Raw genomic sequence first — 68,968 nt, forward strand, 5'->3', positions numbered from 1 at the left:
TTACCTTGTGAAGTGGACCGCAGCCGCCTTTTCTGCTGGGAAGTGATGATACTTTTATTACTGTCTCCCAATTATTTCTTGTGGGTTACTGGCTGCAGATAGACCTCTGAGACAGTCACACATTGAACTCCACACAGCAAGGTTTACACAGACACTGCAAACATTTCAGCAGCACCTTAGACCCTCTGATAAATTATCACCAAGAAGTTTCAGGTATTTCTGTGTTATTTTCACACCTCTATCACCCAAACCATGGTTGGTTTTCTCCAAGTGCATTACCAACCATCTTGAGTAACCTGGCTTTGAAGTCTACAAGTAATGCAGGTCTCTATAGGGGTCAGTATGAAGAATAGCCTTCCTAGTGCTTATTTTTGTGACCTTCTGTCATTGTTCGGGCTTAACCATGTGCAGCGGTCAAGATGTACTCCTTGCTTCATGGCCTGCTTTCCTCACTCACCAGTGCCAGGGTCCCTCAGATAGCTAGGTCAATTCCCACAGCCCTATAAATGCAAGAGTGCTTCCTCCTTCCTTGATTAAAGTTTCTGGCACTGTGGCCTGCCTCCATATTACATCTGAGACCTTCTACCACAAAGCTCTCTTCCCACCACATGGCTGTTCTCCTCTTCCTCCTCCAGGCTGTTCCAGGTAAGGGGCAAGATCCATACTAGTGTCTGTCCATGCGAGGCAATGAATCTTATTGCACAGGAGGCACCACTAGTTTTTGTAATGGTGCAGACTATACTCCACCATCCTGTTCAGCTCTTTACATTAAAGCCAATCCTTATTTCTCAGTGCAAAACCGGACATGAATAGTCAACCTTCAGTGACAAAAAGTCAAACCAGAACTGTCCCACAGAAGCCAGTACCTGGTGCTGGCTCTTAAGACTCTTTGCAGTCTCTTTATGCAACTTTATGGCACTGCTGAAAGAAGGCACCACAGAAATGACCTTCCTGTGCTTATCCCAAAATCACAAGTTCTGTCCTTTGTGTGTGGTAGGACACAGGTAGAAGTGTTCCTCTGCATTTCTCAAGTAAACTACACCAGGGAAGCTAACTATAGTTTGCCGAATACTCTGGTTCCCCTTCTCCCACCCTCCTGCTGACTCTGCATCTTAGAAAAAGGCTTTTGGGGAAGGAAGGAGCTGGAAAAATCTCCTGTCCCTGCTAACTGGGCCAGATGTCAGCATTAAATTTTAAGTCATAGGTAAATCTCTGGGTTTTGGAGCACCTCTTGCTGTCCACTAGCAAGATCGGCCTGCAGCATTGCAGTCCCAGAGCTTGGAGGAACCCAAGACTGTTCTATTCCTACCTATCACAACATAGATATAATCTGAAACTCTCCACCAACCGTTACCTTTTCTCTTCTCTATTTGCACAAAAATGTTTCTTGGAGTCCTGTGAGGTCTCATGAGGCTTCTAAAAATCACTGGAAAGGCTGCCTTTGGATTTGGGAGTAAGAGACACATAATTGGGGCCCATGGGGTTTCAGCAGGAGAAAAAATAAGAGAAATGAATTGATTCTGCAGCACAATTGAAAATTTAATTCCTTCTATAGATCTTGGCCTGCTCAAAGGCACTTCACATTGTGTTGCCTACAATGGTTTCTGTTTTCATTCATAAGTCTGCTCAGCATCTTTTGTTGCATTTTGGGCTTGCTCATGGTATCATAAAACCTACTGCATAGGTAGAAACCCAGTCTGAGCAGGCAACATTCGTAAAGGAGATTAGAAAAGTGAGGAAAAATATTCGCTATTTCTCTAGAAATATTATATTCTAAGCAGTGTCCTTCTAGCTACATGCATGGATCAGGCTGTTTCTGCACTGTTCTGCAATAAACATCACAACCACATCATTATGAAACCTGGTATATTCTCCTGGCTTCAAAGAATTAGCAGCTCAAGACTTCTAACCACAGGTATCTTTGTGTTTAAATGTTCTCACTTGCTTTTTCCTTTTAAATCAGATTTTTTTTGTCTTAAAACCTCTTGCATAATAATTTCAGTCAGTGCTATCTACTTCCATATTGCAAATGAGCAATCATTCCTATCTTCTTCATAGCTTTTTAATATCCCTCCTTCAGTTGTTTCTTTTTCAGGCTGTTAAGTCACAAATTCCTTTCCTTAAAGAAGATTCGGTTGTCCATATGATCCTTCCTTGTGTCTCTCCTTTTGGAGACAAAACTTCATGGAACTTCCTATATATGAGTGTATCACTATTTCATATGTTGATGTAATGACGTTTTCTGTTTTGACTTAAACCCCTTTCATTATAGACACTACATCAAACTTCCATATTTGTAAAGATAAGGATGGTCACTGTGTACCTTTAGAAATCAAATGTCTCCAATAATAGCTGGGACTTTGTCCTTACAAAGAATGGAAGTGCTGCAAAGAAGTGCAGCAAAGACCTCACTGAGTTGCAAAAACCCATGGAAATTCATGGAATGGAAGACAAGGAAATTTTCTTCCTGGCGGTGTAGGGAAACTGCCACATTTCTCAACATATGAAGTACGCAATTTGCTTGTGGTACCATGATTTTTCCTCCACATATCCAAGGAGATACATACTAAATAAACAAGTATAGCAATCAAAGATCCCTGGAAAGAGGCAGAATCTCCCTCTTGCACCCACACTCAGAAATCCACATAAACATAGCCACAATGTCCCTAGAAACCACATCGCCTTTTAACCTGCTCTTTACCTCCCTTCCTTTTTTTTTGTCCTGTCATGTTTCTGTGTTGTGGCACTTTGGTTTCCTGCATATTTAAACTTTGCAGCATTATGGGAGGCGATTGCTGTCTCTTTGCCCCGGCACTGAGGCTCCTGGGCCTGCTGGTGCACACTGCAACGCTCAGTGTTGGGGCTGATTGCAGAGCCTGGAGGTGCCTCTCGAAGCTGGCTATGGTGGTAAAGCTCCTTTTCCTTCCAGAAGGTAATACTAAGCTACCATCTTTCTTCAGATCACACTATTTATCCACCTCCTTTAGACACAGTAAGACACATCCTGGAAAATCCTTAGTGTGCTCTATTCTTCATTACATATTTATTGTCAAAGAGGGTCTTTTGAGGAGCTCAGCAGCTTTCAGGACATGTCTTCAGTACAAAGAACCCATGCATTCCTGGTTACTACAGTCATCTGTGCAAAGCTAGAGCAGAGAATACAAGCTGGTCTGTTTGTTTGTTTATTTTGTGCAGAAAGCTCTTCTTGATAAAATTTTTATGAGATCATCCCACCCTTCCTCCAAAACAGGCCCAAATCAAACTACCCTTGGTAATTATGGATAGGGGATAACAGGAACATTTTGTAAAATGGTCTCTTTTTCTTCTATTAAAGTGATATAAACAGTGAGTTTTCTGTAACTACCCTCACTGACGTTACTGTTGAATACTGTACTTGTTATTGGCATTGCAGCTGGATTAAGAGGCCTAAACATCTCTGTGTTGAAATAAATACAAATATATTACACATTAATAACCTTACACATAGTATTTGTGTAAGCTTATCTCAAAAGGCACACAACTGCTACAGTTTTGGAAATTGTAGAAGAAAGCCATGATTTCTTTCAATGCTGTCCATTTGCTGTTTAATACAGATGTAGATTATGGGCTGCTTCTGCTGCATAAATATTATAGCTCTGTCAAATACCTATCTTATTGTACATCTTTCCTGACTTGGTGAGAGTTCAAGCTTTCCAGACTCTTGCTGATTATTAACAAGATTATGTTTCCATAAGCATTTGAACCTATGTTCTTGAAATTCACATCATATGTGAATAGTTTTGTGAGGAAAACTCAGTCACAGCAATGTTTCATGCGAAAGAAATGAGCTGAAAAGGCTCACCTATTGTTTCCTCAAAATTTTGAAGTGCTGTAATTCCATAAACTTTTTTTTTTTTAATATGCATGTTTTTTGCTCTTGAGTGTCTTTCTGAGAGTGCTTCAAGGAGATGGAGGAGCTTCCAGGAGAAACTGATAGGTGACCTCTTGCTTCAAAGGATGCTTTGGGTGGCAGAGCACCATGTATGTCCAGCTTGGTTATTCTCATTCATTTGTGTCTGCATTCTTGTTATGGTATGATGAAAAGTTATAGCTAACCAGACCTTTTAGCAGACTTTCTAATGATCTGTTTTCTTACAAGATAAAATAACTTCTGAAATGCCTGTCTTATCTTCTTAAAATATGTTTATTTCATTTTATACCTCCATAAGTTTAAGGGTTTCTTTTTCCTCATTAAAAATACTGTTTTGTTGGAATTTAAAAAATGGATAAGTGATTGGAAGGTCCAGAATAAGAATCCTGGTCAAAACAAGAGAGGTAATGCATCTCCCTGAGAGAAGCCAGTGGCACTCAGCAGGATGTGAGAGGCACAGGTTCGCTTCCATATTTCGCCTGATCTGCATCAAGTAGAAAACTTGCCTGTTTTACATGTCACCCTGCAAGTCTAAGAAAATTCTCAGAAAATCTGGTACATTTTCTTGACTATTCAGTGTCAGAAAGACTGTATCTATACTAGCAAACTGAGCAGTCCCAGAGCCTCTTTACCTCAATGGGCAAATGTCACAATCTGGTCTTGTCTGTCGTATTAAATTTTTTTCTAAAGAACAAGAGGCTACATTTAAAGAGCCTTTTGGGAGCAATCCCTGATCTGTGCCAGGTCCCCAACTACACCTGGGAACTGTTTGAAATAGCAGCAGTTATTCTGAACTAAAACCATTTCAGGGATGTGCTAGGAATTTCACAGAACAGATGGTGAAAATCCAGTGTTTGACCCTTGTCCTATTTTTTTTTTTTATCAACCCTGTTTTATTAGTAAATATATATATATATCCAAAGGTTCAGATTTTCATAAAAGAAAGTGGTGAGGGGGAAGATTAATGGTATTTTTTTTCTCATTAGAAAAAAAATGTGGCTGTTTTTTAATGAAATGTCTTGATTTATGGCTTACTCTGAGACCCACACAAATCTAGCAAAAGTATAAACAAGCTGCGGTCTCTGTCTCCTCTGAGTCTTCCCACACATAAGTGCACCTCACTATAACACCTGATTGGTCTTTCTTGTCCTTTGATCTGCTATCATGGTAGCAACTTAAAAAAAAACTATTTCCCAACTCCCTGTATCTCTTTTGAGAAGTGATGAGCGCTCCACTGACTTGGAATTCATCCTGGTGCCTGGCAAGAGGCGGGATATGCCAATACGATGACTGTGGTTTCCAGCAAGAAGAGATCGGGACCTGCCGATATTATGTCATGCTCTGCTGCAGGTATATAGAATAAAGTGAACTGGAGATGTGGTGTCTGGAAAACTTGGAAACTTGGGATCTTTGTCTTGTGTGTAATAAGCATTATAATGGCAGTGATAATAAAATTGCTTTCTTACATTGGCATGTCTTGTTTGTCTCTCATTAGTTTCTAAAGAGCACTTGGCTGTCTGGGACTTAAAAGTGAATCAAAGTGGATCGGATTGTGATTTATTACCACTTTCTGAGAGAAAAAAATGTAAAAAGTAACTGACCCTTACGACCTCCAACTCCATACCTTGGATGCTTCCTAATTCTCATCACTTCAGCACCTGCACATCTCACAACACTACTGTGTCCTCACACGTGGCCTTCTCAGGAAGCTGGTTCATCTCCATTTCACTGAGATGCTCTCTCTCCTATTCTGGAAAAAAAAAAAGGAGAGTTGGATGATGGTGTCTAATTTACTGGAATAGAGATACCACCAAAGAGTCAAAGGGACTTCACAAGGACACACAATAATTGATGGAGTTAAAAACAGTGCCCTGACCAACATATCAGCACCTGGCAGGAGAAGTGAAAATGAGAGAAGGAAGATGGCTGGAGCCTTTTCATTCCAAGTCAAATCAAGTCGCAGGTTTGCTAGAAGATTCATTGAGGCATCATAAGACAGAAACCAGTAAAGCATAAAGAGTCTGCTTACTAGCCCCAAATCAGGTCTCGTATGCAGATAAAGCACACAAGAAATTCTTAAAAGGTCCCAACAACTCCCACAGAAACCCATCAAGGGACTAGCACTGTGACCAATGATGAAAGGCCTCCCATGAAAGCAGATAACCCACCCACAAAGGCACACTGTAAACCCAAAATGTGGAGTGTTCTGAGCATATGAAGGGACAGGAGGAACCCCACCTGCATGTACCCATAGCTCAGCAGGCACGCAAGCTGGTGGAGGACACGGCTCAGCGCGGGGACTTTCCAGGCAAGCATTTATCACTTCTAATCAGATCCCAGGTGAGTGTCAAGTGCACTGGCTGCCCTCAATGGACCTGGGTTACCTAGGTCTGGAAGGAGGTGCCAGCAACATGCAAGAAAGCAGGTGTACACCACAGCTCCGCCAAAGAGTGAAAAGGGTCTTGCCTATTCAAGACCTATCCCTGTCAAAATCCTGACACTGAATAACTTATCTTTCTTTTGCCAATGTTTTTGTAAAGAAATGTTCAGCTTCAAAATTCGGGATTGGTAACCCTTGGTGCCTAATGCAATGGTGCATCTACATTAACAAGCTTTTGCAATGAGGATCTTAGATATTGGATTGTTTCCTGTGTTTATAGACAGATTATTTACATCCCATTTCCACTCCAGAATGTCACAGTCATTTGGCTGTGTGTAGAAAGCCACACACAGACATTCACACTCTATGGAGATGAGCCTCTCCACACCACAGAAGTTGAATTTTCTCTTTCTGCTTGGGGGATCCTGAACGCAAACTCAAGAGAGCACTTCATTATTGGAGTGGAAAAGCACTTAAAAAGCTACAAAGCCTGGAGAGAAAAGGCAGAAAAATTCTGCATTTCACAAAGCTTGAGCAGGCTCACCTGGGAATGACATGTGGCTGCATCAGGCATTGACACTGCTCTTTCTCCAAGATTAGTATCTTTCAGGAACCAAATAGTCCATAGCTTCAAATGGGGCTGTGGGGGCAGGACAACCTCAGATAAATCCTTTATATCGCTTACAGAGTGCATGAAACCTGAGCACAAGTAATTCCTGCCCCTCCTGCCAGCAGAGCTTTCCAAGTAGAGCAGAGCTTTCCAAGCACAAAACCTCTCTCCCATCCATTCTCCTATCCTGACGCCTTGCAGAGATGGAGTTCCTCTGGCTTGTCTTGCCAATCATCCTCCTGAATCCTCCAGGTAAGGAAGGAAAGTGCTGGGCTGCAGAAGGAGATCTCGGGTATTTTGCAGACATGGAGACTTCACCCACCCTGCAGGCTCGGAGTGTGATGGGTACTCAGAGCTTAACAAGGCTCTTGGAGACAGGGGCATCCCCGCTTGAAGGACCACTCAAATAGGAGCGAGGAGCATCTGAGGAGGCTGTGAAGGGCTGGGCTGGTGGGCAGAGCAGGGCACTGTGCTGGGAAGTATTCGGAGAGAGAGAGAGAGCACCTGCTGCACATCTGTGAAGGATGAGAGTGACAGGGTAAATATTGGATGCCACAAGGGTACACTTATAGGGCAAACCAAGAATTCAGATGCGCTCTGCTCTCCCATGACTGTTCTGGGTATTAGCGAGCAAAATCCATGAGTTTAAGTAAAGGAGACACCAGGGCCACTCCAGAGGTAAGACTTAAAAGCTTTCTCCAACGAGGGGGTACTTCCTATTAAGTAGCGCAGAAGCCTGGGATAGAGACTCAAACTCTACCACAATTCTGCTGAGAAGCCTTGGGCAAGACATATCCTTTTAGATCTCCAAAAATCATTAGAAAAGACTATAATCACTTAAGAACCGGTCTATCATTTTATTTCTATTTGCAAGTATTTCACATCTGGACGAGCTAGGCTGCAGGGTCACCTCTTGTGCTTGCTAATAGCCCAGGTTCTTTTCCTGTGTCTGACGCAGTGGTTTCTGAACAAATTGGCATTTCATGTACATCTTTTTTTTTTTTTTTCCTGCAGGAAATGCCCAGGAAACAAGAAGATGCATGCTTGCAGGTGGGGTGTGCCGGTGGGGACCCTGCTTCTTAGATGAATATGTTATCCAGCATTGCTTTGGACCATTAATTCCATGCTGCAAAGAAGCAGCAAGAAAATACCGCCCCCACTACCCCGTTCCAAAAAGAAACAAACTGTTGGCGAATCAGGTCTCTTAAAAAGCTAAAGATCATTCCTTCCTCTTTTTTGGTCTATTTGTTTCTGTTTTCCAGTTAAGCATTTATATTCAGTTATATCCATTATAAAATGGATATCAGGAGAATGCAGTTGTCTCGTTGTCTGCACAGTTGATATGCTTTTCACTTCTGCTATGGCTTTGTAGCAAATGCTGTAACTAATCTAGAAATATGTAAAACACCTCTCAGGTTGAGTTTGCCACTTCTTGGCATCCAGTGATTATAGACTGCATACAGACTTGAATTCTTATGTCGTCTGTAACCAATAAAATGCCTAAAGCCCAACAGAGCAGAACTCGGTGCTATGTGTGTGTTCCCAGACACCTGCTAAAGCACATTCCCAGGCCCCTTATTTGAAGGAATTATATCCCAGGTGGTTGGAGGGAGAACAAACTTCACATAGAAAAATTTAGCTGGGTGCTCCTGCCACGAGATTACAGAAGAAGCTACAGTCTCACAATCTCTGTGTTCATGGAGTGCCAGAGTGGGCAACTGAGACCTAGATAACATTTGCACCTCTGTGTTTAATCTACTAGCATGTGTCCAGACGTGATCTTCACCTCCATCAGCAAGGCAGACTAGAAATATCTATGAAGGGTCTCTGAGCATCTCTTTCAGGGGTATTTGCTGAAGGAATAATTCCGGGGGTTGGTGGGATCACCAACCTCTGTCATCTTGGCTCTGAGTGTCTCTCCCATCAGACTAGTGGGTCACAGGCCTGAAGGATCCTGGATGGGCAATGAAGGACATAGCAGTTCTGCTGCAGTTTCATGGGCTCCCTGGATGTGAAATATTTTACTCAAAAGGCTATAGAGCATTCAAGGAAATCTCTGACTTTTGGTCTTCCTGGCTTTAGAAGGCCAGACTCAGTTGCCCGCTTACAAACATGTGGTGTCCCTTGAGCTGACGAAGGGTATCACATTTGGTTTCTAGAAAGGCATATGCATGTCCTTCCTGCCAATCTCAAGTGGAAATATCTGATAATTAAACATCTCAAGTGACAAGAAATGTGTAGATGAGGCACTTAGGGCCATGGTTTAGCAGGAATGGTGGTGATGGGTTTACAGTTGGACTTAACTTAATGATTTTAAAGGTCATTTGCAACCAAAATGATTCTGTGATTCTATAATTCTATGACACAAGGCACCTCTGTGAATCAATATCTTTGTGGCTGCAAATCCAGAAGATTAAACGACTTTATCAAGTGCATGTGAATAACTCTTGTTTTTTTTCCAAGAAGAAGTGATTTTTTTTTAAACCTGGGCCTGTCCAGTTTAACCTCAGCTGTCCAGTTTAGGAAGTATCCACAGAAATAACTATATTAATAGGGCCAAAGGGCCATCAATCAACAGGGCCAGCAGCCAAGTGAGGGCAGCTGGAATATCTGATGCTGATTTTACAGCAAAAGCTGCACATCTATCACAAGCAGGGTGCTGCTGAGCTACCTCCTCTACCAGTGGTGTGGAGAAGCACTGTGTGGTCATCCCGCTCTGGAATGAGGCCTCCCAAATTCCTCAGAAGCCAAAGCTGTAATGACTTTTTGGCAGGAAAACTACATCCAGGTTTCAGATGGAATAAAAATCCAAAGGAGCTCAGGCAGAAATGAATCACTCTTAGCCTGCGTGGCTCTTCTCTCTGCAGCTCCTCAGTCTTTGCAAGTTACCACCCTCCAGCTCATCAGCACTCCAGGCTCTTCACTGTCTACATTTGGCAATCTACCAGTCCAAAAATGCCAAGTGCCAGGAACAGGAAGCAGGGAAGCCGATAATCAGGGCATGTAAAACGAGTCGACATTGTTTGGAGCGGCATCGCTGGGTCAGAACGACACAGAGCAGGATTTCTGAGCAGCGACTGCTACACTGGAGACGGGATTATAGCTAATTCCTGCCTGTACCCTCCCTCTTCCAGGATGCTATCCAGCATGCCAATGGCATACAGAGGCTGCTGCAAAATCTCTAGCTCAGCCCTGATGCTTTCCAGCAGAATCAAAGCAATGGGGATCCTTTGGTTCTTTTTAATCTTCATCTCCTTGACTGCTCACGGTAAGACCAGGAAGGCCAAGGGTGGTAAATGGAGGCAGCTGGGAATAGGAATAAGCTTTCATAGCCAAACAATCACATCAATGTATTATAGGTACTGAGTGGGGGGAAGTGTCCTTAAGTTTCTGGGTGAAGGAATGGGTCAGGCACTTTGGCAAAATGTGTAATTCCATCCCTAGGGGAATAAGGAGGGAAATATCTTTGAAAATGGGACATTGCTCTGTCTTTCCAGGCAGAGTATTTGGGCAAACTTTAGAGGATGTGTCTTTTACCTCTGCTCTGGTGTTTCTTTCTGGAGCCCTTGGAGAAGTGTTTCCTCTTTTTCTCAGACTGCAATTGTTTCCTCGGTAGGGTGATGGCAGCTGAACCAACCTCCAGTGGAAGGTCTTTGACAATACCCTAAAAAAAAAAAAAAAAAAAAAAAGACTGTATGACAAAATGATACACGAGATTGGCTTTGAGCCTCAGGACTTTTTAATTAATTTATTTATTTTGGGAGGAGGTGGTGGTGGGGGGTAATAAATACAGATATCACAAGGTGTCCTTTAACACAGGGATCCTGGCCACGCTCTTTGAGATTTGCATGCCCAGGCTCCATGCAACTCTCAGTCTTGCCTCGGCTGATCAGGCACCCTTGTGTTAAATAAAACCCCATGCATTTTACCTATCAACTTGCTGCTTCTTTGTACAGGAAATGCTTATGGACCAGGTAGCTGTAACCACGAAGGGGGCTTGTGCCGAGTTGGAAACTGTGCTTCTGGTGAATATCTGACTGGTTTCTGCTTTGAACCTATCATCCTGTGCTGCAAAATTTTGTCCTGACTCCTATAAAAAAGGCTGAAAATTTCCCAAGGAGCAAACTGCAACACATGGAGACCTGCAGGCTCCACTAACAAGGAACAGGCTGTGACTGTGTTTTATCTCTTGGGAAGGAATGTTTTGTCTTTCTATGACTGTTGCTCCCCTGGGACAACTTTTGCTCCAGTTGTCAGAGGCTATGGATTGACTAGTGGACTTTTAAACGTGTTGCCTTTTGCTGTGACTTTTTAGAAGATGCTGCAACAGGAAGGAATTGGGCCATTCCATTTGCTTATGTATATTGCCCCCTTTGACATTTGTCAGTTATCTGTTATGCTCAGGTGAGAAATTGCCTCTCCTTACCTGAAAGCAATAAACCTGAAGTTCAACAGAACAGCAAGTGCCCTTCTGTGACTCCTGAGTCCTCTCAGAAAAATTGCTGGTGATGGGTTACACTGTTTCCCATTAACCAGAAGCCAACACAGTGATCCATTTCCCTGGAAAATCACTGCAATGGAGCAGCCCTCTACCATCATTCCTGGTCCAAAACCTGTTTTGACATAAGGCCAAGTGTGACCCATATGTCTCGTTCCCAGGCTGTGCCAGGTATTTATAAGCACTGGGAAAGGCTGGCTAAAGGGTTAAAACATGGAGAAGGAGCAGGAATTCCCCATGCACATACCTCTGTGCTTACCCACACATAGGCTACACAGAGGCAGGTTTTATAGCAGTGGTGAATATGCTGTCCCCATACACCCCCAGCTCCAACAGGCCATGCAAAGCCCAGTAGGGAGGATCCCATTTCATTCTTTCATAGCACAGAGAGAAGAAGGAAGAACCCAGCGTCACAGCTGGGTGAGAGATTTGAAGACTATGCAAAATATTCCTCACTGTCTTCATCCATGGACTGCATTTCTGGTATTTCTCCTTTCTCTGTAATCACCAGGCAAGAAGTGCAATTCAATTAGCATGTTTGTACCCAGCAGCTTTCTGTCTATGAGATGTCTCAGCCTAAACCAAACTGGTCTCCCCATGCACTCAGCCCTTCTGTGTTTCTTTCTTCTCCTTTAACTTTTCAGCCTGAAGCATCTTGATGCCCCTGCACCACTTACTAGTTTGCTCTTGGTATCCATGTCCCAAGAAAGAGCCTGTCTCCGGGACAATCACATCTGTATAAGCAAGAAAACAATGATCTAATGAGAGAATTATGCCAATTAGCTCACTCACTGGTCAGAGCCAGGGAAAAGTCCTCCCTAGGAGGCAAAATTCTTTCTCTGATGAATCAAACAGGAAAATTCCCATTGACTTCATTAGGGTCAGGACCCATGATGAGAGGTTCAAAGATGAACTCACTTGAGTAACTTGATTCTCTGGGTGATTCTGAGGCCGCCCACAAGCAGCCCAGCTATTTTCTTTTGGGTTTTTATAACACACGCAGAGCACCGTGTGGGACTTGAGCACACACAGGGAGATACCAGCACCTCACTGGAGATCCTCTGCCCTTAGAAGAGCTGACAGGAGAGCCCTAATTGCACAGACCTGCCTGTTGGCTTGGGAACCACAGCTGAAAACAGAGATGGGCTTGAGCCCAGAGCCAAATTCCTCACCGTGTTGTAAGGACTCCAGGCCAGCTCTCCAACGCACATTGATATAGGAACTCAGCACAGACAGGCAATGTAAATCAAGGAGCATTTCCAAATCATTTTATTTATCACATTCATCCACACAGATGATGATTCACGCCTCTTATCTTGATGAATGTTAGCCACCATGTTTACAGCCTGCTTTCCTACGAAAGTGAAGCATACGAGCTCATGCTGCTCTTCTTGTAAATCTCTTCTGACCCCTATATATTTTGAACCTGTTGGGCAGACGAGTTTTGACTCAGCTAAGTCAAAGGGGTAGGGTGGAAATGCTTGGCCAGCTTGGCCAACCTACCTGACAGCTTCACGGTGTCTGTCTGGAAGCCACATGACTGTAAATGCAAGCTGCTTCTGCAAGGCACTGTCCCACACTTCCCTGGCTATGTATTCCCTTGCTTAAAGAGATGGCTGAAAAATAATTCTCAATAAATAAATAAATAAATAAAATAAAAAGCTGTTTTGCTACAGACCTCTGAACTCTCAGATAGGTTTTGACCTGTTTCCCTTTGCCAAGTGCCCAAGTTGTTTCCCTCCAAACTCATTCGTGCTTATTGCCTCATGCAAGAGATAAAATCTCTCTTTTATGAGGAAGTCATGCCCACCACCACATCAGCACCTGCTGCTTGAATGAAACAATAATATAATAACAGTATAAGATGTTTTAGTGTACGTATATGATAGGGTATGCTGCTCCCACGGAAACCAAGGAAATCCAGGCAAAGACCAGCAGTGTGGAGAAAAATCAGTTACTTACAGGGTGGTGCATCCTGTATCCCCAGAGAGAAGGAAATGCTCAACTCCTCTTACTATGGAAAGGCTTTTTTCCACTCAGCCCGTATCTATACACCTGTTTGTTTTCATTTCATGGGACCAGACCCAAACACCATTTCCACCCCTTATATCCTCAAAACAATTAGTATTTCTTATTATAGGCACTCAGCAAAGGGCATCTCCAGCATGACCCTATGCTCTAGCTGCAGGAATCCCTTCCATGAAGAACAATCTTGCCTGTGCTGCACTGTTTCCATGAGGGTTAAACCCCATGGAGTCAGTGGAGTTACTCTGAACCGCTCCTGACACCAACGCCTGCATTACTGCATGTAGAAATAGGGTGGACAGTCAGGCAAAGTAAAGGGGATGCCAGGATAGCAGAATAAGTAACAAGGTAAAGTCTACTATTCTTTAAGAGATCTGGGCTGATTTGGACATGAATCAGACCAAGGGCTGCTCTGAAAAGAGATTAGGCTGAAATTCTTGACCTCATTGGAAAAAAAGCAAATGAGGAAGAAGACACTAGTGAGAAGGCTTGGGAATCCCTTAGCTCTAGCTATAACTGACAGAGCTCATATGGCTACAGAAATAGGGGTTCTTCAGTATGACCCTAGTTGTCCCATGCCGGTTTCTGAAAGAGACATTAAAAAAAAACGTCCAGACATCTTGGGAGATATATTTTGAGCATTTGCAGCCATTTCAGCTCCTGTAGCTACAGGGACAGCCCAAGGATTCAGATAGGCTAGAGATCTGCCCTCGTGTCTGCTCTCTTGATCAGCACAAGCCTCAGGAATAACTGGAGATGTTCGTTCATGAAAACAAGGCCTGAATGTCCCCCTCGCTGGAATTTGTTTGCTGTTCCCAAGCAACAAGCCAGTGTTTGCTTGGCAGAGACAGCCAGACTAAAATGAAATCCTCTGCTTGTGGTCTATAAACAACCACGTAAGCTGAGCTGTGTGATCAGACCTGGAATGATGGTCAAACGGGCTCCTCTTTGAGTAAGCTGAGCTCTCATAACCTTGGACAAACCTCTTGTATTCAGGATGTCCTTCACATCTGCAGCAGGCCCGAGCAAAGCAATGCAAACGCTTGCATGACTCCCACAAGCTCAGGAGAAAGAGGGTCAAATTCAGTCTTTGCCCTTGGCTGTTCCTTCCACCATCCAGGCTGAGCGGCCATCCTGCCACAGTCCAGATGCAGGACACGTTAGGAGGCTAAAATGGGTCTGAAATCAAAGGCTGTGTCTGCACAGGTCAAACACTGTAATGCTCATGCTCAAATATTGGCAGGTGCCCATCCTTACTGTTGAATTACTACCACTATCCCTGGCACAGATTTGGCTTGGAGCGACTAGCCATTTCCTAGACAATTTTTTTGGCACAGTTTGAAGTCTGGCACATGCCACAGGCTGTTTGTAATGGACATCTGAATGTGGCCATACAAACGGAGGTTGGGAGGGAAGAGGTGAGCTGTGTGCTGTGCCCTTTTGCCATGGGGTAAAGAGCAGCATTTAAAAAAAAAAAAAAAAAAAAAAAAAGGAGAGGTAGGACAAACTTTTAAACTTTTTAGAGTCATGCCATTTAGAAGGAAGTATAATGTGGAACTTGTAAATGGTTTTGGATAGAGACTGGTCAACTAGTTGGAAGGGAAATTTAGGGAGGGTTACTTCACAAACAAGCAAGAGAGAGACAAGGACCTCCTCATAGAAGAAAGCACTGACTACAAGCTGGATGTGCTGGATGTGCAAAGCAGGAAGGCAGGAGCCCTCCCCAAAGGTTAGGGTCCTTCTTTCTATGTTGAGCTGCAGAGATTTAGAGAATCTGGTAGGAAGTAACAGGGAAAATGAGGATGAAGGATGGCAGGGCAGATGGGTGAGCTGAGAAGTGGCTGGAAAACGGCCTCCAGGAGGCCCTTGTATCACTGCATGGTTGGCCTCTATGGTTTCCTCCTGTGGTCATCCTTGCTGCAAAGAGAGTAAATGTATCCCAAGCTTCAGAGACAAGTAGCCTGATTTTAAAAATCCAGCTGCTCAGGTCCTGACCCAAAGCCAGACAAAGTTAGTAGAGACGTCTGCTCCCGTTTCAGACTGCGGGTTGGGTGGGATGTAGATTGACTTGGACTCTTCCACAGCCTCTAAAAACCCCCAAGGGCACCTTGGAGGAGTTTTTATGGTGTGAGTCAGAGCACAAAGATTGACCTCTGAGCTCTGCGGGATCTGAAGGAAACCAGCTGGTGGCAGGATGGGAGCCGGAAAGAGCAGGAACAACTGCATCCAATGCAGGACTTCACCACAGGCTGAGGCTAACATGGTGTAGGGATCGTGCAGGAAGGAGCAAGCCCAGCTGCACTCAGAGCAATTGCTCAGGAGACAGAAGCTTCCTGCCCCTGACTTCTGGGAAAAGATAAAACATGGCTTTTTGCCATCCATCAGCAGCACCTGGTATTCTGGCTCTAGATCTAGTCTCTAGAGCACATCCAACTGGCTTTACAGACATGCTGAGACACAACGGGTCACACGGTTGGAGCAGGACACTCATTTGGTTGATTCCAATAGCACATTCCTCCCTGCTAGGGTTGTAGCTCAAGACAGTTGCAAGCTCTCTCCTGTTCTCTGTCCCCATGTCCTGGACGTGACTGAAGAGGCTGAGCCACCAGCCACTGTCTTGGGTACAACACCATGAGAATCAACATGCTGGATAATACCCCCACCGCATCATCTCTCACGATGAAGATGCAGATCTTCATCAAGACGTGTTGGCTTACGGTCTTCTGACAACCACACAAAGCAGTTCTGCTAGATACACAAAACCCAAGCCCTCTGGAGAACATCTACACACATCCCTGAACCCACCTCTCCCACAGACACAGTTAAGATCCTCATTTTCTTCCCCAAAGTTAAGTGCTGCCTGTGTGCATGACACCCCGTTTCATGTTCCTCGTCCTGAGATCCAAAGTTCAGCTGGTGAAGGGCCCCTTATCTGCACTGTTTGATGAAGCTGATCCTTGTTCTGTTCAAGCAGCCTGAAGGCCAGTGGCTTTACTTTTTTCACTACTGGCTGGCATCCAGTCTGCAAATAAAAAGCCATCAGAGTGACTAGCAATGGGAAAATGAAAGACACGGTGACACCTTTTGCTGCTTTGCTGCTGTAAAAATAAATGTTTAGAAGATTTCTATTTCCTCTTGCACTTTTGGATGCAGTTTGGGGGAGATTTCTGTTTACTATTTGTTGTGTGTTGCTTTCCTCCATTGCAGCTCGGGTCCCACCTTTCCTGGTTTCCCAGAACTGAGCTGGAGAATTAACACAAACCAAAAAGCTTGCCAGATTTCTTGGGAGATTTGTAATAAACACCTTTTTTTTTTTTTCCTAAAGTCCCTGCTCATGATAATTACTTCAAGATATTTCAGCTTTCCTACTTAATAAACACATAAACACATACGCAAGGTGTTGAATTACATTTTACCTCACAATTGTAAACAAAAACTTGGAAAACGATCACTTGGCAAGCCAGAAGTTGGGAAATACAATCAGAGTTTTGATTTTTAATTATTTTTAAGCTTGCTTTGTGATGTTTGGGAGTTCTCAGGAGGAAACTGGATTTTTTTCATGCTTGAGCTTTTCAAGGCTAAACACAGGGACTGGAAATAAACACTTTGATCCTCCAAACCCATATGCTCATGTCTGCAAGCACAAGAACAGCCAGACTGTGTCAGCCCTAACAGCCTAACCCAGCAGCAGCCAGTAGCAAAATCCCCAATGCGCAGTGCAATTTGTTGACAAAACTCTGCGCTTTTTTAACCTTTTTCTTTTTTTTTCTTTTTTTTTTTTTTTCTGTAATGCAATGTATCTAAGACTGTGAATGTCCCAGCGCAACTGTTTGCTGGAATGTTGAAATGTATCTGAGATTGGCAAAGTTCCCTCCACTCCAGGAATGTTGCACAACCCCCTGGACTTATAAATCCAGGATTTCCCTGTTCCCACCTCTTCTCGGCCCCTCATTCCTCCTCACAGGTGGAATTTCCACCAAGGCTCAGCCATGCGGATCTTCCAACTGCTCTTTGCAATCGTGGTCACGCTCCTCCTCCAGGATATTCCCGGTAAGGATAAAATACTTTCAGGTGTTTCTGGGAAAAAGAGACAAAACAGGTTCCCACTTTGAGGTAGGCGAGGACAAGACAAGGCCCTCAAGCTAAGCTGACACTGACCTGCCCCTTGCTTCCAAGGACCAAATATATTTCTAAACAGTCTCCAAGGAGTTCCTGGTTGCAGAGCCTTTGCTGGAAGCGGTTTTCCAGGCTCACAGACAGCCTGGAAAGGGCTCCTCATCTCCATCATCTCCAAAGCCATAAAGAGATACTGAGTCTGAGCCAGGAGCCCGAAGCTCTGACCCAGACCAGGATGCACATCCCTTCCTCTGCAGAACGAGGAGAACCCCCTGAATTTGAAAGGCCTTCGTAGTCTCCACGTTTAGAGGATGGGCTTCGGGACAACCAAGGGCAACAGTGCAATATTGCCTAGCAGCCTTGCCCTGATGAGGAGAGAGGTTTATTTTAGGAACATTGTGCACGTGTTTTCTGGAAGAAACAGGTGCATTTTTTGTGCATCAGCTGCTGCTAGATGTCACAGGACACATAGACACTGTGAGGAACAGAAAGGGTTAGCAAGCTGCAAAGTTAGGTGGAAAATTTTTATCTATAACAGGGAGTGAGCTTTGGTGTAAGGTGGGAGTAAGGCCTGTTAGGTTGTTGTTTTTTGGTTTTGTGTTTTTTTGTTTGTTTCTTTTGGTCTGTATCTTCTGGGGTTCTTTTTTAGTAGAAAGGTCACACTTGTTGTGGCTTTTTCAGTCACTGCTTGCATATTTATCGGGAATTTAGATCTCATCCAGCTATAATGTCATTATGGTGTTATTAGGACTGCAGTAGCACGGCTACAGCGGAAATCAACTCTGACAAACAAGAGGAGGAGACTTCTCCACTCAGCTTCCCAGCTTGTTTATGTTCTTATCCAGTTAACTCAAGTCTCAGGGATGGAGGCAGGAGAGAGAGGAGTTTGCCCACTTCACTGATGGTGCTAATATGCCCTTGAACTTTCCCAAAACCCCAAAACTTGGCCTTCCTATATAAAGAAATGAGTTTTTAGCAAGTTAAGATTAAGAGGATTAAATAAGTGAATGAAACACTCTAAGAAAAACCCTTTCCTGGCTTTTGGTGCTAACCAAGGGATCCACCTCACCTGGCTCAGCCACCCCAAAGTCTGGCATCCCATCCAGGCTGGTTGTTAAGAGGCTCCCAGTGCTTGGTGGGAGGAGATGATCCTCTCAATGAGGAGATGATCCTCTCAAGCACCTCTGACCATAAGGCAGCTGAATTTTCCTGTCAAAACCTGTATCTGTGCTCAGAGAGTGATGACATCCTGGGTGGGTTCCCACCTCTCCTGTCTCTTTGTCTTGTGCAGTCAGAGGCCTTTCGGACAGCCAGCAGTGTCGGAGCAACCGCGGCCACTGCCGGAGGCTCTGCTTCCATATGGAGCGCTGGGCTGGGAGCTGCAGCAACGGTCGCCAGCGCTGCTGCCGATGAACACGGCCGTGCCAGGTGGGACCATCTACCAAGACCAGCCTGAAACCAGGACTGCACATAGGACTGGCTTTTGGACACCACCTGTGTCTACACCCACAGTCCAGCTTCTCCATCACCAATAAATCTGGTTTTATATTTTTTTTTTCTGAGTTCACATTTCCCTGTGAGATGGATCATCCTGCCTGACATCTGGGGTTTGATACACTTTGCACAAAGTCATTTGGAGCTTTCTGAGATGCATGGGGATGCATGAGACATCTGGCAGAGGTGGCCCAGGACCCACGGGAGATCCATAGAGAGGGATCTGCTGCTCTTGTTTGAGCAATTGGACAGGTTCCCATCCAGTCCATCCATTGCCCATCTCTATCTCTGTCTACAGAAGACACCACAGCAGGAAACCACATTCTTACCTGACCTCTTGTTTGCATGAACAGGAGAAAGAAAGAAAAAGAGAAAAAGAGAAAGACGCTGGCTTTTTCTCTTTTCTAAAGAAAAAGAGAAAAAACTCATATGATGATAAAAGCTGTGAGAGCTTTTATGGCGTTGATGCTGTTTGGTGGTATGGGATGAGTGTGATTGCAGGTGTGGGGATGGAAGAAGAGGATCCAAACAGCAAGCAGCTGGTCTGGCTTTGGGAGTGCTCTGAGTGATTGCTTTTGGGATAGCTGTAAAATAGATGAATAAATGCAGTTTGCTAAACAAAAAAAAAAGAGAGAGAGAGAGAGGAGAGGAGAGGAGAGGAGAGGAGAGGAGAGGAGAGGAGAGGAGAGGAGAGGAGAGGAGAGGAGAGGAGAGGAGAGGAGAGGAGAGGAGAGGAGAGGAGAGGAGAGGAGAGGAGAGGAGAGGAGAGGAGAGGAGAGGAGAAAAGAAGGAGAGAATTCTTGCCAGAGGAGATATGGTGAATGAGCATGCAAAGAAAGATGCAAAGACGAAGAAATCACTACCCTTTCTCGGAGCCAGAACGAGACTCCAGCTATATCAGGCTTTGTGACAGCAGGTGGCAGTCCCAGCCTGTTGCCAGCGCAGGACAAAGCAGAAATGTGAGGATCCCTCCCGAAAACCTCGCTGTCTTGAGATCCCTGCAGCACCAGGCAGAGAGCAGCTCTGCAAGGACAGGGGTGTGCAAGGAGGGGAACTGCTGTCCCACTTGCCGTATGTTTAAAATCATAAACTGACAGCTTTTTTTTGATAAAAGTTACAAAATTAACTTAAGAACTGGATGGAGATGAGAAGGGAAAGGGCATGGAAGTAAAAGAAATCACAGGGAAGAAGTTGGAGTTACAAAATGGTAAGACTAGGGGTTGAGGCTTACCAGATCTGAATATTAATCCCTACCTATTAAGCGCTAAACCCTAACTACTAATCCCTAACTACTGCAGTATCCTGCAACCTTCCTGTGAGCTGGCAGTGTTGATAGCTCCAGCCTTCCACCAACGAGATGTCCGTGGAAGAAAAGCTCTGCAAAGCCCTGATGCAGCCAAAGGACATCAGGGGGCTCAGAGTTCCCTGCTTGCCCCAAGGGCATAAATGTTCTAAGAGGCAAGTTCAGGCATTTTGAAGCTGTGCAGTCCCTGATCCATGCCACGGTAGTGTCTGGAGGAGGGACTCGTCCTTTTCTTCCTCGTTTGCTGACGTATTATTTGCAATTAGGATAGATGTCTCTTCTTCAGATGGGAATGGGCAAAGACAAGCATCATTTAAGGTACTTTCTTCCCAAAGAGTAAATGTGGGAGACTCTGGTGCTACAAAAGAAGGGGAATCACCCACCACAATGTACAAAAGGGTAGAACTCACAGAAACAGTGTGACATCCAGAAAGGCAGGCCATGTAGGATGAGCAGGGATAGAAATATCTGCATGGTGCAAGACCCTGGAGAGGACAAGAAGGGCATGAAAGCCTTCTTGAGAGAAAAGATGGAAGGTTCATCTCTTGAGGAAACCCAACACACAGAGGTAGCAAGGAGGTGAACAGAATTCCCAACCCATCTGCATCCCAAAAGGTTCCTACAACTGTGAGACAATCACATACCCAGTGCAGCCAGAGACACAACAAAAGAAGGCAACATCCACCACTCTTTCTTGGGTGTAAGGAGATCTGATATCATCCTCTGTCTGATCCTGCAGGATCATAGGAACAGGGCGTCGATCTTGGTGCCCCAGGAAAGGGATGGGTGAACCGCCATAGCTACCAAAAATCAATCTAGAGCTCCTCATATTCCCAAGAAGCTGAATAGCAGGAGACCTAGTAGAAAACTCTATTGAGAGGCCAAGAGGCCACTCTACTACCCGTGCCAAGGCCTGTTGTCCGTCTCTGGACTAGTCTGTTGCTGTCCATATAATTTAATTCTCCTGGCCTTCAAAACATGATGGATGCTTGGAAACTCCTGGGGGTGATCCTTTATTTAGGTCACCATGCCAGCATGGTCCTGGTTCTCCCCAGGCAATGTGGAAGTAGTGTTCCAAGACACAAAAGTGACACATGGCTTGTGTTCCCATCTCATGGACCTCACCCAGCATCAGGAAATGGGACAGGGGCTTTCAGGACAGACCTAGATGAAGGCACAGAGGGCTCCCTCAGCAAGTTTGCTGATGATATGAAACTGGGAGGAGTAGCTGATACCCCAGAGGGCTGTGCTGCCATCCAGAGGGATCTGGACAGACTGGACAACTGGGAGGTGAAAAACCTCATGCAATTCAACAAGGCCAAGTGCAAGGTCCTGCACCTGGGGAGGAATAACCCCAGACACCAGTACAGGCTGGGGACTGACCTTCTGGAGGGCAGCTCTGCAGAGAGGGACCTGGGTGTCATGGTGGACGACAAGTTGACCATGAGGCAGCAGTGTGCCCTCGTGGCCAAGAAGGCCAATGGGATCCTGGGGTGCATTAAGCAGAGCATCTCCAGCAGGTCGAGGGAGGTGATCCTGCCCCTCTACTCAGCCCTGGTGAGGCCACATCTGGAGTATTGTGTCCAGTTCTGGGCTCCACAGGACAAGAGGGACGTGGAGCTGCTGGAGAGAGTCCAGCGCAGGGCCACAAGGATGATCAGGGGCCTGGAACATCTGCCCTATGAGGAGAGGCTGAGGGAGCTGGGCCTGCTCAGCTGGAGAAGAGAAGGCTGAGAGGGGACCTGAGCAGTGTCTAGAAGTACCTCAAGGGAGGCAGTGAGGAGGATGGTGTTGGTCTCTTTTCAGTGGTGGTCACCGACAGAACTAGAGGTAATGGCCACAAACTGAAGCACCAAAAGTTCCGCATGAACTTAAGGAAAAAAATTTTAGCAGTGAGGGTGACAGAGCACTGGAACAGGCTGCCCAGAGAGGTTGTGGAGTCTCATTTTCTGGAGATCTTCAAAACCCGTTCAGATGCCACTCTGTGCCACATGCTCTAGGTGACCCTGCGGCTGCAGGGGGTTTGGACTAGATGACCTCTAGAGGTCCTTCCAACCTTAAGCATTCTATGATTCTATGTTCTATGATTCTATGAATTGGGGATACCACTATAGGAGCAAGATCTTCGGGTGCTCTTGGGATACCTGGCTGTAAATTAAATTAAACAGCTCTTTTGTCTACCTCTCCCAGAGAGAGTACTCCTGTCTAGAGAGAAAACAGGGAAAGAATTATTTCTGGGCAAAGAGCCTTCCAGTGGAGATCAATCCCATCTTCATCCTTTCCCCTGTCTAGACTCTGTACTTGAAATTCCTGAACTGAGGGGGAAGAAATTCCCCTGCTCCTCCTACAACCATGGATGAAGTCATCGAAGGATCTGGCTCCCGGAAGCTCCTGGGCTGGGAATATTCCTCTCGCTCTACAAGGCTGGAAATAACACGGCAGCGCCTTCACACAGCCTCTTCTCCTGGAGGCTGTTCCTCTCCTGTGAGTGGCAGTCCGGCTCCTCAGAGACCTCGGAAAGCTCAGCCAGGGGTTGGCAGCCACTGCGGCTCACTCGAGCCATCAGTCCCATAGAGCAGATAAGGCTCCCGTTGATAACGAGACCTGCCAGAAACAAGTGTCCATTTTTTTCCACTTTTTTGAAGTCCAGTTGGTGAGGTTTAGCAGAACTTTGTCTTACTGCCAAAATAACCAACCTCCAGCCCCAGTTTTTTTCTTCCCTTCTTTTCTCCATCCTCCCCCTTCCCTCTTCCTCCTCGCTCGTCCATGCACACACCTCTCCGTGGGGCTGATACAACTGCTGGGGAAGGGGGGGAATGTTAAGGGAGGGTGATGTCATCTGTTTTTGACCCCGTGGAGGAGAAAAGCGCTGCCGGAGAAGGCGAGGGCCCGGCACGTCTGCCTCTACCCAGCCTGGCGCCGGCAGCAACTGGGAGCCTTCCTCTCGCGGCTGCTGCCTCTGCGCCTTATCAGGGGCAGGATGACATCTTCGGGACCGCGGGACTTGCTGGAGAAAGGAGCCCCTGGACGTGAGAGCCTTGCGAGAAGCGGAGCCGCCTCCGGGTGCCTGGGTGTCTGCAAACAGCTCCTGGCAGCAGGCGCCGGGGGGAGGCTGCTCCCAGCAGGATGGAGACAGCTATCGGCTGCGTCTCTATCCCGGAGTCATTGCATGGGAAGGATGGGCAGGGGACGGTGGGAGTTTAACCTCTCAGTGTGCAAAATCCCACATGGTGCTCCGCAAAGGGTTGGATTCTCCCTCACTGCATCTGAAACGGAGGCCAAGCTTGGAGGGGAGAGGGAAGGAGATGATCATTTTCATCCTCTACCTAAAGCTTGGGGTGAAACGAGCTTCCAAGCAGGGCTGGCTACAGACTTGCTCTGAGCAGTTTTGAGACAGAGTGTTGGGTCTTCAGTTAAATATTCTCGGCTATTTTTTTTTCCTGACTTCAAATAAAAAAATCTTCATTTTGATAAAATAATAATAGCCCATAACGCCATCCACTCCCCCCTGCTTCCAAAAATACTGTTTGGTAAAAAAAAAAAAAAAAAAGAATGAAATATTTTTGGCTGAAGCCAGAAACAAACTGTGCTTCCTCTCTCTCCTACAACACTGCTCCTAGGAAGCTGAATCCTGATGGGATATGGGAGGTCAAAGAGAGACACAGATCTCTAGAGGGGATGGGATCATCATGGGAAGGAACCATAGACCCCCTGAGGTATGGGGCAGAAATTTAAACACTGAGTGTTTCTGTTTCCCACTAGAAAATATATGGACTTGATTTTGGGGGTACTAAAAATAGTATTTTTCTCTAAAAAATAAAAAGTCTTGCTTGCTGCAATTACAGTGGGAAAGGAGAATAAAGTCGATACTGAAAAGTCAGTGCATTGAAATCTAAGTCACTTCAGGGAATGTTTCACACCTAAATCTGTGTCGGTGTTCCAGAGTTCAAGTCCCACTGATCCCAGGCAAGGTCACATCCTCACATCAAAGGTGAGTGATTTGAATGTCTCTAAAACAGAGGTCTCCATTTTCTCCATGGCTGTCCTAAGATTCAAAGAAATGGGTCTCATACAGCAAGGAATTATGTCTTAGAAAGGTTTTTTGTCCTATCAGACTGGGGTGACTAGCTGCCTTATACACACTAATATTGGACAAATGAACACTATACTTCTGCCAGCAAAACCCTGTTTTTACATTAAGAAATGAACACCCTGCTTGGAAGGCCGTGCAGGGAGTCTAAGGGAAGTCACAGACAGCTCCGTGCTGCCCTTGGCTTTCCAAGCCAGAGCAAAAGTGTGTCCCTTGGTCAGCGTCAACATCTCAGATGTCCCGTAATAAAGTACATTTTCTCAGCACAAATAAATGACTTCATTCTGCTGGCGAGGTGCTCTGGGTTCTTTCAGGAGCACTACGTGGAATAACAACAGAACCGGAGCAATGAGATCCGTATTCCTCCGGGGATGAAGCGCTGGCTGGCGGGAAGGCTCCAAAACAAACACCAAAGCAAGCAGCTTGGACTGTTCTGCATTGCATCTGCAGAGCCAATACTACCGCTTGCTGGTGGCCTTTCAGGCCACCCGTTCAAGCACACGTTGCCAAAAGGGCAATTTCTCCCTTGCTCACAGCAGAATGAGAGGAGACACCATGGGATGAGAAGCAATCCCAATTCTGGGAAAGTGCAGGAAAAAGGCTTTTCAGAGGAGGGCAAATGAATTAACACCTTTCCCGCTTGCAAACCCACAGCGCCAAAGCTGTCAGGAGGCTCCATTGTGCAGATCTTGGTGCTGTTATCAGTGCCTCCCACGCGCTGGAAGTGAGATATGTGTGACATTTTTTCCATTTGTGAGCTTATCATTGCTGAGAAGGGACTGGAGAGAGCAATGGGGAGGAGAAGGGAGGGAGAGGAGACACACGGGCATCAATTCCCCCCACCAGCACATCTCTTCAATCCTCCCCATGCTCCCTGCATCCATGATAGAAAGAGGCGGGGGAAGAGTTTCAGAAGAATATGTTGGCAAACTAGTTGTGTTAGACTTACAACCTCCTGGCACAATAGGGACAGTCCTCAATTCCTTGTGTAAGATCCTAAAATCCTCTTCCTGAAATCATATCTCTTAATTCATATGGGTGTACATAGAAATGGAGAGACCTTCTGCAGTGATATTGGCTAGGCTAGAAAGACCTCAAGGGAAATGACCCCTCTGTGCATAAGACTGGCCCTTCCCACCACAGTGGGAAAGCTCCAGCTACCAGAAAAAAAATCAATATTGTATTTGCATCTTACACCACTAGACTTATTCCATTTTGGATAAGTTCAAGTGTACCACAAGTCTGCTATTAACCCTTTTCCTCACAAGTGAAAGACTGATAGTGAGTTTGGCTGATAGGAGATGCTTGATACTTGTTTTAGTATAAGACGTGCAGTTTTGCAGTGCTGTCTTGAAGCCACTGGGAAGAAATTGCCTAAATAAGCAGCGCTCTGAATGCAGAGGTGAAGCTGGGGTCCCCCTTGCTGCAATGTTAGTATTCCCCTGGGAAGGAGAGTTATGAATATGCCCCACCAAGAAGTGTAACACTCCTTGAGTGCATTATGGACTCCACGGCCTTGTGTTTCTGAGGATGGGGCTATGGTTCAGGCTGGATGATAATACGGAATTTAATATATGGTCCGCAGTCAGTGGACATATCTGAGTGCCAGACACCTCCTGATACCGAGCTCATGGGAGGGAATACACATGAGAGCACATGGAGGATCGAGAGTACATGGAGGGGAGGATGTTTTGTCTGTTCAGGGAAGTGATTATTTCTGGTAGCTGATCTGGGAGGTGGTGGCCACACTTCTGTGATTAATGGGAGATTTCTGCATGAGCACCATTACTCTCCAGGCCCTTGTCCCTTGGGACAGCTGCTATCTGCTGGAAGATGATGGTCTTCAAGCACAGTTCGTTAGCAGAATTCCCTGGGGAGGGGGATAACTGTGATGGGTTAAGCACATATTGGAAAAGATTCCTCTGCATTTTGTGAGCTGTGAGCAGAATCAAGGTCCCTCGGAGTGTGCACAGAAGCAGCCTTGAGCTAGACCAGATATCACCTCCCACAACAGCAAACTCCCCAAACTGACTCTCCAGACATCATCAAGGTCTTCTGTAACTCAAGCATGGGATAGTGATGAGTGAGTTTTGCAGGGGTGAGTCTATTTGCAACAGTGATGTTCTCATGAATGCAGCGATCTATGGATATTACTGAAGTTTGTGAAGGAAGGTGGTGTTATAAGAGCAACAGATATCCTTGGGTAGGGTGGGGGAAGAAGAAGGTGCCTTGCTTTTTTGGAAGTTATCCCGTATTTGTTCATAAGCACTTGTTTATAAGCATTCCTATGATGTGCTGCTCTTGGGAATGCAAGGATGGGGCCGGCAGACCCTTTCCCTGTCTAGACACCTGAGTGGGTGAATGACTCCAGAAGGGCTTCCAAACTTATCCAGTCAAATTATAGGTGCTGCCAGCTGGTAAGAAGTCCAGCTGGACTGCAGGGTTGGCAGTTCAGAGATACCTCTGGTTATTTCCTTGTCCAGGTGGGTCCTTCGCTATTTTCTGTCTTTATAGTCCATATTGGGTGGGGATTGCCTCTGGAAAAGTGATATCTGCACTAGGAAAGTAGGTGAGCTGATGTTGGTGGATGTATGGGCTCCACTGATGGATTCATAGGCTGGATAAAGTATGTGAAGCGTTGACTAAGGCCAGTCTGCAAACCCCAACTACAAAACTCCTTAAATTCACCTTCACACAGTCTCCTGTCTCAGATGAAAACAGATAGCCCTTTACACACATATGCACACAGCTGTCCCTTATCTATGAAAAAAAAAAGAAAAAAAAAAAGAATTAGGAACATAACAGGAGTGTATTGGCCAAGTGTTAGGAGACAAACCACACAGGCTATTATGAGCAGAAAGATGCCAGGTCTCACGCACAGAGCAGCAGAGCAATCCTATTTCCTAGAAAATATGTTATTTTTCAACCTAGCAAGTGAGATCCTTGCTGTCCTCCAGGATCAGACCACCAGGCTGATGGCTTCACTCACTGTCCTGTTCTGAGCATCCCCAGTACAGGGGGACATCTGGAGTGCACAGAAAGCAGCGGAAGGAGGAGGCAGCAAACTTCTTTCCTTTCTCTTTTTTCTTTCTTTTCTGCTCTAGTCTCAAAGAAAACTACAATCCAAATGCAAAGCAAACTCTGCGTTGATAAAGTTGGGACTGAAAACATGAATCAGTAACTCGAGTTGCAATAAGGGATAGGCAGAACCTATCTTTATAGCCCCACCAGCCCAGACTTAAGTTTGAAGTTACAAAATACAAACAGATTGAAGATTGGTGACATGCAGTAAAGGAGAAGATCCCCTTAATTCTCCCCACTGCAGAATACCAGAACGGTGACATCCCACAACACACCAGAACTGTGACAACAGCTGAAATCAGGATGGGACGGAAACTGGGAAAAAAAAAAAAAAAAAAAAAAAAAAGGAAGAAATGTTTCTGGATCTTTCAGCACAAAAAGAAAAGAACAGACGGGCAGAGAATGGAGCAAAAGTGAGTTGTTTTTGTGCATTGGTGGTGCAGAACAGAAGGAGTATTCTTCCATGGTTCATCTGCTAGCAGAAATCTCAAAAGATCCTTTTTGATTCATTTGGACTTATTGTCAATAAACACATCAAAAAAAAAATAGCTGCAGATAACATTGATCTTCAAGTGTGGTTATGCCTGTCTGGATTTATGATAGCTCCATGCACTGGTCCAAAAATGTCCCTGGTGCCAGTTGTGTCCCCAGATAGTGACTCAAGGCCTGGAGGCAAAGGTAATTTTTTTTTCTCTGGGTTATGTTTTTTCTTTTTTTTTTTTTTAATCTGTCCTGGCAAACAGGATTTCAATAGGGACTCACTGTGGGAAACAGTGATGAGTCGGGCTGTTTTATTTAGGACTTGGCACTTGTTCAGCTTCAGGGCAGAGTTTTTCCTACGGCGCGTGATCCAGCACGTGGAGAGCTGGTTTCTGCTCCTGTGCAGCTCTGCAAACTTTCCTGCCTCGGTTTACCCAGGTGGAGAAGGGGGCTAAGATAAGGCTGTTTCTCAAGGATGAATACTGGAGAACCACCCATAAAGTCACGGAGTAATCGAGGTTGGGAAGGACCTCAGGAGGTCTCTGTTCCACCTTCTGCTCAAAGCAGGGCCAACCTAGACCACCTTGTTTCCAGGCAAAACTGATTGGGCAGCCCCAGGATGTCAAGCTGCATCAATCAGATTTTTAAGACAGTGTAAAATCTATCCTGGGACATGGTAAGAGAAAGCTGTACTGAAGAAAGTGATATTTGACAGCATTAAACCTCTCGCAGAAATATCCTGTGACCCTCAAATAGGTTTTTTGGGGTATTTTCTTTTTGTTTTTCTTTTTTTCTTCTCCTTGAGAAAATCAAAAGCAAAAAAAAAAAACACTTTCAGCATGAAGTTTCCTCCTTTTGCAGTTACAATTTTTGGAAGTTTTCCAAAAAAAAAAAAAAAAAAAGCCTAAGAAAAAAAAAAGATTTTGTTTTTCACTTTTTACTATGAAACTTTTCTTCTGGATTAAAAAAAAAAAAAAAAAGCAGGGTTCTGAGGAGGATGCTCCTCCCCAGCCGCGCCATCCCAGGGAAGATGGATGGTTGGCGGGTCATGCAGGCACCATTAGCGAGGTGGCAGAGGGATGCGGGTCGCGAGCATCATCCCGGCCGCCCTCTTCCCACTCCGTCCATGTCCCGCGATGCCTGCGGAGGCCGTGGGAGTTTGGCTACCGTTATCCTGCTCTTATCAGCACTAATGCACAGCCTGTCACTGATCCCACTTAGCTCCGTGACCAAGCGCCGACCCCGGGGCGAGCCGTGTCTCCCGAGGATCCGCGCTATCTCCAGGAGCGGCTGAAACCTTGGCAGGAGCTCACGTTTTCTGACGACAAGAGACGTGGACCCACCTCCCAGCCCTCTCCCCTTGACTCCTTTGCTTCCCTCCCTGCCCCAGTCCCGTGTCTGGCACGGGCTTGGGGAAGGCTTCGCTCTTGCTGACTGAAATAGCAACGCTGATAACTGCCCCAGACAGAGCTACGGCAACAAATTTCCATTGGGAAAACCAGCCTCAGGGAGGACCCAGCTGCCATCACCCCCCATCTCTCCCAAGGCAGGCTGGAGCCCAAGCAAAGGCTTTTCTCCCATGTTATCTCCGGTACCTTCATCTCCCGTCTGCCCATCGTGGCCTTGTAGATAAGGGACGGGAGGTGCAGCGATGTGACCAAGGTCGCGCAGGCTGTGGCAGAGCTGGAGCCTCTGATATTACAAAGATCTCTCCCAAACATAGACGGGACACCGTTTTTAGCAGCCTGTGCTGAGGGCAGAGCGAAGCTGGGTTATATCACACTTTGCGTGGAGGAAACAAAGCCTCTGCAAGGAGGATCTGTTTCATGAGCTTCTGCTGCCCTGCGCTTCTTTTTCCCTTAGGGTCGTGTTGCCCTTTTGGCAGTTTGGCAAAGGAGACAAATCCAGTTGCAATCTTGGAGCTGCCCCAGCTTTGGGAATTGTGTTTTCACTTAAGGAGTCAGACAGACTTTCTTTTAGGAGAAATTTTACCTTTTAACAAGTGATGAGGGAGCTCAGCCTTCCCTGCAGAGTCTCCCTGACTTTCTGATCAGACCTGGAGGAGCTGGTCTGCACATGGGCAGACCAGGTTCCACCATCAAATGCCTGTGGCCTGATCCATCAGTGACTGCTCTTGGATCAGTTACCAAAGCAATTCTGCTTGGTCTCGTCTGGCTGCATCCATGTCTGACAGTGTGGGCCAATGTGCTGCATCTCATCTCATCACAGGATGGGGTGAAGTCACTCAGTAAGTTTCTCCACACTCTGGTATACCTGAAGGATTAACCTCTTGGCTTCTGGGGTTATCATCTACTAGACCCTAACCATTGGCAGGATATACTGTCAAGAGTCAGATGATCTCTGTTGTCACAGAGAGAATGAAATAATTGCCCTTATCTACTAGGTCCTTGCTTCTACCCTGACCATCAAACAACTGGTCTGGACTGATGCAAACAACACTCGGGCATGGTTTGTGAGTCAGTACCTGCTAAAGCCATTTCCAACAAGAAGTATGTTGGAATGGGCACTTCGCTTCAGGAGCTGGGAGAGTTTGGCACTGCAGACAGGCCGCACCAAGACAGGTGGTCTTAGGGCAAGTGAAAGGGCCCTTGGACTAGTTCCTTTCCTGGTGTAGATGCAGTTGCTGTTGCCCAGGTGCTCAGCCCCATCAAGGGCTTCCTCTCCCACACACACTTCATCGGTTGGACTCTCCCAGGCCTCTTTCTCATCTCCTCTTGACCTGGGCAGCATCCAGCGTGTATCCTCATGCTGTGGGCTGTGCTTGCCCCTTCCAGGTGTTATGGCCATCACCTCTCCTGGAATGAAAGGCTGTAAAAGAAAGGCTGTATCTTACAGAAATTGTGCAAACTGGGAAGATTTCCATACCGCATGAGCAAGATAAAATTTCTCAAAGGTGAGAGCGTAAATGCCTGAGGGATCACAAGGAAAGTGGTGGTGTCAGCAGAAACCAGTAAGGAAACACACAGTTATTTTATTTTAGCTCAACAACAGGATAAACACCAGGATACCTGTAAAGAGAACTCTGAGACAGGACGGACCTGGGGCATGCGCACAAGTTCCCTTTCTGCACTTGGGACATATAACATAGAAGAATTTTTTATCCCTGCAGGAGAATAAAGTTTTGGGCTCACATCATATCCTATCCCCATCATATCCCTTCTCTAGGGCTGTCATTAACAGATTAATTCACAGGGTTTCACAACACACTTTCACACAGGGCTGCCCTTGGCATCTCCTTCCACTTAGGAAGCGTGTGACAGGCTCTCCCGATACCTGCCGGAAGGTCCCCAGCTCCATCCTCCAATGGAAACTGAGACCCAGGCACCTGACTTTGAAAGTGATCTCTCTAATATGACAAAAAAAAAAAAAAAAAAAGAGAGAGAGAATTTTTCTGGGCTGCTTTTCTCTTGCCAGCTTCCTCCTACAGTGCGGTGTCTGCCTTAAGAGAAGCCAGGATTTTCATCTTCCTCTTTCCCTCCATTATTCCTGCATATTCCTCTTCCAGGGCCTTTTGCTTATCTGCAACAACTTTCCTGTTTTTCTTCCTCACCCAGCATCCTCCAGCCTCCCTGGCTCCTCCATGATTGGCTCATATCGAAGTGCTTCTTCCTTCAACTAATGTCTTCCCAGATATGGTTCCAGACATGGAGTCTGAGGCCAGGCATCCAGGGAAAGAGCGGTGTCACTCAGGACCCTCTCGGAAGAGGGTGGTGGCGTTGACCCCACGCCGAAGGAAACGGCATAAGGAGGAAGTCAAAGGCACTCGACTCCCAAAATATCTCTGAAATGGGTTGCCCCAGGGGTGCAGTGATAAGCAAAAAGCCTCACGTCTCGTCGGGAAGGAGGAGGAGGTCAGGGCTGTTCATTTGAGATGTTTGTGCATCTTTCTGGCATAAACACCGATCCTTGTTTTCCCAGCGCTGGCCAGCATCCTTTGTGGAGCGGGGGCAATAGTTTATGCAGCCTCTGCTCACCTTGGGACGTGACACTCAGCCGTGCGGAGGGGAGGAAGATGCTAAAGGCCATGGGGACTATTTTTAAGAGAGCCAGGTCCTGCGGGACAAGGCAATTCCCAGGGGAGTGTCCCTTCTTTTTCCATGTTTGTTTCTTTGAGTGGCCAGCTCAGGATTAGGACCTCACTGTGCCTGGAGCTGGGAAGATGGGGCTAAGAGACACAGCCATTCCTCGCCTCTCAGGTGAGATCCCCAAGCTCTTGGTGCACATGAGGCCAGGGACACACAACCCTTTCCATTGGGACAGCTTCTTGCTTCATAAGGACAACCATAAAGGACATCCACCCCACAGCTCAATGGGCCAGTCCCTGGAGCAGACTGGAGCCCAGGGCTCTCCCAAACAGCAGCACACGGTTTTTGATGGCCATAACCTGTGGATCCTCTCTGCAGCTAGAACATAAGTTTACACCCAGGCCTCAACTTAAATATTTACAAGTGACTCCATTGCAATTAGTACTTAATTCTTTGCACAAAGCAAACACATTTGCTGTCTCAGAGCAGCTGTCTTCTCAAGCTGAAGCAACCACCTTTCTCCTGCTGTATTAACAGAATGATTTAGCTGGAAGGAAAGTGCTTAAGGAGGATAGAAGAAAAACCTGCAGTTCCATTCTTCCCTCCTCTGTCCTGATGTGACTGTCACAAGATGATCCGATTTCTTCCCACACTGGGCAATTCCAGTTCAAAGCAGGGAGGTTGTTAATCATGTTGGTTGTTGCCCATGCTCTCTGCAGGTCACTCTTAAGTTTCTAGCACCCCTGGTTATGACCGGCTCTGCTTGTTCTCTTTATGCAAGAGGCCTCCCAAACCTTCAGATCATCATCTCCAAGCAAGGATTTCCAAGATGAGCTGATTCCACTTTTCCTCCTCCCAGTGAGATGCTCCAGAGCATCATTCCAGACACACGCTCTCCCATGTTGCTCTCTCTCTGATACCAGAAGGAGAGTTTGCCTGAAGTGTTCAATCAGTTGCCTCTGTGAATGGAAATTCTTTCTAACAGAAGTGAGTTTGGTGCCTTTAAACACAAAAAAAAAGAAAAAAAAAAAAAGAAAAAAAAAGTTGTGATTCTTTCATGGTATCCTGTGGCGGTGAGACCACAGCGGAATAACACACGAAACCTCTCCAGGATCTCCATGCAAAGGTATGACAGGGTGCAACAACCTATTACTCCTCATCTCTCTGCATCTTCTGGCAAGTCCTATTCCCATTGGGAAGCCTTGACTTCTCAGCCAGGAGATCCTTGCTCAAATCCTTATTTGCAACTGCAGACATCGAGCAAGCCTTGCAAGCAATTTCTGCTGTTCACCCCACACAGTAACCCTGCTAGGCCACTATCCCAGGGCTTGCAGGAACAGAAGTTTAACCCCCTTTGTCATGGATATCTTACGGTGTTCAGCCTCCTATCTCCAGCACATTGCCCTTGCATTTTGGTTTCTCGAGGTCTTTTTTCCTTTCTGTTGTGATGGATCAGGACTCTGCACTTTACCACATCTAGTTGCCAGCAGGCACCTTAAGCAGTCCCACCAATTTCTGAGAGGGTCAATACTTGCTAGAAGCTGCCAAGGAGGCTGTTCTGGCCTGAGAGATGGACAAGCGTGGACACAAGGCCAGGATTTGATTCAGTCTCTCCAATAGGCACAGGTGAAGCTTGTGCAATTCCAGCATCTCCTGATTTTTCTGTACTCTGAAGCACAGTAGCTTTGTCTCAGGGAGGGTCAGGAAGAGATGGGCTCTTCCTAAAGTGTCCCAGCTCCCTAGGAGGGTTTAGGGGTCCAATTCTCACCCCATCGTGGGATGAAGGGACAGGAATCGTCCTATTCCCTCTGGAGGAGGGAGATGGATGGACTCCCAGCTGCTTTCTGCCTCTGTCAAGAAAACCTCGAGTTTCCTCAGTGCTTTGCAAAGCCATCCAGGACCACGAGATGGCATCAGAAACCAGTGCAGACTGAACAAGCCTGTGTCCCCATCCTCCTGGCTGTGTCCAGCGGACCCATCCGGCTCTTTGAATGGTGTCATGGGCTCATATGGAGCTCATATGTCCCATATGGACATCCTTCCTGCCAAGGGAAACTCCCCATCATCTCCTCTCTTGGGCAAAACAACCTTCCTCAATGCATTAAAATGTAATTAAGCATGCCTGCAGATTTGCACTCTCTCCAAAATAGGCCCATGTTGGTTCTTGGGGTCCCTCTCCTCTGGCTCTCAGTAAATCCTCCCAGCACTTTGCCCTTGCTGATTTTCAGTCCTGCCTTTTCTGATTTCCACCACCCCCGCAACGGCAAAAATAAACAAACAAACAAATAAATAAATAAATAAATTTTTTTTTAAAAGAAGCAAAGAACAGGGAAAGGGATCACCAAGACAGAAGGGGTTCCACGGTGCCGGGAGGGTGCAAAGGACGTCACTGAGCAGCTGGCACGGTGCCTTGCAAGATAACCTTTCCCCAGAGCACCAAAAACCCTGGGAGCTTTCCCTTCATGCAGAATCCAGACACCCTTCTTACTTTTCAGGCATGAAGCAATGACTAGTGTTCATAGGGAGCCAGGACTGCTGCTTTCTCCATCTCCATCCCAGCTCGCCACAGGACTGACCCTTCGTGTCTCAGTTTCCCTTTTGCAAAGGGGAAGTTCAGAACAGGGAGTGCGCAGAGGGACCAGTAGAATTCAATGTATTCCAGCCAAACTTCTTCAATCGCTGTTATCTGCCTGACCCAGAGGCAATACAAGTGTTGTATATTTGGTGATATAGATAAAAGTCCAGGGACCTCTTTGAACTGACCCCAGGAGCCAACAGCTCTTTTGGGAAAGCATCTTCTCAATCCACATCAGGAGAGAAGAATCACCCAAAGGTAGGAGCAAGCCCCGTGAGATGAGACCCCCAGGCCCACCTTGCTCAGGGTCTTGTCCTTGGCCACGGTTATCCTCTGACCTGCAGAAGAACGCAAAATAATTAAATTCCTCCCCAAAAAGCGATTATAACTTTCTTGTAGTGGAAGGCACTGGTCTATCCATGCCCTGGTCCGATTCAGAGCAGAAATAGAAAAAAGCTGTGGCTGCAAGTTTTTGTGGTGCTTGCGGGTATCCTGGGCTCTCTCTTGCTTCCTCTTTCCAGCAGATTTCCTCCTCTGGGGCTGGCAGGAGGTTTCTCTTTGAAATGCAAGCGCTGTGCCCATCCTGGCTGTTGGTGTCTGACTTCTCTTGCGCAAACACATCATCTGAGCACTAAGGGAGTGCTGGGAAGGGAAGTCAGCCCCGAGTTTTCGGTCACAAGCCACGAGCAAAGCGCCGAGATTGCAGCCCACACGGGGTTGAAAGCCCAACCTCAGCAAACACTGGAGGAAGGAGGCCAAGACTATACGCTCCAGGGAGAAGAACTGAGCATTCGAGCTTGGCCCTCACTTATTTCTTCTTCTAAATTACTGCAAGACCTGATTTTCCATGGTGGACAGCAAGAGCAATGCCAAAATCGGGATGACTTTGCCCCAAGGGGTCTGAAGATACCTGACTTGAGGATCTCAATGCCAAGCAAGTCCCATGTCCAGAGGGAGGGAGGTCCCAGCACAAAGGGTCTGTCCTGGGACATAGCAGATGGCAAAACTTCCCATGGATTCAAACATGACAGAGACATGGAAGAAAAGCCAACTGTGGTCTGCTGGCCACACAAGCTCTCCTCTGGCTCAAAGAGGCCAAAAATTGCTGAGAGAGAAAGGAAGTTTGGGCAAAATTTAATACTCGAGCACTGATTTTCAAATGCAGATGCTTCAAAGGTCTGTCTCGCAGCAGATGCAGGACAATTTCTGCCCTCAGCCTCTCCGATATGATAATATGAAAAAAAAAAAAGCCATTTTCACATTCAGATGACAGTTGTGCGTCTCCTTGGGCGCAGCACAGGCTCGGAGCAGCCGATCCTGTTTGCTTCGAATCAGAGGGGATACATCCCAGGAAGAGCCTCATCCCCCTAAAATGAGGGCAGCTGGCCATGGATGAAGTGAGGGAACCCAGAAGCACTTTTTGGCAGAAATATGGAAACGCTGGTACACGATGAATACAGGGATTTCAGGAATGCAAAGGGTTTCTCCCTTCCTTTTGACTCCCTGCCCCACTTAGGCTTTACAGAAGCAAACGAGGGTCTTTGCCTTCCTTCCTTTCACACAAATTTGGCATCGGACCGTGGCCACAGTGGTGGGAAACTGCTTTATTTTATTTATTTTTTGCTTATGTCACCAATTCCTGAGTCATGTCCCAGGAGCAAAGTCACCCGCTCCCTCGTGAGCTCAGCTGAGGCCACGGAGTCGCATAACCGGAGTTCCCTGTTTCCCAGTGCCGGGGGCAAAGCGGGGGATGCAGCAAGCTGGGCCCAAGGAGCCAAGAAAAATGAGCAGAAGTGACCTTGAACCTTGCTGGCATTGCAAGGCAAAAGCAGAGGGGCACAGGCAGCTTTGAGGATACCAGATCCAACATCTAGCGCAATTCTGGTGAATTTTTTAAAGGCTCAGAAGTCACCAATATCCTGGGCATAAGTTATAAGTCATTGCATATGTGTATATATGTATCACATTAAAATCAGTTATGTTGCTGCAGCTCTGAGTACAAGAGGTACTTTTGGGACACACTTGCAGATCCCTAGTTTTCCATTTTGCACATGAAGAACTCAGATGACTTGTCCGAAACGACACAGGACACCAATCTAGGCTGGCTAATTCCCAAATTAAAGCAATAAATGCACCATTAGAATAATCTTTCTCAGGGTAAAAAAAAAAAAAAAAACATATTTTTATCTTGTTGAGTCGGTGTTCGGTGTCCCTGAACTTCCCATATGGAGTAAACTGTAACATCTTGTAGATTAAAAGGTTCAGCGCAATGCAAGTTTTCAAGGATGCGTCTTGCAAAGACACTAGAAGAGGGCTGCACAAATGTGAAGCCAAGATTAATAAGGTGAAGAAAAGAAACATGGGCATAAGCATTAAGATCTCCCATTTGGATAGTAAAATTTCAGTTTTCAAAGGTGTCGACTTAGGATGAACAAGGAAAAATCTACCCTAACTAGGACAAAGATGCTGCATGCAACCAGAGGGAAATCTCCCAGCCCAGATTTCTTTAGGAAGGAGCCCATTGCACTTCTAGTTGCTTTCTTAAATAAATGTGTCCCCATGTCCTACCCTTGTCCTGAGCAATGGTGATTGAGTGAAAAGAAAAGAAAAAAAAAAGTTTCTATTTCAGATACTTTACTAACACCAGAAAGAGACAGCAGTGATTTCTAAGAGTCATCAGGTTTTGAAATCGTGGAGCATCCAACTCTCAAAATCTGTGTTATCTTTTCTGTGTGGAATTGCCCTGTGTACAAACGGCTTTTCTAAACTTAAGGAGGTTAATTCTGTTTTGTTTTGGAGCTATTTGCTGAGTAATGCTGGGCCAGGGAATCCACGATTCAATCATCAGGGATTCCGACAAGAGATAAGGGAGGATTGTCCAAGGCCTTGGGGCTATTTCCCTTATCTTGCTCATGGAGCCATAGCTTTTGCTCCAAAGGCTGAAGCTTGGTCTGAATAAACATTAGTTTTTTTTTTCTTTTCCTTTGATATATTAAAACCTGTGCAAAACCAGTAAAGCTCTTGTCTCATGCTTGGGTGTGACACACAAGGGAATCACCCGTTCATATATGGACAAACCTCCTGGAAAAGAAGATAGGGCATGTCTAATACTTCCTCAGAGAGCACCAAAAGACTAGGTGGAATCAATGAAAAGTTTTAGTTTGTACTTTCATTTCTTGAAAAATGGAGAATTCATGGGGAAAAAAAAGAAGAGGGAGCTCCCCATTGACAGAAAGTAAAGAATATTGTCCCAGTCCAACAGACGAGCTCTGCAATGCACTGTATGGCCCAGGGCTGAGGTGAAGTATTGGGGGTTAGAGGAAGTGTATGAGTTTTAAAAAATACACTTTTGAATGCACTTAAAAAAAAAAAAAGAAAAAAAAGTAGTCCTTTTTTTCAGGATGAAATCCAGTAGGAGCAGAAATAAAACTATCCTGCTTAATTTATTTGACTTATTTAGAAGCTGGTCTTTGCTTGAGCAGAACAAAGAGCTAAATGTGCTTTTGGGCTTCATCCGAATGCCAAAAGTTTGTATTTTGGTAGTGAGCTTAAACAAGCCGGGAAAAAAAAAAAAATGGAATACAAAGGGTTATCCATAGCAAGTTACAGGAAAAATGAAGTTTAATGATTTCCTGACCTCCATCCGGCAGCATTTCATGCCGTATCCCCACAGCCCTGAAGATCGGGTATTTCTGAAACAGGCTGTACGAAGTTCAGGAGGAAAAACAGGTTCCTTGGTCTCTTGTTTTTCATAGGCAATACGGAAAATTGCAAAAACAGGAGCCAGTGACGAGCACAGAGGCAATCCTGTGGGAGATGGAGGTAAAGAGAGGTTACAGGAGATTTATTTGAGTATTATTGCTTTGCTTACCAAAGCATAAATAAAAATGCAGTGAAGGGCTTTTTTTCAGATTGAAAATGATATCTAAAGTCGCATAACAATCTATGTTCCTCTGTGCTTGTTGTGTCAAAGTGTACCATTAAATACACACACACACACACAAAAACAATATTTTTTTTAAAAAGGTCCACTTTTGCTTCATAAACACTGGGGTGCATAGTTATGTGTGTTAAATACAATTTCTCTGAATATTTTAAATATTTCACTGGGAAGTCTGCTCAACTGAAATCAGTTGTTAAAATATGAAGGAGGCCAAAAATTTTCATTGGTTATAAGTGGCAGCAGAAAAAAAAAACTATGTCTATCTATCTCTCTATCTATACACACATCCACATATATAATCTATGTGTGTTTATATAACGCGTGTTTATATAAATATACTTAAATTTCTACAGGAAATAAATGTCAAATCCTCCCAAATAAGTAAATGTTACTTGTAAAAATACGTATACATAGTGCAATACTTCTAAAAACTGTATGGAGAGAAAGGGATCTCACTAGCTGTAAGTGGAGATGCGTTGGATACAGCGCAGAAAAGCTCTTAGGTGGCAGGTGAGTCTGGAATAGCCTTTCCCAGCACCCACAGACTAAGGTGGGAAGAAGGGAAGAAAACATATATATATATATATTTTCCCTATCCTGTTTGGTGTCTCCTTTTGGCCTAATACAAAACATGAGCTCCTGTAGAGCATCCTAAGATCTCCTGAAGATGCAGACACTGACCTGCACCACTGCATCCCTCAGGCCACGGCCTCTCTTTTCTGCCTGTGCAGCCCCTAACGCTGGATTTTTTTGTGGCTCATGAGCCCTCAGGGTTCCCCTTTTTACTGCCTGGGTTAAGTCGCAGGATCTTCCCTTTTCAGCCTTTCTGCAGCGTTTCCCATGTTGCCTGCTGAATTTCAGCTGACTAATTAGGTTTATTATTTTCTATATTTATATATAATGTATATTTTTTTTGCCAAAATGGTGCATCTGTTTTTGAACTGGTGGAAAATATATGTCATCCCCATCCCTTCTTGGAGTAGGAGAGAAAACAACAAAAATAACGACAACAACAAGGATCTTTCTTGTTAGAGAAATTTTACTATCCTGGTACCTTAGAACAGGACATGAAATTTGCTGCTTAGATCAATTTTCCGGGCAGTTTGATCTTTCTGTCAAAATCGGCCAAAATGGAGGAGGGGAAATCAGTTAACAAATGTGTGGTAAAAATTTGGTGGATTTTCCAGACTAAAAGCTCCAAGGATGCTATCAGGATGGGGAGGATGCAGGCAGGTGCTAGTGGGATGTTAGTAGGGTGGAGGTGGGTTGGAGAAGGGACACAGACAGGATGGAGGAGGGATGGAAACTGTTGGTAGGATGGAAGCAGGATGAAGTTGGGATAGAGGTGGGGATGGGGGAGAGATCAGGGAAGAGATGGAGGTGGGATCAGATGGGGAGCAGACAGGATGCAAGCAGAATAGCGGCATGGTGGCTCTGAGATGCCGTCAGCATGGATGCAAGACAGCACTATGATGGAGATAGGACACAGTTAGGATAGGTGGTAGCAGGGTGAAGGTGGGATGGAGATGGAATGGAATTAGCCTGGATGTAGGATGGAAGCAGGATGAAGGGGGGAGAGAGGTGAGATGCAGTTAGGTAGGATGGAAGTAGGATTGAAGCAGGGTGAAGATGGGTTGCAGGTAGGATGGAAGGAGGATGAAGGTGGGATGAAGGTGGGATAGAGTTAGGATGGAAGCAGGGTGAAGGTGGGCACAGTTAGGTCATATGGAAGTAGGATGGAAGCAGGGTGAAGGTGGGATGGAGGTAGGATGGAAGCAGGATGAAGGTGGGGTGGAGGTGGGATGGAAACAGGGTGAATATGGGAGGAAGGTGAGACACAGTTAAGTAGGGTGGAGGTGGGATGGAAGCAGGATGAAGGTGGGGTGGAGGTGGGATAGAAGAAGGATGAAGATGGGATGGAGGTGAGATGCAGTTAGGTCATATGGAAGTAGGGTGGAAGCAGGAGAAAGGTGGGATGAAGGTGGGATGGAAGCAGGATGAAGGTGGGGTAGAGGTGGGATGAAAGGAGGATGAAGATGGGATGGAGGTGAGATGCAGTTAGGTCATATGGAAGTAGGATGGAAGCAGGAGAAAGGTGGGATGGAGGTGGGATGGAAGCAGGATGAAGGTGGGATGCAGGTAGGAATGGAGCAGGATGAAGGTGGCAGGGAGGTAAGACGCGGTTAGGCAGGGTGGAGGTGGGATGGAAGCAGGGTGAAGATGAGAAGCAGGCAGGACACAAGCACGATGGAAGCAAGGCGGACGCGTGCGGCGAAGCCAGGATGGAAGCAGGAGGGCAGTGGGACGCAAGCGCGAAGGCGGCGGGATAGAAGCCGGAGGCAGCTGGGATGTGCGCAGGAGCCGGGATGCGGCCGGGATGGAGGCGCGGGGGCGGGACAGGGGCGGGACGGAGCGGGCGGCTCCGCGCAGGATCCGCGCGCGGCCGTGACTCACGGCGGGGCGGGCCCGCGGCGCCGGCGCATAAGGAGCGCAGCGGGCGCGGGGGGTGCGCGACGGGGCCGGTAAGAGCTGCGGGTCCGCGTGTTGCAGAGCTCCGTGTTTGCATGTGCGTTTGTTCGTGTGCGTTTATTTATTTATGTTGTGGGGAGGGTGGGATATGCGTACGCGGGACTGAGAAAGCGGCCGCGGCCTTCGTTGCTTCTTCGCTCTGCCGGAGCCGTGCGCGGTGCTTTGCGCCCGCCATTCCCGGAGGGTGCGGGAAGGGAGGGTTGGAATAAGGTCCTTGTTGCACCCCCGGCCTTTCGAAGGGCTTTTTCCTGCACTCTTTCCCTACAAGCCGCCCGGAGGCCGCTGCTCGATCGTCCTTGCCGTCGGGAAGACTCTGAGCGGCCTCTCGACATCCCGGAGAGGGTCTCCGAGCAGAAGGCTGTGGGGACACGGTTGTTTGTGCTCTTTGGTGCAGGTTGGGGTGTTTTTTAGCCGTTGGCCGGATGCTGGAGAGGGGAGGGGGCGCGTGATGTTTTGCTGCAGGGGAGGCTCCCAGAGCCGCTTGAAGCAGCTCCTCTTCCTGGAAGCAGAGCAGGGGGAGGAGAGAGGAAGCGTTGTTTCCCTAATGAAGGCCGAAAGAAAACAGGCCTGCTCGTCAGCTGACACTGCGGAGCTGGGGTTGGCACCGTCAAAGCACTTATGGGAGCATCCCGTGATGCCTGCGGCTCCTGGCGCTCCGGCTCCGAGGTGGTGCTGGGAAGAGCTGCTTCATTCCTGCCCATGCAGTGGTCTGGGTGGTGCATGCCAAGCGTGGCCCTGATGCAGCAAAATGCAGCTTCCCTTGAGGTTGCACAGCTGAGAGTTTCTCAGGGCAGTAAATCAAAATATTGCTGTTATGAGGTCTGTTGCAACAGCTGAGGTCTTGTGCAAGAGCGGTTTATGGATCAATCTCCTTGACATCCTTCTCTGAAGAAGGGAAAAAAGTGTAGCTCCATTAGGGAGGATTGTGGCAGTTTCCCTTTCTGTTAAGGCAAGTGGTATGGATGACCATGGCAACTTGTCCCATGGATTTTTTCTTCGTTTGCTCTGTTCTTGTTTCCTTTTGGTGTTTGTTATTCCTGGCTGTCCAGCCTGTGCTAATGACTTGGCTTTCCTGAAGAGGGATGGGGGGTGGGGAAGAGTGGGTCATGCATCTTTAAAAGAAAAGGGAGGGAGAAGAGGCAGTGCTTTGAGCTTTGATAGTCATGATGCTGATGAAGTCACCTGGACAAAGGTTCCTTGCAGCCTGCGTGGGACGCCAGCCTGAACTGGCAGCATGTCAAGCCAAGCAGGGCTGCTTTATTTGCACACTTGCTTTATTGTGGCTCAGAGTCATGCATAGTTATGGGCAGCTGGGGCAGTGCTGGCCCCATCCAAGGGCAAAGCTCATCTTGGGGAAGAGGTTTTGCAGCTTGAGGAGGCCATGTGACTTGGGTTCTGCTGAGCACCTGCAGGCCTGGAGGGAAGGCGAGTTATAGCTGCAATGGTGAGACAGCTTTTATCGTCCTCAGACGCGAGGGGATGGGTGTCTGTCTGTGCCCTGAGGTGTGTGAACCAGCTGAGAACTGCTGCTGGGTGGGACTTGGGACCTGCCTGCCTGGTCATACCAGCTGTGCTTTTCATAGCCCCTTTCCCTGCAAAATGAGCATAGGGGAAGGAGCGGAGGGAAATCCTTAGAGCAGGGAGCGGTGCTCTTGTTTTTGGGCAAGCTGCAGAAGATCCCTCTGGTAGTCGCCCACAGCCAGGGCTGCTATGAACCGCACAGAGGTTTGACTGGGGTCTCCTGTTGCAAACTGGAGATAAAGGTGCATCTCCTTTAGCCTCAGCAATGTGGAGTAAGGTTATGTGACCCTCAAGCTTGCGTGTTCCTCTGGTTTAATGTGATCCGGGTCTTCTCCTGGGAAATCAGGCAGGGAGCAGCCTCTAGGGTGAAAATCTCCTGGGGATGGTGATGGGTGATCAGTCTCCTCCTTCCCTCCAGCTTGCGCTGTTGCAGACAGCAGCGGGAGGCGCAGAGGGACTGCGTGTGGGTGGCAGCACCAGCTGCCTCCATCTCGCTGCAGGTTCTGTCTCCTTGCCTGCTCTCCATGGCTTGCAGCAGTGCAGCCTCCCTGGGTAGCAGCTTGAGAGCTCTGCTTGCAAGGCCAAAATTCCCCTTAAAGAGCATCCGGAAGGCTGGATCGCGTCCAGCCACAGTCTGGGCCCTGCCCTGGGTCTGCTGTGAGATTGGTTGTGGGTAGCTACTTTCTAGAGGTGATTATTTTTTTTTCATTCTCCCTCTGAGACTGCACTAAGATGCTTTGGATCCCAGAGTCCTTGCTGGGGGACCTGCTCTCATCTCCCAGGTATGCAGCCCAAGAAGAGCTGGAACAGCTCTGGGGAGCAAGCCCCAAACATCTCCCTGGAGTCTGGGTGGGTGGCTGAGGTGAAGTTACTGTGTCTGGAGAAGTCAAATAGCCTTCATTATACTAGTATGTGTGTGTATATATATATATATATACACATGCGCATATATATATATATATATATTTCCTGTCCAGCCACCCTGTCCTCAAGGGAAGAGGCTGTGATGGGATTTGGCTGGTGAGGACAATGTCTGTCAGAGTCATCCTCAAGCTGTGAGGCTGTGGGTCATGTGTAGCCAGGCTGGATCTGCTGCATTTTGGACTCTGAGGTCTCGTGTGTGTAGGATGCTTGTCCTGGTGCATGGGCAAGTGTTGCAGCAGTTGGTTATTGAGTCTGTTTGGATCCTTGGAGGGCTGAGCTTGTACTTGAAGGCTCTGTGTCCTGTGCTTGGACATCGGATGGACCCTGTGGGGCAGAAAAGGGATTTTTAGCAATAAGTCTCTCTGAAACCAGCTCCTGCTTGAATGAAGAGCTTTAACTGCCCACAGGGCATGTCTCTACCCAGGCTTGGTTTTTGTGCTGCTTGCTGGGCTCCTTTGGTGACTTTCAAATTTGGCATTGAGCTTTAGGAAGGAAATGGGGTGCTAACTGTCTGCAGAGCAACAGAGTGTGTGGGAGAGATAGCGATGGTGGGGAAATACTTGCAAGATAAAGGTGTCACGTGAAGCATCTTGGCCTTATCTGTGGGGAAAGGGCATGATCAGAGAAGGCAGCAGCCTTGCTTTTACTTCTGCTTTGCCTCTCAGTGCCTGATGACTGACCTGGTTGGCCAGCTGCATGTGACTCAACGTCCTGCAGTCGTCTGCAGAAATTAGTCCCACAAGTCCCATTCTTGCTCTATGTATAGATCTGCTATGCGCCAGGGTCCTTGCTTCAGTGGTGGCATCACAGGGAGAAACAAGTCACATGAGCTCAGAGGGGTTCCCCCATCCTTTTCCACTGAAAACTTGGGATGTTCCATGTAATCCAGCAGCAGCCTGACAGCTGAATCTAGCTTTGAGTGCCAGCTCTTCCAAACCTTCTGGTACAGGGAATTTGGCCAGAGACTTTTCCATGAAATCGGCTAGCCGGCTCCAAGCTAATGGGTTGCACTGGGAGACTCGGCTGTTCTCTCCCACTGGTTTTGCTGGTTCCAAGTTGCTTTTTCATATTAGATCTATGAAGCAGGCAGCCTGCTTAAAATGCAGGTGAAGATTGGGCCAGACAGTGTTGCAAAGAGGATATCCCCTTTCAGCTTGGCCTCAGGTTGACTGGTGCTCGCAGCTGACAGATCTGTGATCTTGTAACCTGAGGATGCAAAAACCCTTCTGAGGCTGCTGCTCCAGAGTTCTTGGCAAAGAGCCTTTTGGAATATCATCAAATTCTCAAGTATCCTTCTGAAAACAAACTTGCCTCAAGTGCTTTCTATCCTCCAAAGTGCCTCCCTTCTGTGCTGTGGAAAATAGAAACCTTCCTGCTGGAAGGATAGAGGGATTCTAAAGACCATAGAGAAAGTTTTTAAGCATAATCACTGAGCTGTGCTCCCTGTGTTGTTGGTAGTGGAGGTTTGGCTCTCCTGGTTGCTCACCAGGACCCTATCAGGAAGATGTGGCCTGATGTCTTCTCCTGCACCAGGGACCAGATGCCCTGTAATGTTAAAGGTGTGGTGGGGGGGACCCATCCTATGGATGCAGTGGAGTTGGACCAGATTTTTGTGTTTCACCAGGCCCCTGGAACCTGGGGAGGATTTCAAGTGTGATGGGGTGGGATTTAAATGCCCTGGACCTAGCTCTGCTGTGGCCAGCTCAGTTTCTTCTTTCTTTTCAGGCTGCATTTAAATATAGTAAAATCAGCCTGTGGGTTTCCAGCATACGTCTTCATTTTGGGTGTTGTGACTCTCCAATGGGACAGGCCCCCCTTTTTTTAGGGCCACCTAACAGAAAGTAGGTGTTCCTTCCCCAGAGGGGCCAAATAGACTTGTGGTAGGTGGTCTTCCCTCACTAACCATCTGCAGGGACTTGGCTGCAGTGCTCATGGCACAATGCAGATCTATTCTTCATGCAGCAAAAATAAGGAGGCAGTAGGGACCCTAAGGAAGGGAGAGAAGATGCTTTGCACCACTAGAGCTTGGACTGGTTGTCTGTAGGTTCCTGCAGTTGTCAAAATGGCACTAGCTTTAGAAATGCTCAGTTTGTCTTGCTTAGCCAGCAAAAAGGAGGTTACATCAGGAAAGCATGGCCAGAAGAGAGCTTGAAGACCTTTCCCCTGGCAGTGCTATGGAGTCCCTTGTCTGTGAGAAACTGCTAAGCAAGTAAATATATGTTTTTAAAAAAAAAAAAAAACTCTCACAGAGAAGTGAGACTTGGGGGAAGGAGGGACTGAGAGTTTCTGAAACTCAACCAGCTTTCGAGCTGAGCATCCTGCCGAAAGCACAAAGAGGCCACGTGAAAACGAATGGGGGGGAGGCCCTTTTCTATGGTTAGCTGCAACCGACTGGGCTTGTAGCTGGCAGAAAGTAGGACACTCCTGCTGGGCTTTCGTCTCGGGAGGCTAAACTTGGCTGTGAGTGGGAGGAGGCAGCCTGCATGGAAATGTGCATGCGCCTCTGCATCCTCTGCGTGAACCGGGCTGCTCGCGGTAGCTATTTGTCCAGCTGCTTGGGTGTATTTGCCCAGAAGGGCTTAAGCCCAGCCCCTTGGATGTGATTACTCACTACCACGAGTAGGAATTAAGGACTAAGTGGCTCTGCTGGCTCTCTGAGGTCTTGGGTTGCTGGCTGGGCTGGAAGTTTGGGGCTGGTCAAGCTTTAAGTGAGCCAGGAGGTTTTGGTGGAGGAGGATGCCCCAGGGTGTCTGCTAAGGCTGTTCTGCCTGGACTTCTAATATTGACTTGGGTGCAGATCTGCAGAGGAACATGAAGAGTTGCTGCTTGGGTTGTAGGTTTGTAGGGGGGTTAAAATAGTGCAGGGTGACTTAAATTGGGCAGAACTAGGCAAGAAGAAATGGAGCCTGTCCTCCAAACTACCATCTAGACTAGTTTTCCACTGCATGCATGAGCAGGACTGATGTTGGGGTGGTGCAAGGCAACTTGGAAGTGAGGCTGTAGCATCTCCTCTCCTCACATGTTAAATTTGAGGATCAAGTTACTTAAGGGTCTTGATTGAGCTGAGGGACATGCAGTTTCCAAAACTGAACCTATATCTATGCTGTGGTGGTGCTTGTGCTTCTGTATGAGAAGTGGGAGGCCTGTGGCTGACTCGAATGTGCTCCTGGATTTCCCCCGTGTTTTTGTTCCCTGGTCTTGGACTTTTCTGGCACCTTGCGTCAAGTGTTGTGGCTTCAAACCTTCCTTGTGGAAAAGTCCTGTATGGGAAGGGAGCATAAGCTGCAGCGATGGGTTGTTCCTGTAGCACTTGGACCTCCTTTCTGTGAGCAGGAGTCACTTTCATTGGGTTGTGACCATGGTTTGGACCCTGAGAGTAGTAGACTGGCCAAAAGGAGTTCGTCAAGTCCATAAATGTCTTTGAGGGAATCCCTCCCAAATCACAAGTGCTGTGCAAGGGCAATGGGCTACCAAGCTCATGGGGGCTGCAGCTCTACAGGGGTCTGATGGGGCATGGAGGGAAGCAGATCTTTATTCCTTCCCTTAGCTCTTTCCTGTTCTGTAAGGCCCTCCAAGCTGAAACGCTTGAATCTGCTTCAAAAGCAGCTTTCCTGCTGCTGCTCATCCTGCAGCGTTCAACCAAACAGCACTGCCCTGTCCGATTTGTTCTGAGCTGCAGGAAGGGAGGTATTAGCAGACTCTTGTGCAGCTCCTGATTGGGGTAGATCAGGATTGTGTGGGACTTTGTGCAGGCCTGTGTTTTAGCTTCCTCTGTGTTGCCAATAAGTAGCTGCTGGCAGTCCTGCCAAGTGCTGTTGGATCCAGCTCGCAGCAGAGCGGTCTGAGCCTGCGTTTGGGATGTTTCTCCTTCTGGTGTTCAGGCAAATGATAACCCAATTGCATTGCAGGTGGAGGGACCTGATCTGAAGCCAAGATGTGGCAGTCTGTGTCTGTCCTGTGTGTCCTGGTGGCCTTTGCCAATGCCCGGAGTGTTCCTTACTACCCACCCCTCTCCAGCGACTTGGTCAACCATATAAACAAGCTCAACACCACCTGGAAGGTGAGTACAGGGGGCTTTTTGGATGGCTGGTGGAACCAGCTGCCTATAGGATGCGGCAGCTATAATGTGAGTCCCATCATGGTCCTTGTATCTAACCAGCCTCTCCAATGAGTTGATGCCATCAGGGCATCCTGCAGTGATGATGGCTCTGCCTCCTCCTAGGAGCAGAGCACTGATGAATTTGTAGACTAGGAGCAATGATGAGAGAGGAGGGTGGAAGCAAGCAGCAAGTACAAGAGTTTATTGGTAACTGGGGTGGTCAAAGCCTGGAGTTGGACTTTTTGGCCACAGTGTCCTGCTTCTGGAGAAGGCTGCGTTTCCCTGTCACCATAGGCAGCTTGGCTCTTGTGCCCTGGGTTTTAAAAGCAAGCATGGGAGGCAGGCTGGGTTTGAGGGAGATCTGGAGGCTGATCTCAGTAGCTGTGAGGATTGGTGCTCAGTCACTCTGTCTCTCCTCAGGCAGGGCACAACTTCCACAATGCTGACATGAGCTACGTGAAGAAGCTCTGTGGCACCTTCCTGGGTGGGCCCAAGCTCCCTGCCAGGTGAGTGGTTGGAGAGGGGAAGGTGTGATGGCCCCACAAAAGCTTGTGCGGATGCTCCCATGTGAGTCTGGGGTGGGTGAGAGCCCCTATGGGCTCTGAGAGAGGTCCCCTTGGTGCTCTGGGGTTGGGCACTTGGTTTGCAAAAACCTCTTTATGTGAAGGAGGTGCAAGATCCTTGGTTTTGGAAGCTACCAGAGCTGAGAAGCAGAGCAAGCAAAGTAATTCCTGCCCTGTAGACAAGCTTAGGGCTTCAAAAGGCTGTCAGAGCTCAGCCTGCCCCCAAAAGGATAATTTCTGAAAAGGCCTTTTTCATCTGTTGTAGTAGCAAACAGCCCGGTGACAGGAAAAGGGGCCAGGGCTGAGCATAGGAACAAACTTGTGGCAGGTGTCCCCCTGTGTCCTGTGGGATGCCGGAGCAACCATCTAACTCATAATTGTTGAATCGGAAAATACCAGGGAGTTCTTGACCCGGCCTGAGGGCTTCAGATGTCTTTACTTTCCTTCACTAAGCAAATAAGTGTTCTGGCTGCCTAAGAGCACTTGTCCTCTCAGTCCCCTTCAGGGGAGCTTGGAGAGACCTCTGTACCCAGATCTATTGCATTTCCTACGATAAACCTTCCTTTTCTTACTTACAGGGTAGATTTTGCAGCAGATATAGACTTGCCAGATAACTTTGACTCACGGAAGCAGTGGCCCAACTGCCCAACCATCAATGAGATAAGAGACCAGGGCTCCTGTGGCTCCTGTTGGGTAAGAGCGTTTTATTGGCTGCTGCTGTGTGATGATGACAATGTTTGTGCAGAAATAAAGTGAACTGCTGAGTTTGCTGTTGAACGGTATAGATTGCTTGTTTGTCTTTCTCCTCCTCTTGGCACCTCCCCAGAGTCTGTGGAGGAAATGGGACTTCCTCCAGCATGTGGAGGCAGCAGCTATTGGCCCTGTGCTGCTTTGTTGCCTGCACAAGTTTCCTTGTGGGTCTATGAGCTCCTAACCCTGCTGTCCACCACAGCTTGGATTTGATGCTTCAACATGACCTGCTTCTGCAGCAGGGAGCACCTGTCCTGCTCCAGCAATGGCCTTCAAAGCCTTGGGCTGCAAGTGATGGGGTTGGATGCAGTGTCTGAGCATCTTGCACGTGGGTGTTCCCTGGTCTGGCTCTGCTGCACAACAGCTCGCTTCCTGCCAGTGAACCAATGCACTCCACGGGCCAGGAGTGCATTTTTGTTGTTCCCGTGACCAGCACGTGATGCTCTCTGCTTGTTTTTTCCTTTGTCTACAGGCATTTGGTGCTGTAGAAGCCATTTCAGACAGAATCTGCGTTCATACCAACGCCAAGGTGAACGTGGAGGTCTCTGCAGAAGATTTGCTGTCATGTTGTGGCTTTGAGTGTGGCATGGGGTGAGCTACTCCAGATATTTGTGTGTTTAAAAGGGGAGTGGGAGGAGATAAGGCAAAGGTGAAAACAGAAGTGCTGTTTCAGCCCTGACTTGCTTGTCCTGTGCTCTTACTCCCTTATTTGCAGGAAGCTCAACCAGGGGCTAATGATAGATGCTGGAATTAAGTGGGAATATAAAGGTGACTAGGTACAGCCTAAGGATCTGACTGGGCCATGTCCTTTGTCCAGCAGCTGGATAATGATGGCTGATTTAGGAAGGGCAAGTACATAGAGATGTTTTCTCATGCTCACTTTTGGTGGCTGCCCAAGCTAAAGAAGGGACCTCCTAGTAGCCCTGAAGTCTTGATCTTCAAGTGCAAATGTTCCCCCACTGGGGAGCAGAGCTGAGGCTCCAGATTGTTGTTTGATTTCTGCTGCTCCTGGGGACAAAGGCTCACCAAGGACCTGGTGAGGAGGATCCTAGAAAATGAGGCATTGTGGCTTTGGGATCTGGAGTTGAGAATGTTCTTAGGGTTGTCCTGCCTGGAACTCCAGATCTTCATGTGTCAAGGTGTAGAAAGGGGGAGACGGACTTAAGGAGGACCTACCTGAAGAAAGCTTCCCTTTAGCCACCCCAGGCTGCCTCATTTCTCCATCTTTCCTCCCAAAAGAGGAAGGCTCTGAGCAGGCCTAAGCTGAGAAAGTTGTTGCTTTTCTGCAGGTGCAATGGTGGTTATCCTTCTGGGGCATGGAGGTACTGGACAGAGAGGGGCCTTGTGTCTGGTGGTCTCTACGACTCCCACGTAGGTAAGTCCTGGCATGTACCTTTTGGAAAAGGAAAGAGGAGCATCTCTGCATGGTTACAGGCTCAGCTATATCCTTCACTCTTCTTCTGGGTCCTGGTTTGCATCTTCATAGCTGCTCCTGTCCCCATGGCTGTTCCTGATGTGACCCCCTTGGGACAAGAGGCTCTGAGCAGCACTTAATTGCAGTTGACATACCCAGGAATGGAGCACAGTAGTCACAGCTCTACAAAGGATCCCACTTTCTATGATTAACTTTTTTTTTTCCTCTTTTTGGCCCTTTCAATGAAGGAAGGAGTGTTCCTGCTGTTTTGCTCCTTCAAAAAAGCAACCTGTCTCCTTGTCATGGCCATAAGCCAAATGTTTCCATCATTTTTGTGACATTGTCAAGACTGAGCTGGTAGAAAGCAGCCTGAAAGGAGCCCCTTACCAGCACAGTCTGCTCCCTGTTTGCATGGCTGTTGGGACACTGTGTGGTGGGGTGGGGTGGCCTTGGGGCCAGCCACTTAACCTTGCTGTCAACAGGCTGCCGTCCCTACTCCATCCCTCCTTGCGAGCACCACGTCAACGGCTCCCGGCCACCGTGCACAGGAGAAGGTGGGGACACCCCCAGGTGTCAGCGACACTGTGAACCGGGCTACTCGCCTTCCTACAAGGAGGACAAGCACTTTGGTAAGGGGTGGCTTCTGCTTGAGCCTTGTTCCTTGTGCATGGCAGTTCAGAGCTGGCCCAGCAGGTTGTCGGGGTAGTTGAGGACAGGCCTTTTCCCAAGCTGTTTTATGGCTGAATTCTGTCTCCAGCATGTGTCCTTAGGACAAGTGTTTGTGAAGCCAACATGGGCTGGGAAGATGCATCTTTTTTTATCTGTTGACAAGGGAAACTTTTGGTGCCTGCTTCAAGCTCTGATGCCTGAGCAGTCAGACTTGGGAGCTGGAGCAGTCACCATCACTCATGAGTGCCCAACACCCAGCTGGTGTGAGACCTCATAGCTGTAGTGTTGCCTCTGAGGAGAGGTGAGTCCATCAGCTGTCCTCAAAGTGCACAGAGGAGATGATTTTGAGCCCCATGTGGGTCTGGCCTCAACCTTTTTTCTCCTTTCCCCCTTGATGGTAGCTGAGACTATAAATGGGGAATTTGGTTGCTTGTTGGAGTTAGATTTGTCTGAAGGCTTGGGCATGTACTGTTGTCTTGGGCTTGGTCTGGTGGTGAAGGGGAAGGGCAGAAGAAACCTCAGAGTGAAAGCTTTGTTCCTCACCTCCCATTTAAGCAACACAACCCAGGAGAAGGCATCTCTTATGAGTGTCACTGATAAGCTTCCATTTTGGAGACAAGGCTGTGTACAAGGAGAACTTCCTCCCTTGCTGAAGGGGTCTGGAGTAGATATTTGAGTACAAAACAGGGCTCTTGTGCTCAGTGCTTCCTTCTGGAGAAGGGATGAGCAGCCTTTCCCTGCCTTGCATCTTGAGCACTTGTGTTTGACTCCTTGTTTGGCACCTTGACTTAGAATCTTCCCCACTTGCATTAAGTGTAGCTGTCCCCAAATTGGGGTGGCCTGACAATGTCACACTGACAATAGGACTTCCTTTTCCTCCCTAGGCATCACATCCTATGGTGTCCCTCATAGTGAGAAGGAGATCATGGCTGAGATCTACAAGAACGGCCCAGTGGAAGGAGCCTTTATCGTCTATGAGGACTTCCTCATGTACAAGTCTGGTGAGTGACATGTACTGATGCATCAGCACAAAGCAACTTGAAAGCCCTGTTCTCTGCTGTATTTTTCCTGAGGTTTGGTGTGATCAGGTTTCCTAAAATCTTCAGATGTGAAGCCAAGGTTCTTTGGGGTTTTCAGTAAAAGCCTGGGAGATGGTTCTCCTGGCTTGGACCCAGCTCTGAACTGCTTGATGTGCTGCCTTTGGACCTCTTGCTGGGTGTGTGTGTGTCTGTGATATGATGAGTTCTTCCCTCAGGGCACATCTGCATTGGGTCAAGGAGGTGCAAGAAGGCTCTTAGTTTTGGAGTCCTTCCTCCAAAAGCTTCATTAAGTTAAATGCACTCACATCAGAAGTTTAACCAAAGAAAGGGCTCTTGTTAGTTGGTCTGTTCGGGTTTTGGTACTGAGCACGTTAAAGCTGGCAGTGTACATGGAAGGATGGGGTGGTTGGTGAGCTCATGTGTTGTGTTGTCTTGCAGGGGTGTACCAGCATGTGTCTGGGGAGCAGGTTGGAGGCCACGCGATCCGGATCCTTGGCTGGGGGGTTGAAAACGGCACTCCTTACTGGCTGGCTGCAAACTCCTGGAATACCGACTGGGGTGATAATGGTGAGGCACTGGAGATACCTTCTTCAGGGGGTTTGTGTGATGGAAACCTGTGGGTTTTTTGAGCCTTAGTGTGAGCCTTTAAGCCCTACCTGTGGTGAGGAGACTAAGTTGCCCTTCCTGTGCTTCCAGGTTTCTTCAAAATCCTCCGGGGAGAGGACCACTGTGGCATCGAGTCAGAGATCGTGGCTGGCATCCCCAGTACGATGCAGTATTGGAAGAAGATGTAAAGTTCCTCTTGCACTGCTGCTGGTTTGATCAAATCACAAATAATCCTGAGTCCCTGATGCTTTTAACTGATAGGTTGGGTGCAGAGCCCCCACTCTAAGAGACTATAGTTGAGGTAACTTTATTAAAGCTTTTATCTTTTTTTTTTTTTTTTGGTTTGTTTTTAATCATATCCTGGAGCTGGAGGAAGCTGATATGGGAGCTGCTCTCTGCAGGCCCCTTGCTCCTGGTGCATGTGGAGTTGGGACATCCCTGCTCAGAGGCATTTGACGTTCCATGCCACGGTGTTTGGTTAGCTTGAATTTCTTGAATCCAGCCCAATATTGCGGAGGGAGCAGCAGCTTTGTGCTGGGAATAGGGATTTAGTAGGGCAGTGGAGACCAAGCCCCCTTGGGAAACTTCCAGGCACAACTTGTGCACCCCTGCCTGGAGTGGCCTGTTTGGGCCTTGCCCAAAGCAAGCAGGGCAGGGGGAGAGCTTGTGCCTTGAAGTGGCTAAATCTGCACCTACTAATGACAAATTGACTTTCTTGATGTCACAGGCAGGAGCAGCTTTAGCTCCAGCCCCACAAGTCCCTTGTGAATTGCTTGTTCTGCTCCCTTCAGCTGCTTGTAAAACCACTTGTTTCTGGGCTGTTTTTTTCCACTGCTGTAGCCTGGGGTTATTGAGCTTAGGGCAGGGCCTGGCCAGAGCTCCCTGAGCCCTCCATCAAATGTCCTGCAGCACTGGGGTGCTGGAAAGGGCAAACAGTACCATGCTGGTCCAGCTTGGTGTGCTTTGGGTCATGGTTTTGGGAAGGTGCTGCAGCTGAAGGGAGTGTGGAGGGGTGTTCTGGACCTGCAAATGCTGAGGTAGCAGAAGAGGGATGCTCTGAAAACCTAGCCTGGGGGGTCCTGCAGAAGCTTAGAGGCATCTTGCTGCCTTGCACAAAACTAAAGTGTTTTTTTTTTTCTGAGCCATGGGCATTAAGGAAAATTATTTTTATTATGGGGGGGAGGCTTAATTAGCTGTGTAGGAGGAATCTTGTGATTAGCCAACACTAATACAGCAAAATAGCTTTTATGTACAAGGTACACTGCAGCAAGCCTGAAACCAGTGAAGCAGGCCCTCCCTTTCACTGTATAAATAGCCCCTGACCTCTGCTTACTTGAGCAACAGTGAGACAGAGCTTTGGTGTATGTGAATGGAACAACTGTGCCAATAAAGGATTTCTCCACTAAATTGTGTCCTGGCCCTTGGGAATAGGGGAAAATTAAAACTGAGAGGCTGGCTGTGGTGCTTCCAGAGATCAGGTAATCACAGACTCATGGAAAGGCTGAGGTGGGGAGGAACCTCAAGAGGATCATCTAGTCCCACCCCCCTGCTCAGAGCACATGGCACAGGGTGACAGCGAGGTAGGTGTTGAAGATCTCCAGAGCAGGAGACTCCATCACCTCTCTGGGCAGCCTGTGCCAAGGCTCTGTCACCTTAGCATCATCTGATCATCTAGGCACTCCTAGGAGCTTGCTCTGAGTCCAAACCCTACCTCACATTGATCTCCTGGTATTTGCCTGTTCTTCAAGCCAGCTGAGCTCATCTCTCTCTCCTTGTAAGTGCAGCCAGTCCCAGCCTGGTCCTCTTGACAGTGATGATTGGTTATTGTTAAGCAGGTGTGTGCAGTCCCTGCTTTGGACCTGTACTGACTCCTGGGCTCAGTGAAGTTGCAGACACTTCAGGGATGTGAGAAGTGCTTTACCAGAGACAAGGATGAACCCAGAACTGCAGTAGCCATCACTGTAGCTTGTACTTCCTTTAAAGGTACTCTGTGCGTCTGAGGAAGGAAGGGGCGGGGGGCATAAAAACACACCCTTAAGGCTTTTCTTTTTCCAAAGAAAACTTTAATTTTAACAAGACAGGAAGCTGCACAAAGAGCTACTACATTTTTTCTTCTTTGAACAACAGCTTAAAACTATCTACATCAGTACCAGTGGATTCTCCACCCTTAAATTAAGAGTCTGCTCCTGGGGCACACAGCCTTGCAAAGGCCAGATAACCTCACTGTGAGGCTGCACCAGGACACAGGCTGTATCCTGTGCACACAGTCAATGCAGCAGCAGAAGGGAGTAAGGACCCTGAAGACAAAAATCTTCCCCCCAAAAAGATAAGACTTCCCTTTAAGGAGGTGTTTATTCCTTACTCATGTGCTATTCCTGAAAGGAATAGGGGCTGCTTGACATAACATGAACTGGATCTCTTTCAAAAAGCAAGGGAAAGCTCTTCCAGTTTTGCACATCAGACCCTGTCCCCAAGCAGCACAAGCTGGAGCTGAGCAAACCAGGAACCTGCCTCAGCTCCCCTTGGCATCTGCAGCCCTTCTTGGCCTGCAGCTGGCTTCCAGTGCAGCCAGGGGCATGAGGGCCCTAAACACTTCCCTGCTTTTGATGCAGGAGAACAGGGGGTGAATTCTCACCCCTCCGCTTTGCAGAGTCATCTGGCTCTGCTGTGATGGGGTAGGTGGCATCTCCCTGCTCTACTGTGCCTAGAACAGCCCCGGACCCTCCCCTCCTTGTCCTTGGGAAACAAGAGCTGGAATAGTGGCCTCTCAGCCAGGAGCATGTTGAGAAGTGGACAGAGTCATTGCACCCCCAAGGCTCCTCTCTTTCCAGCCTAGCAGCCTCCTGCAGCTCAAGAACAGAAATAGAAACATTTGCCTCTCCTCCTTTCCAGACTGCAAGACTGTAATCAGCCTAGGCCAGAAAGCAGCTAGCACTTTCCCTTGCATAAGGAAACTTATTATTTTCCTAGCTGATGCCAAAGCCTTCCATGTCCTTCCCATGCAGGGCACACAGCAGAGGCAATAGGAAAGAGGCTGCGAGGGAAGAGAAGGAAAAAAAACCCTAAGGCTCTTATTGTGTTGCTTTGAACAGGGGAGGAGGTGTCAAAATCCCAAGCAAGGGAAGAGGCAGCTGGAGTTTCTATTAAAACCATCCTAACCAAAAATTTAGGTAAACTGTCCAAGAGGAAAGGAGGGGGAAAAGAAAAAAAAAATCCACCTCAAACAGTAAGACTCCAGCCGGCATTTGTAGCCATCCAACGAGACAGCAGAGAGAGGAGCGGAGCCTGGCGCTGCCCCAGTGTCACCACGGGCTCCAGCGCAGCCGGCGTCCCCTCCTCCCTGCAGCAACAGGGGCCCGCGCGGCCCCCGCTGCTCCGCCAATCCCCCGGGAAGGGGAGCAGCCCCCTGCCCTCCACCAGCCGTCCCTGCCAGCGGCGCGCTCAGTTCTCGCCTGTCTGCACCAAGTCCTCGGCAGCCTTGGAGACCGTGGTCAGGTACTGCCAGCTGAGCGCGGCCAGGAGCATGGCGCACGACACGTAGATGGGCGAGTAGTGGTGCCGCGACGCGAGGGGCCCGCGGGGCAGGCTCCGCGCGCGGATGGAGGCCACGATCTGCTGCGTCTTGTGGCACGAAGGGTCCACGCTCGGGATCTTCTGGTAGATCTGGCGGGAGGGAAAGGGGAACAGCGGTTTGGACATGGAGTTCAGGAGGGGAATGGGATCGCCGCAGGGATGGGGAAGCACCGGAGCACTGTCTCCTCAAGAGCAACCTCACTGATGTGACACGAGATCCAGCTGTTGGAATGCAGCAAGGAAGGGCATTTTGCCCTTTCCCTTGAGAAGTGCATTAAGCCAGACAGCCTCTTGAGGGCACCCCACGATGGGAGATGGGCTACACGGCCCCAAGCCCCAGGCTACCCAACAACCCAAAAGGTTGTTAAAAACCGAACTACTCAACCTACCTCTTCTGCATACTGGTACATGATGGTTTTGACAGCCTGTATGTTTGTGGCATCCATCATTAGAGTGACAGCTTGTCCCTTCCGAATCTTCACTACACCCCTGAACACCTGCTTGTTGTTATAGCAGGCAGCCAGGGTGGCAATAGCCATCACCTAAGGGGAATCAAAAAGAAGAGACTTTACTCTGCAAGGAACTTGCCAAGGAAATAATCTTGGTCCTGGTGAAATCAATGGCAATATACTCTGGAGTAGAGCCAAGATCTCACCTACAACATGAACAGAAGGCAAAGGAAAGAGATAGAAGAGAAGGAGAATAAAACAGGCTAATACTGATATGACACATATTCATAGAATCATAGAATGCTTAGGATTGGAAGGGACCTCTAGAGATCATCTAGCCCAACCCCCCTGCACACGCAGGGTCACCTAGAGCACGTGGCACAGGACTGCGTCCAAGCGGGTTTGAAGATCTCCAGAGAAGGAGACTCCACAACCTCTCTGGGCAGCCTGTTCCAGTGCTCTGGCACCCTCACTGTTAAAAAAAATTTCCTTAAGTTCCTGTGGAACTTTTGGTGCTTCAGTTTGTGGCCATTACCTCTAGTTCTGTCAGTGGCCACCACTGAAAAGAGACCAACACCATCCTCCTCACTGCCTCCCTTGAGGTACTTCTAGACACTGCTCAGGTCCCCTCTCAGCCTTCTCTTCTCCAGGCTGAACAGGCCCAGCTCCCTCAGCCTCTCCTCATAGGGCAGATGTTCCAGGCCCCTGATCATCCTCGTAGCCCTGCGCTGGACTCTCTCCAGCAGCTCCACATCCCTCTTGTCCTGTGGGGCCCAGAATCGGACACAATACTCCAGATGTGGCCTCACCAGGGCTGAGTAGAGGGGCAGGATCACCTCCCTCGACCTGCTGGAGACGCTCTTCTTAACGCACCCCAGGATCCCATTGGCCTTCTTGGCCACGAGGACACACTGCTGCCTCATGGGCAACTTGTCATCCACCATGACACCCAGGTCCCTCTCCGCAGAGCTGCTCTCCAGAAGGTCAGTCCCCAGCCTGTACTGGTGTCTGGGGTTATTCCTCCCCAGGTGCAGGACCTTGCACTTGGCCTTGTTGAATTGCATGAGGTTTTTCACCACCCAGTTGTCCAGTCTGTCCAGGTCCCTCTGGATGGTAGTGCATATTCCTGCACCCAAGCTATCTGCAGCCGTCCTGATGAGAATGAAGAGAACCCATCGGGCCACTTGAAAACAGGAACTTACTTGAGGGATAGCACAGAAGTTGAAGACACTTTGGTTTTTCAGGCGAGATAAGTACGTTAGAACATCAGGGACGTGGTGGAGAGCGTTGGTGATCAGCTCATTCAGACACTGGACAGCCATATCAATGTTCTCTGGTTTGGCAAGATCTGAGAGCTTCTTGGCGTATCTGCTCCAAACCTGCCAAAGACTCACATGTTGGAAGGTACAATCATGCCATAGGACAGACAACCATACAGTGTGAGGTCTAAGATACCAAAAAGAACAGAGATCCACAAAATTACTGAAGAATCAGGGCTTATTAGGCTAAAGAAAAGGAGGAAAGAAGGTCTCTGGAGACATGACAGTGGCCTTCATATACAGAAACAGTAAAGAAAGCAACCAAGATGGCTTGGTTGGTGTCACCTCTAGGTAGGGCAAAGAAAAGAGAGTTCACACATCAGGCTGCACATAGGAAATGCTTTATGAGACAGATCAGCCTTGTGATACACTGTGGATGGAAGGAAAGAGAATTGCTGCCCTTGTAGGGCTTTCAGAACAACCAGATGAGCTTTTGTCAGGCATTGGCAGAGCCAACCCTGTTTTGGGAAATGAACTAGGTAGCCTCCCGAGATCTCCCTTGGGCTTGCTCTCCCTCATTGCTAGAACTAGCTTTACAGAGGGGAAACGAGCTGCCCAGCAAGTTCTTGGAAGTATGGAGGGGCTTCAGCTCGTCACCACACTTGCATCTATATAAATCTGGATAGATGGGGAATTGTTAAGTCAACTGCCATTTGAAGAACTCTTACTATCAAGGAGGTGCACAGACCTGCCACAGTTCATTATGTAACGGTCTTAGTTAAATTAGGCAGTCAAATTTCTCCTGTTAACTTTGACTTAAAGGGACGTGGTAGAGGCCACAGTTGCAGCTGTGCACCTTGTGTTATGTTCCCTGTAATGCAGTTTTGTGAGTCAGGTGCCCTGGAAAGCACAGCTCGATTAGCTACATCCCTGAGAAACCTCAGATAGAAGTACAAAGGCTGCCAAGGAACATGAGCAAACTCACAAAAGCTGTGGAATCCCCAGTCAGGTTTTTTTCCAAGAGGAAATTCTAGGAGGAACTCTCGTAAGAGGATGTTGCAACTAACTATTTGAGCAACTATCTCAGTCTTTGCACACTGTTCTTAGCACAGTCCAAGCGTTCCCTTAGGAGGCACAGCTGAAACGCTTGTCCAAAAGCAGTGTTTTCCCTTACCTCTCTGGGCCAGAATTCCCTTCCCTCCAACTGATCCTCCAAATAGTCACGAATTATGTTGGTCTTCTGCAGGAACAGGCCCATGGAATTAGCCAGGTCTGTGTCTTGTCCAACAATAGGGTCTTCTAGCTCTGATGCAGAGAAGAGACGGGACAGGCCTATTCCCACCAGCCCAGCAACGTAGTGACAATACTGTGAGGCATCAAGAGAAGAAAAACGATGCAAAATAAGCAATTACAAACCAGGACTTTGTTTACTACAGGTGTTTTATGAAATTAACATGCAGGTGTAATTTAATGTGTGATTTCTGCAAGTTTTCACGGTCCTCCTTGTAATGTCTCAACTTTTCCAAGCCCAGCAAATGTCACCAAGAATTTGTCCCTGACAACGGCAGCTTCCAAAAAGTTTCCCTATCGCCCACAAGGACTGCTGAAATGTCAGGTCACCCAGAACATGTGCTAGTGGGCAACTTCAAAATGCACAGAGGGGAGTGAGGACCGCACTTCAATGAGCACCCAGACCGGCAAGGCGTGAGGAATGCAGGAACATCTGTGTCCTTTAACAAGCTCCAGGGCCAAAAGGGGTCCTAGCCATAATCCATATGATCATCATGGTAGCCACAGGACCAGCAGCTGCAGTTTCTCAAAGGCTTTTCAAGCCTCCCTCAGCCAGCTAAGCCAAGTTCCCAGAGGAATGCTCTAACTGCAAGACACTGCCACCTTTTCCCCCAGGGAGAGCATGGGCCTGAAAAGCATCAAGTTTCAGGCTCCTGGATGTGAATTCTTTGCTGGAGGAGGCATCTCCACCCAACCTGGAGCCAATCCCACTCCTCACAGCTTCCCGAGACTTAGTCTTTGAGGTTTCCTGCTCTTTCTTCATTCACGATGATGCTCCCCCGCTCCAGCCTATTCTGTGACAAGATCAAATTCCCTCCTGTTGCAAAGCTACCAGTGAAGTCTGCCTCTTCCACACCTGCTTTCATTCACAGCTGCCCTGGATTAAGGAACAGCTCACCATGGACAGGGAAGATGTGCATGCAAACCTGCAGCCTTCAACAAGGCTACTGTCACATTCATGTTCTGTCTGCTCTCATGTGCAGGCTGACTTACCTTATCCCATTCGTTCTGAGAGTCCACCTTCTTCTCCAAGAACTCTGCCATCCCAACACCCATCTTGTGACAAATATCTGAAATCACATCCTGATACACCTTTGACAGGCTCCGGAACTCCGAGGAAATCTGCAGCACAAACCACCGAGAGAGAACAAAGACAACTGTCAGGAGGAAAAGCAGAATTCAACACTTATTAACAAACCAGAAGACTGTTTACCAGGCTCTTATCCCACTCTGGCTGGAGATCTAGGACAACTCCCACAAATAGAGCAATTTCAAGGCCCTTAAATAAGTACAGGCTCGTTATGTTCTGAATCTGAACAGTATCATCTTTGGCAGTAGATCAGACATGGCAGTATCTTTGGTAAGAGTCCATGGCCTTGGACTGGTATCATCTGGGAGTTACAGGACAAAACTAGTTACACTTGGTGCACAGAGGTATTTTTGTCATTTATGAGCATGCCCCATCAAACTAACCACTGGAAAAGAAAGCAAACGTTTCTGATGCTCTCTTCCCCCTGGTCTTTTCCAGCTCTGGCTCTTCCAAGGCACAAGGGTGCCCTTTGTGCAATAGAGAAGACATCAAACAACAGACGATGGAGAAGACTCCTCTTCTGAAGCTCCAGTAATTGTTTCAGTGACTCAGCTATTCTCAAACTAAGTAAAAAGTGTATCCTCCTAGCTCCCAAAACTGCAGTGTCACCAGGTTTCACTGTGCCTTCATCTCCTGAACTCTCTTTTCCATCAGTGGGTAACTACAGGCAGCCTACGGTGCGTGTCTGAGAACGGGAGCAATCTGACTGGCTCCAGGTGAGACACAAACACCACTGCTAACCCCAGCCATCGCTGCTGGCGTGTCCTGTGTTTCAGTCTTCCTGCCTGTAAAGTGAAAACGCTCAATCTGCTTCAGTCTCAACGGTTTGGATCCACTGAGCGGAGAAGCACCAACTGTGAACACACATCTACCAAACAGTATTAAAATCACACCTCAACAGGAACCCAGACTGCCACAGTTGGTAACACATACAAACCAGGAGACAACAATGAAGTTCTCTAAATACATTCCCAACAGAAAAGATCTCCTGAAATAACAAATGATTGGCCAACCTGCTATATCTCTGTTGCTATATATTCAGAATTCCCTGACATAGCAATCTCCTATAATGCACGCCCCTCCAAGACAGGGCACAGTCGCTGCAGACTCTGAATCTCCAGCTCCCCATTGCAGAGATTCTCAGATTCCTTCACTTCTGCAGCACACCATGCGTGGGGGAAAATCTCAGTCCTCAATGTCCAGATAGTCCAGGCATCAAACCTCCAGCATTTAAAATTCTACCTTTAAAATAACCTCTACCTTTAAAATAATTGTCCCCTTCTCACTAGAGAAAGCCTGGTTAAGGATGGACTGAACTGAAAAGGGCCAAAAGCTGACCAAAACAGAACTTCCTCAGAAGATGAAGTACTTCTCATGCTAATCATACTGCCTCTTAAACAGACTTTTGTTTAAAATAGCTGTTCTTGATCAACATGAGCCACAGCAAAACTGCCCTGTGCCTTCACTAAAACCAGACATCAGTTCCCACCTGATAGAACCTAGCCTTGTCTTTCAGCCACAGCATCTCTGGTTTTGGCTGCCAACTTGGTTCTTCTCCTCCAGAATGGCTGCCCAGACCACTGTTTTTTCCCTCTGTGGGTAAAACACACCTGCAGAAGCTCAGCAGTGCTGAAGATGCTGCATCTCAGGGCAGCAAGACTCTGGTCGTGCTGTTTTTACTGAAACCTGGCAGAAGCCCACACAGCTCAGGTCCACAACCCTACAGTTACATCTGGATTAGTAAATTAAGTAATTGCAGACCACAGGCTCCATCACTTGCATAGTTATGTTGTTAGTGGAGCCCCTGATGTGCTTTTGACCCAGGTCCACTAAAACTAACCCCAGACTTTAGGGATGAGCATGGGCTATATAGAAGGCATTTCCCAAGGATAGTTTGGGATGCAGTCACACTGTTCTGGAAGCTAAGAGAGTTTAACAGTTTAAACACAACAAGACTGTGCAAGCTGGCCTTAAGGTCAGCAAAGGACCTCAGTACTGTTTAGTTTGCCGAAGAGAGGTGGGTTCTTTGAGCTAAATGGAAGGGTCCTTTATGGTTACAAACAGGGAAGTAGTTATTTTATTCAACAGGCTACACCAAAGGACCTCCAGACTCATATAAATCAAGAGCACAATCTGCAGGACCACTGCAAACACTGCTCCCCCTTGCAGCTGGATGCAAACAACCTCTCATCTCCCTGCCTGTTACGGGTAGCAGGATAGCAAGCTCATGAAAAAGACATAGGCCCTACAGAGTTGGGAAACGAGACAAACTGTTTTATTCAGTGAGCCTTCCAGCAGCAGAGACAAAATGCCCTTCCTAGAGTTGGCACTTGCAGAGAACCAGGTATCTCTGGCTCACATAAAGAGAGCAAACCCTAACATTTAACAACTACATGAGCATCATCACCCATTTCTCCTGCTTCCTTCTCCTTCTGAAGAGCTATAGGGTTGTCAGGAACTAGAAAGGCTCAGGAAGCCCTGAAGCTCAGGATGCCTCACCGTTGGGAAGTCCTCAAGCACCTGCCGGTCCTTCTCCTTGCTCTCTGTGTACTTCCACTCTGGTTGGTAGAGATAGGAGTGGAACTCATGCAGCATTGGGACCTTGACATCCAAACTGATGGTCATGTCATCCTCGATGGTGTCCAGGGCACGGAGGACTAGGTAGAATATACACACGGCATGTCTGGAGGGAGAGAAACATGTTTAATTTAATCAGGAGTGCCTATTACAGGGGAGGAACAGCTTAAGCTAATTGCACAGCCTTTGCCAGAAGCATTTCCAGCTCGGTGTGACACACACGGACCCTGCCAGGTTGTTGATGCCTTTGGAACAACGTAATAACATGCACTACCAGCACGACCCACAAGCACTTTATGCACTATGAGCCCACAGTACTTCAGCTACTGAGCATAAAGGAAATGAGTAATTTCTCATTTCCCCAAATTTACTTGCCTCCACCTCTATTTTTTTGCCCTAAAACTAGAAAGTTTGTGTTACAGTCTGGATGTCAGGTTGTGCCAAGGGACACCCACATCCAGCCTTTCCTCTGCTGCAGAGGCAGGGAGCTTTGGTTTGCCCACCCCTGATCTGGGGACCGTGGCTGTCTCCCACCATGCAGGAATGCAAAAATAAACACATTGGGCAGGAGTTGCCCAGATCTCCAGGTAACACAAGCATGCAGGTCAAAGACAGGAAGGAGACACTTCTCAGGACAATAAACAGGCATTTTCCCAGGTTCCCCTAATCCATGTTATCCGGTCACCTTGAACCTTTACTGACTTTGAGTGATTTACAAGCCTCCACACAAACTTGTAACAGGCTGAGCTGTCCGAGCTGTAGGATGCAAGGCCTGGGCTAGGAACCCCACATTTTTCCTTCACACAGAGAATTACTGCACAGCTTTTTAGCCTCTAATAAATATATCAGAGGAGGAAAAGGTTCCTAAGAGCTCTCTGGGCAGCGCTCTGCACTGCGAGTGACAAATCTGCAGGCGTAAACCCAAGTCTCTAAGCCAACACTCGCTAAGACCCACGGGGATAGAGACTGGAGTCTGTTTATAGGAAAAAACAAGTGCAGCAAAAAAACGGGGAGAATAAAGTGGAAATCCACCCAGCACTGCTGCAGAAATCTTATCACTCCCTCCTTGTCCACCCATCTTCCACAGTCCTGCAGCTGAAGCTAAAAACTCCTGATTTTGAGAAATACTCCAGGATTTAAACACAGAATCCCCTAGCTCTTAATGAGCACAGGGCTACTTCAAAGAGATTGCACTTAGTAATTATTTGGCAGATCATTACTTGTTTGTGCTGTGTGAGCCCTGATTAGGAGGTGAAAGCACTGGGATGACAAGGTGCAGGGAATGATTAAGCAGCCAGGGAAAACTAACTGGCTTTTAGAGCCATCCCTGCTAAATGTAACTTGTCCTTTTAATCAAAGGCTACTTAGCAAAGTATGATCTAGGATAAAGTATTAGCTGAACTCCAGATGGTTTTTCCGTTTCAACCAGGCCGCACACATTCATCCAACTTGTTAAAAACACACGGAACTCCTACAAATAGGAGGCAGGATCGGAACAAAACAAAATAAAACCAACAAAAACAGTGAGGGCAGTCACTTCTAGCGCAGCTTCTAACGCGCGCGCACAGTGACTCATGGTCCAAGCAATGGTCCAGAAGCTCTTGTTTTCCCTGGAGAAACTTTCTTAACGCTTAACTCTTAATTTCTTCAGAAATAAATGTTCCATCAACCCTGCTGTTCCAGCCATGCTCAAATGCCATATAATCACATTGCACTTATTTTGCTTTTCCCTCTTCTGTTCCTAAACTCTTCAGCAGTTATTTTGCTTTGAAAATGACTTTTTTTGATGCAATAAAGAGCTGCCTGTAATTCCCTCTGCAGCTGTATGTTGCACAGATCTGGCTCTGTCTTTCTTTTTTAGAATGCCAGTTAGAAGCTTCCATGGCCTCAAGGTAGGGAGTCAATAGCAGCTGAGTTAAGGGGTAAATCACAGTCATCGATTGAAGATAAAAAGCAAGGACTGAGAACTGGAAAAGAAAAAGAGACAGAGATGACCACGGGAGCAAGCAGACCACATGCAGGCATTGCTAACAGGTTTCAGCCTGCGTTACTGACTGATATTTTTGTTAACGTCCACATTACCTAATATTCTCAGGAATATTAAGGAAGAAAGTTCAATTCTTGGCTCCACTCATTCTATTGAACGCAACTCTGGCCAAGCCACTGCATTTCTTTGTTTTTCCCGTAAAACGGGCTGCAAACAACCATTTCAGACGTTAGAAGAGAAGTACAAGACACGTTCCAACGCACCAAATCAGGACTCTCAAACCCAACAGTGTCCAAGCTGGCATTTGGAACTGCACAAACTTGACTTGGTGGAGTCGCAAGGTATTTTAGAAATGTTTGGTTGAAAAATTTGGAAAAAAAATTCCCGAGCTGTCTTGTCAAACATCTAAAAAAAATCACTGCTTGGCAAGCACCAGAGGTCTGCTTGGACTGAAGTACAGGTTTCTGAGGCAGCTGCTCACAAAAACACCTTTCAGCGGGGCTTTTCACCTCCCTCCGCCCTGTCCCAGCTCGCCAGACGCCCAAAGGCCGGCGCGAATCCCGGCGCTGCCAGCACACACATTCCCAGGGTGTCACGGACTGCACGCAGGCCGGCGCTGCCTTTAACCGTCTCCTGGCCGGAGACACCAGCGCTGGCGCTAACCGTCCTGCACGCGCTCAGCCCAGGGGCCCAGGAGTCCTGCGGTCAGCGGGGAACACGTTACCCCTCCTCAGCTCGGCCAAGGAATCGGGTGTTTTGCTGAATGGGTTTTGGGGGTACGGTGAGTATTTCCTGGACAGCTCGGGTGAAGAACCCCCATCTCCAGGGTGTGCTGGGCTGAGCACCATCATGAACTCAGCCCAGGGACTCTTGCATGGGGTGGACTTGCACTGCGCACCCCACAACTGCGCCCAGCTCCCACAATCCCCCCAGTCCTGCTACACAGAGCAGGAGTTGTAACAACCACCCGCTGCACAGGGTAGCAGTCGCACTGACCACCCTGCACCCCAGTGCACAGGTTGGGGGCTGCACCGACCACCCCACAACCTGCTGCTCCGGGACAGGGGCTGCACTGACCCCCACGACCTGTTGCAATGGGACAGGGGCTGCACCGACCACCCTGTGACCTGCTGCAATGGCACGAGGGCCACATTGGGATAGGGGCTGCACTGACTGCCCCACAATCAGTAACTATGGGACAGGGGCTGCACTTGCTACCCTGTGACCTACTGCAATGGGCCAGGGGCTGCACTGAGAAAGGAGCTGCACCAACCATCCTATGAACTGCTACAATGGGCTGGGGGCTGCACCAACCATCTCATCACCTGTTGCAAAGGGACAGGAGCTGCACCACAAGGGCTGCACTAACCACCCTGTGAACTGCTGCCATGGGCCAGGGGCCGCCCAAATCACCCCATGACCTGTTGCAATGGGACAGAAGCTGCACCAACCACCCCATGACCTGTTGCAATGCGACAGAGGCCGCACCGCTGCAGAGTCTGCACCAACCACCCTGTGAACTGCTGCCATGAGCCAGGGGCTGCCCCAACCACCCCATGACCTGCTGCAACGGGACAGGGGCTGCACCCACCACCCAGTGATCTGCTGCAGCGGGACAGGGGTGCACGCCACGACCTGCAGCAACGGGACAGGAGCTGCACCGACCACCCCATCACCCGCAGCAGCGGGCCGCGTGCCGCCCTCGCCACCGCCCCCCTCGCCCCCTCTCACCGCAGCTCCCCGTCGAGCGCCTGGATGACGGCGGCGAAGCTGCGGCTCGTCTGGTTGAGGTAGCGGTAGCAGGCGCGCAGGCCGGGCCCCAGCGAGTCCTGCGGGCAGAGCGCGGCGCCGCGCGGCGGCTGAAGGCGGCGGGGGGCGGGCGGCGGCGGCGGCCGCGGGGGGCACGGGGCCACCCCGCCGCCCCGCAGCCGCCCGGCGCCCCGCGCCGCCCCCCGCGGCGGCGACAGCGCCAGCGAGCGCTTCAGCAGCGACACGGCCTTGGTGCTGGCCGACATGGGGGCGGCCGGGCCGGGCCGGGGCGGGGGGACACGCGGAGCGCGGCGTGGGCGCCGCTCCGCCCCGCGCCCGCCCCCCGCGCCCGCCCCGGGGCAGCCGCGGGGGAGGCGGGGACGAGGAAGGATAACGGTGCGAGAAGGGGGATACGCGGAAGGAAAAAATAAAAAAAAAAAGAGGAAATAAAATTACGCAAAAAGTAATAAAAAATGAAAAAAGAAAAAAAATACACAAAAAAAGAAAAAAAGAAAAAATACACAAAAAAGAAAAAAATACACAAAAAAGAAAAAACGAAAAAATAAAAAATGAAAAAATAAAATAGGAAGTGAAAATAAATCAAAAACAAATAAATAATAATAAACACTAAATTAAAAATATAAATATAACATTAAAATAGTTTAAAAATTAATTAAAAATATAAAGCAGCGCCACATCCCCCGCGCGCGGCGATGTCACCCGTGGCAAACCCCCCTCCCCCCCATCCCCACACTAAAGGGATGGGTTGTTGCGACAAGGACCCACTGGCATTCCGCATCATCCCGCCCCCCCCCCCCGATGTGGGAAGGAAAAAAAAGCGTAAAAAAAATTTTTTTTAAAGCGGTGTCCGCGCGTGGGAGGGTGATGGAGGGGATGCTCACCGGGTCGACGCGCGGCATGACGGCGCGGTAGCCGCCCATCTTGAAGCGCAGCAGGTGGTAGATGTCCTCGGGGTGGCCCAGCCATTTCCTGAGCAGCTCCATGGTCCCCACGCGCGTTTCCCGCTGGCCCCACGCACGCGTCGCCCTCGCCCCCCACACGCTCTCCCGCCGCTTAATGAAACGCGAGCGCCGCGGCCCCGCCCATCGGGCCGCTCCGCCAATGGCGGCGCTCAGGCCATGGCCCGGTAGGCCGGCGGCGGCGCCTATTGGCCGGCGCTCCCTCGCACCAGGAGGGCGCCAGCCAATGGGGTGGCCGCACGGCTGGTGTGACGGCAGCCGGCCGGCGTTTACTGGGTGACGGCGCCCCTCGCAACGCGCGTTCTTAAAGGGCCCGCGCCTCAAGGACCCCCCCCCACCGCCATTTCGCGCCCTCCCACCCAGCGCCATTTCACGACGTAGCCCCCCGGCATCCCAGGGAAGGGCAGCGCATCCCTCCTCAAAGTTCCCAGCCCCACTGCCACCTCAGGAGCACCCCTTGGCTCATAGGCTCCCTCCCCACCTCAGCTGTGAGGAGGTGGGGTTTGCATCTTATTTCTAATCATTTTTTTTATTAAGTCATCTCCTATGCTTTTCCCTCCTGACATTTCTCCTTTGAGCTCAGTATTCAGTACAGCAAGATCCTCTTGTGGAGCTTGCTTTGAAGCAAGACCTGAGCTCTCCCTCAGCTGCCCTGCTGCTCCAGATGACTTTTTTATTTTATTGAGGCAGAAGGTGAAAAGTAATAAAAAAGAGGTGCTAAGCATATCATGCTTCATTTCCCAGCTGAGCTCCTCCAGCCTCCATTTCAGCTAAAAACTTGCCTTTTTCATAATAAGGAACCCTTCAGGGCTCACACCAAAACTGAAAGCCACAGATCTCCTCAGACACAACAGTAAAGACGGGTGGTGTTTTTTTACCTCTTTTTAAAATAAATAAATAAAATAACCAATTGCTGTTTAGTAAGAAAAAAAAAAAAAAAAACAAAAACTGGAAGTAACAGTTTGTGTTCAGACTTAAGTGTAGTACATCTCCCCAACAGAAAATATTGTCACAGAAAATATTAATTAGCTTTTACAGATTACAGCAGTGGCTCTTCTGGGAGGACTGAGAGGTCCTTAACAACTGGGATCGTAGTGGTAGATGTCTGATAATATAATGATATGGGTAGGTGCCTAATAATATAACAGGGAATGCATGAAACTCGTGGTCTCTAAGGCAACTTGAAAGCAGAAGAGGCCACCTGCTCAAAGCACTAAGCTTTTCATATACTGTCATAAGCCAGAAAGCACAGGGAAAACAGAAAAAAAAATGCTCCGCAGGCATCCTATGTTAAGAAAACAAGGCAGTGGCACCATCAGCAGAGGTGCCTCACCTCCCTAAACATCCA

The 68,968-nt window shown here is 47.9% G+C and overlaps 5 protein-coding genes across 5 annotated transcripts; 4 read left to right on the plus strand and 1 right to left on the minus strand.

Moving 5' to 3' along the window:
- Nucleotides 1-608: 608 nt before the first annotated feature.
- Nucleotides 609-2,415, plus strand: LOC104565957 (gallinacin-11-like). The gene is given in 3 exon segments (XM_088534366.1): nucleotides 609-645; nucleotides 1,556-1,606; nucleotides 2,273-2,415. Coding segments are annotated over 3 exon segments (231 nt in total).
- A 7,620-nt stretch (nucleotides 2,416-10,035) lies between these two features.
- On the plus strand, nucleotides 10,036-11,133 carry LOC148592585 (gallinacin-12-like). The gene is made up of 2 exons (XM_088534341.1): nucleotides 10,036-10,168; nucleotides 10,857-11,133. The coding sequence occupies exons 1-2, from the start codon at nucleotides 10,036-10,038 to the stop codon at nucleotides 10,985-10,987; spliced, it is 264 nt and encodes an 87-aa protein (XP_088390467.1). The 3' UTR covers nucleotides 10,988-11,133.
- Nucleotides 11,134-17,172: 6,039 nt separating this feature from the next.
- LOC104565954 (gallinacin-13-like) lies at nucleotides 17,173-19,066 on the plus strand. Its single transcript, XM_088534339.1, has 2 exons — nucleotides 17,173-17,473; nucleotides 18,831-19,066. The coding sequence occupies exons 1-2, from the start codon at nucleotides 17,413-17,415 to the stop codon at nucleotides 18,950-18,952; spliced, it is 183 nt and encodes a 60-aa protein (XP_088390465.1). The 5' UTR covers nucleotides 17,173-17,412; the 3' UTR covers nucleotides 18,953-19,066.
- Nucleotides 19,067-47,410: 28,344 nt separating this feature from the next.
- Nucleotides 47,411-52,995, plus strand: CTSB (cathepsin B). The gene is made up of 9 exons (XM_010212699.2): nucleotides 47,411-47,585; nucleotides 48,045-48,130; nucleotides 48,766-48,880; nucleotides 49,410-49,528; nucleotides 50,227-50,312; nucleotides 50,834-50,980; nucleotides 51,905-52,021; nucleotides 52,499-52,627; nucleotides 52,757-52,995. The coding sequence occupies exons 1-9, from the start codon at nucleotides 47,460-47,462 to the stop codon at nucleotides 52,852-52,854; spliced, it is 1,023 nt and encodes a 340-aa protein (XP_010211001.1). The 5' UTR covers nucleotides 47,411-47,459; the 3' UTR covers nucleotides 52,855-52,995.
- Nucleotides 52,996-55,887: 2,892 nt separating this feature from the next.
- FDFT1 (farnesyl-diphosphate farnesyltransferase 1) lies at nucleotides 55,888-67,659 on the minus strand. The gene is made up of 8 exons (XM_088534337.1): nucleotides 67,543-67,659; nucleotides 66,623-66,720; nucleotides 62,827-63,010; nucleotides 60,231-60,359; nucleotides 59,122-59,313; nucleotides 57,891-58,067; nucleotides 56,629-56,781; nucleotides 55,888-56,329 (listed from the first exon to the last, which is right to left on the minus strand). The coding sequence occupies exons 1-8, from the start codon at nucleotides 67,642-67,644 to the stop codon at nucleotides 56,108-56,110; spliced, it is 1,257 nt and encodes a 418-aa protein (XP_088390463.1). The 5' UTR covers nucleotides 67,645-67,659; the 3' UTR covers nucleotides 55,888-56,107.
- Nucleotides 67,660-68,968: the final 1,309 nt, after the last annotated feature.

Source organism: Tinamus guttatus, unplaced genomic scaffold (genome assembly GCF_059628265.1).
Source record: "Tinamus guttatus ecotype Peru unplaced genomic scaffold, ASM5962826v1 Tinamus_guttatus_pri_ptg000548l, whole genome shotgun sequence".
NCBI classification, from domain to species: domain Eukaryota; kingdom Metazoa; phylum Chordata; class Aves; order Tinamiformes; family Tinamidae; genus Tinamus; species Tinamus guttatus.

What these genes read in the sequence shown, in the direction of transcription:
- CTSB (XM_010212699.2), top strand. Translation starts at nt 47,460, where the DNA reads ATGTGGCAGTCTGTGTCTGTCCTGTGTGTCCTGGTGGCCTTTGCCAAT. An exon ending in GGCTTTGAGTGTGGCATGGG is followed by an intron (nt 49,529 to 50,226) that starts GTGAGCTACTCC and finishes GCTTTTCTGCAG; the next exon opens with GTGCAATGGTGGTTATCCTT. An exon ending in CTTCCTCATGTACAAGTCTG is followed by an intron (nt 52,022 to 52,498) that starts GTGAGTGACATG and finishes GTTGTCTTGCAG; the next exon opens with GGGTGTACCAGCATGTGTCT.
- LOC148592585 (XM_088534341.1), top strand. Translation starts at nt 10,036, where the DNA reads ATGCTATCCAGCATGCCAATGGCATACAGAGGCTGCTGCAAAATCTCT. An exon ending in CATCTCCTTGACTGCTCACG is followed by an intron (nt 10,169 to 10,856) that starts GTAAGACCAGGA and finishes TTCTTTGTACAG; the next exon opens with GAAATGCTTATGGACCAGGT.
- LOC104565954 (XM_088534339.1), top strand. Translation starts at nt 17,413, where the DNA reads ATGCGGATCTTCCAACTGCTCTTTGCAATCGTGGTCACGCTCCTCCTC. An exon ending in CCTCCTCCAGGATATTCCCG is followed by an intron (nt 17,474 to 18,830) that starts GTAAGGATAAAA and finishes TGTCTTGTGCAG; the next exon opens with TCAGAGGCCTTTCGGACAGC.
- FDFT1 (XM_088534337.1), bottom strand. Translation starts at nt 67,644, where the DNA reads ATGGAGCTGCTCAGGAAATGGCTGGGCCACCCCGAGGACATCTACCAC. An exon ending in TCATGCCGCGCGTCGACCCG is followed by an intron (nt 66,721 to 67,542) that starts GTGAGCATCCCC and finishes CTCTGCCCGCAG; the next exon opens with GACTCGCTGGGGCCCGGCCT. An exon ending in CTCAGAACGAATGGGATAAG is followed by an intron (nt 59,314 to 60,230) that starts GTAAGTCAGCCT and finishes GATGCCTCACAG; the next exon opens with TATTGTCACTACGTTGCTGG.